General features: G+C 42.5%; 3 protein-coding genes and 1 long non-coding RNA gene across 10 annotated transcripts in view; 2 read left to right on the top strand and 2 right to left on the bottom strand.

Moving 5' to 3' along the window:
* The window catches only part of LOC127318360 (serine carboxypeptidase-like 18), a 3219-nt gene extending 1637 nt beyond the window's left edge, over positions 1-1582 (bottom strand). Inside the window, exons 1-7 of one of the 3 annotated variants that reach the window (XM_071828239.1) lie at positions 1337-1582; positions 1105-1244; positions 839-915; positions 507-732; positions 334-416; positions 141-242; positions 1-35 (exon numbers count right to left, since the gene is read on the bottom strand). The exon at positions 1-35 is cut by the window's left edge and continues 49 nt beyond it. In XM_071828239.1, the coding sequence (XP_071684340.1) occupies positions 1-35; positions 141-242; positions 334-416; positions 507-732; positions 839-915; positions 1105-1244; positions 1337-1473 (800 nt within the window). In that variant the 5' untranslated portion in view covers positions 1474-1582. The remainder of the gene's footprint in view (positions 36-140; positions 243-333; positions 417-506; positions 733-838; positions 916-1104; positions 1245-1336) is intronic. The other 2 variants (XM_071828240.1, XM_071828241.1) reach the window with 2 other exon arrangements.
* A 37451-nt stretch (positions 1583-39033) lies between these two features.
* Positions 39034-44308, top strand: LOC127318361 (uncharacterized). 5 transcript variants are annotated; one of them, XM_051348844.2, is made up of 15 exons: positions 39037-39932; positions 40388-40514; positions 40605-40806; positions 41341-41427; positions 41502-41561; positions 41684-41770; positions 42152-42223; positions 42366-42421; positions 42498-42583; positions 42999-43089; positions 43168-43325; positions 43408-43499; positions 43683-43763; positions 43839-43912; positions 44006-44305. In XM_051348844.2, exons 1-15 carry the CDS (start codon positions 39329-39331, stop codon positions 44079-44081), a joined length of 1953 nt encoding a protein of 650 aa, XP_051204804.1. In that variant the 5' UTR covers positions 39037-39328; the 3' UTR covers positions 44082-44305. The 5 variants fall into 5 exon arrangements, 3 of the variants coding, with proteins under 3 accessions (XP_051204802.1, XP_051204803.1, XP_051204804.1); XR_007861788.2 differs by lacking the exon at positions 44006-44305 and having other exon boundaries at positions 39035-39932; positions 43408-43494; positions 43839-43918; XM_051348842.2 differs by having other exon boundaries at positions 39035-39932; positions 43839-44307.
* Positions 44309-44807: 499 nt separating this feature from the next.
* On the bottom strand, positions 44808-48242 carry LOC127318362 (uncharacterized). Its single transcript, XM_051348845.2, has 11 exons — positions 48083-48242; positions 47886-47951; positions 47704-47771; positions 47473-47506; positions 47292-47361; positions 47085-47142; positions 45981-46109; positions 45778-45869; positions 45514-45598; positions 45271-45346; positions 44808-45191 (listed from the first exon to the last, which is right to left on the bottom strand). The coding sequence occupies exons 1-11, from the start codon at positions 48087-48089 to the stop codon at positions 45130-45132; spliced, it is 747 nt and encodes a 248-aa protein (XP_051204805.1). The 5' UTR covers positions 48090-48242; the 3' UTR covers positions 44808-45129.
* Positions 48243-49043: 801 nt separating this feature from the next.
* On the top strand, positions 49044-53170 carry LOC127318364 (uncharacterized). Its single transcript, XR_007861791.1, has 3 exons — positions 49044-49345; positions 50511-50568; positions 51995-53170. It is a non-coding gene; the product is annotated as an uncharacterized lncRNA (long non-coding RNA).
* Positions 53171-71810: the final 18640 nt, after the last annotated feature.

The raw sequence follows: 71810 nt of genomic DNA, 5'->3' as shown, positions 1-71810 counted from the left end.
ATGTAGTCCAGACCTTTGCAATGCTCCAATATAGTCTGCATATATATGATCAAGAAAGAGCAATATTACTTTGATTATGATAAAATGGATTATACACACGCATGCCAGGTGGATCAGAGTAGACGCTCGAGTGTAGTTACCTCATATAATTGATCTGATATTATACCAACTCCGTGAGCATATGGCACTCTAGAACTTGTATCAATGATCTCACCAGTTGATGGGTTACCAACTAGATAGCCCTGAAAATCAACAAACATGTGTAAATTCTAATGATTCATGATGCTTACCGTTATCGTTAATAAGTATTGGTAGTAAAGATCAATATTGTACCTTTAGATTAAGGGTGGGAGTGTTTCCTGCTTGAATACCTGAAGAGGAGCTATCTGACATGAATGTATAAAGTTCCAATAGAGCTTAGTGAAATGAAAATGATTAATCGCATCAGTTTGCACAGTGACAGGGTTGTCAAATATGGCAGGGGCATATATGTGTATGTTATGTACCTTGTGAAATGATGTGGGCGATAAATGGTATGAGTTTTCCGGCATAGGAGTCTCCCCCGATATAGAAAGAATTCTGGTGGTATTTGGGATGGTCGCTGAACCACTTGATAAGGAAGTCATGGATCTGCAGCGAGGAGGATACATCCCCAACCTGGTACCCTTCTGGTTTCGTTGAAAAGGAGAATCCAGCCCCAACCGGTGAATCAACAAACAGGATGTGTGCTACCTGCGACATTCCCTTGGTATTACTAGCAGCATGCATGTAAGAACGTATTACAGGTATTACAGTCAGCAGCCTGCTGCTGCGGATGAAACAAGATACGAATACCTACCTGCGTCCATGAGCTCGGATTGATTTGTAGGCGTGGCAAGCTGCCATTGTAGGGCTCCTCCACGAATCTGACGGGACCTGCATATCAGCATTTGATATGGATGTGAACATGATTTTCTAGGACTTCCTGATTCCGGCACTTGCTTAGTCAAGAAAGGAGTACAGTACTGCGAAGTTCAATGAACAGTGAATGTGATGATAGGGATCATGCTGCAGACGGAGATGATGCGGCTAGTAATAATTAATTAGTTAGTCGATTAGAGAGACCGATCTCATTGGCGAGGCCACTGAAGACGGAGCACCGGTCGCCGCCGGTGAGCCAGAGAAGGAAAGGGGCCTCCTCGGCGCGGGTATCCGACTCGACGAAGTAGTAGAAGAGCTCCGTGCCCTCGTTCACCTCCACGTACCTGGCAGTTCAATTGAATTTCATATGTTGCTTTCAAGAAGAGAGAATCCAACAGAACAAACTTAAATTGAGAAGGGAGATGGAAGTACCCACCCAGTGTGGAGGTTGAAGGGGAGGCGGCCGTGGAAGCCAGGGAGGCTGGTCACCAACTTGGAATCGGAGGTGCGCGGGGCCACGGCAAAGATCAACAGCAACAGGAAGCAGCGGCAGAGTTGCCTCGGCGAGATCATCTTCGTGCTCGTACTACCAGAAGCAGCATCAGCAGCAGACCTTAATTTGGGCCGGCTTGCCTCCGTCCGCTACTTTGTGGCCAGAACTGCATACAGGCGAAGCTTCCCTTTCAGTACTGCGAGGACTAGGCTACTTGTCGTTAGCTGCGTGTCCCAGTCAGATGCTTGCTCACACGTGTCCGGCAGCTTACCCACACGTGTAGACCTGTCCGACTCGCCCGGTAAACATAAGGATGACCATGGCTAGGATATAGGTAGGGTAGAACAATACAATATACCCATTCCTGTATAGTTAATAGGTATAAGTTTCTGCCATATCCATACTCGTGGGTATAAAAGTTTACTTATATCTGGCGGGTACCCGTATTCATTGGTTAAATTGTATAAAAATCGGTAATTTCAATTTATTGATAACAAATTTGATTAAAAAACAAATTATCTCAATTCAATAACAGGTAGTTGAGTACATAACAATTAACAAGATAATAATAATCATATTATTAGATTCTAACTCATAAGTCAACAAAAGTAACATGTCAAGAAAATTTACAATAAACGGACGGGGTATGGGTATACCCCGGCTACGATGTTATACCCGTGCCCTACCCACAATTTAGAGCTCCTTTGATTCATAGGAATATGAAGAGTGTAGGAATAGGAAAGGTGTAGGATTGGAATGGCATGACAAGTTGAATTCTATAGGAATATGATGTGTCTTTGATTATAGCAAAAGAATTTTTCCATGAGGTATGAGCTAATGTTTTTTTCCTATAGGATTTGCACTACAAGATTCCTATAGGAATAATTCCTATAGGATATGTTCCTATGAATCAAATGGCTTGTATAGTAAATTTTCCCATAGGATTCAAATCCTACATAATTCCTATGTCAATCCTATGAATCAAAGGAGCTCTTAACGGGTAGTATATGGATACTGCCCATTAGCATAAAAGTATGTGGGTACCCATGGGTACCCATACCCGTGGGTAAATTGCCATCCTTAACCACAACTAGATGAGGCCCAAGTGCATGCTACGGGAGACGCTCGATCAACCTTCATGAGGGATCGGCGTCCCAGGCTCTGGAGCAGCCACTCGGTTTTTACCGATCCATCGGCGTGGAACCAACAACAGTCATACATGGTTCCATGAAACCACCAAAGGAAACTGGTACCTCTAGCTTTGATCAAATTCATAGTTTTAAATACTGGCTATAGCTTTTTGGGAGACATGCCGCTAAGGCTATATTATTTATAAGCTAAATGAGAAAAAAAACACTAATAGTCGGCTATAGCCCTATTTAGCCACTAATCAGCCTCTAATTTAGCCGCTAAACCTTATGTATTTTGAATTTATCTTCTATTTTCTTTTTATTTCTTATTTTTTGAATTTGCATTCGATATGATTAGATAGACTTGTGAATTGAATAATTAAATACTTGTTTGTTTTGAATAGTTAATGAATTGTATCATGAATCATGTCTGAGTAGTTTTCCTTTGTTGGGTAAGATATGACTGAAATATTAAAAAAAAACGCTAAATGGAATAGCCCGCCCGCTATAGTCCAACTATAGCTTTTCATAGCCTCTAAAAATATCACGGCTAAATGGAATAGTCCGCTATTTTAAACTATATTCAAATTATTAGTCCGTTGCAGATTCATTCATGCTAAATATAGGTTTATGTGCATCATCTTCTTCAATTGTTTGTCATAACGCTCATATTGTTTGATAAGGGTTCTATGACATCCAATGTTTTTTTTCTTGAAAGACTATGCATAATTAAATAGCTATAGTCATCACCACACGCAAATCACTACATTCCATTCAGAAATACTCGTGTATAACTTGCTAACACAACATTCAACATCGAACACTTTGTACATGTTGTATTGTGATTAAATCGATGGTGTTCGAATCTGTATATATAGTTTGTATTAACTTAAAGACATACCAAAACCTCGAAAGCAAGGTTCTTTGAAATCAACATAAATCTCGATAAATATTCTTCCATAAATAAAAAGGTTTTTATTAGATAGTGCGGAAAACTTAATTAATCTATTATATATTAAAATTACATTAAAGGTTAGCCAGGGAAAATAAAAGTTAGAAAAAGTTACCACAAAAATCAGAACCATCTGACCGTCGATTTATTACCTCAGCAAGCCACAACGACTGAATTATGAAAACAGAAACTTAGAGTAAAGAAAAATTACCCACCAATGTTATCACTTAATTTTCCACGTACCTCTTCAATCTTATTGGACTAATCACCCGTCAAACCTAAAAAAAACAATGGTGCGCCAACCCCCAAAAAAAACCAATGGTGCGGTAAAATACAATATTTTTTGTTTTGAAACAAGGCAAAAGATTTGCCATTTTCATTAATTAAGGAGAAGTTAAAAGAGGTCTTACAAACTAAACACCGCTTGTCCAATGGCCAAGCACAAGAAACAAGCCCACTCTCGCGGCATCACATTACTCAAAGCCTTAGCCCAGCGAGGTTCCACATCGCCACCTCTTCTTTAATCTTGGTGAACACCATATTTTAGGTAGAAGCTTCATTGCGAAAGACGTAAGCGTTCCTTTCCTTCCAAATTTCCCATGAAATCAACATTGCAAGCGACACCATTGCCTTCTTTGATTGTCCATGCTTATGAACTCCATCAATCCACCACTCTTTGATGGAGCATATTGTGTGCCAAGTATTAGTGTCAACGTCATTTAACCCAAACCATGTTTTATTTTGGACCATATCCGGATGGTGAAACGAAATTTGAAGAGAAGGTGAGAGGCGGTTTCTTGCACTTGATTACATAGCTTGCACGACCCACAATTTGGCCATCCTCCTTTTTGAAGCCTATCCGCCGTCCACACTCTATTTTGGATCATCAGCCAAGCGAAGAACTTGCATTTCGGAGGTTCCTAAGGCTTCCAAACCACCGAGGAAAAAAGGAGAAGTTGGTTGGCCTAAGAATTGCATCTTGTAAGCCGTTTTGGAGGAGTATGACCCATCATTGGTGAGCTTCCAAGAGATAGAATCTGGTAAGTTCGGGTCCAAATGAGTCGCTTGTACCATCTCCCATCTGTTGGTAAGTTGCGCAATATGCTCCACGAATTGCATCTTGTAAAATACAATATTGATACGTCTCAGACGTATCTATAATTTTTGATGCTCCATGCTTATTTTACACCAATTCATATATGTTTTGCTCATATTTCGTTGCACTTTTATACATTTTTTGGCACTAACCTATTAACAAGATGCCACAGTGCCAGTTCCCTGTTTTCTGTTGTTTTTGTATTTCAGAAAAGTTGTACAGGAAATATTGTCAGAATTGGACAAAACAAAAGCCGAAGTCAATATTTTACCGTAACGAAGATAGAGTCCAAAGGGGAGTCGAAGGGGGGCAGCAGGGCGGCCACATCTGCCCTAGGCGTGGCCTAGCCCTGGCCCGCGCCTAGAGGTGGTGTGGGACACCATGGCCTCCACCGACATCGCCACTCCGCCTATTTATTTGCGATCTTGGGAAAACCCTGAATACCCGAGCCTCCATCCACGAAAAGTTCCGTCGCAGCCTCCATTGCAGAACCCATCTCGGGGGGTTCTGAAGCTCTTCCCGGCACCCTGCCGGAGGGGGAAATCATCACCGGAGGCATCTACATCGCCATGCCCACCTCCGAAGTGACGTGTGTGTAGTTCATCCCTGGACTATGGGTCCGTAGCAGTAGCTAGATGGTTGTCTTCTCCAGTTTGTGCTTCATGTTTAGATCTTGTGAGCTGCCCTACATGATCAAGATCATCTTTATGTAATTCTACATGTTGTGTTTGCTAGGATCCGATGAATATTGTATACTATGTTGAGATCGATTATATATTCATGTCATATGTTATTTGTGATCTTGCATGCTCTCCGTTGCTAGTAGGTACTCTGGCCAAGTAGATGCTTGTGACTCCAAGAGGAGGCATTTATGCTCGATAGTAGGTTCATGCCTCTAGTAATCTGGGAGAGTGACAGTAACTTCTAAGATTGTAGATGTGTTGTTGCTACTAGGGAGAAAATAAAAATGTTTTATCCAAGGATAATTATATTGTTTACTTTACACACATTGCTTAATGCGATAATCTGTTGCTTGCAACTTAATACTGAAAGGGCTTCAGACGATAACCGGAAGGTGGATTATTAGTCATAGACGCAGTTGGATTACGGTCTATGTATTATGTTGTAATGCTCAAACGAATCTCATAGTAATCATCTTGTCATGTATGGTTGATATGCTGTCAATCGCCCAGCTTGTAATTTGTTCACCCAACATGCTATTTATTTTTATCGAGAGACACCTCTAGTGAACTGTGGACTCCGGTCCTTTCCTTTACACTGATAAATTTAACCACTGCAATCCTGCTCTATTACTTACTGTAAAGCCCTGTTCTCTTTAATTACTGCAAACATCTTCTTCCACTTGATACATTTAATCATTTGCGTTCAGCAAAACCGGTGAGATTGACAACCTCACTGTAAGTTGGGGCAAAGTATTTTGGTTGTGTTGTGTGCAGGTTCCACGTTGTTGCCGACGCCGGTAATGCGTCCTGCCACTAGTCAGCTAGCAACACCTTCAGAAGTCACGCCTTTCTCCTACTGCTTGATTAAACCTTGGTTTCTTACTGAGGGAAAACTTGCTACTGTGCGCATCATACCTTCCTCTTGGGGTTCCCCAACAGTGTGAAGTCGGCGTTACGATAAGCACCATCAAATATCAAGGATGATCCTCTCCATCCTCATGCCACCGCCATGTTTTCTATGAGAGTTGGCATGTAGGTCCTTCTACATGAGCATGATCTTCTTCTCTCATGTATCATCAGGGGATTCTCACACTCATCGTCTGTGCATCGAACAGATCAGGTCAAGCGGCAGCCGGAGTTTTATACGATCTTGGCAACTGGCGGCCATCTCTTGCACAATAATGCAGCTTGGCCTCAAAGGACAGTACATGCAATCTGGTAATATAAGCCTGTGATTTCCCCATATCTAATGCTCACACTTAGCTTTGTGTTCGCGTCCTGATCTTGAACTTTGTTGTAGATATCAATGTTGGAGATATGCCCAAGAGGCAATAATAAAAGTGGTTATTATATATCTTTATGTTTATGATAAATGTTTATATACCATGCTATAATTGTATTAACCGAAACATTGATACATGTGTGATATGTAAACAACAAAGAGTCCCTAGTATGCCTCTTAACTAGCTTGTTGATTAATGGATGATTAGTTTCATAATCATGAACATTGGATGTTATTAATAACAAGGTTATATCATTATATGAATGATGTAATGGACACACCCAATTAAGCGTAGCATAAGATCACGTCATTAAGTTATTTGCTATAAGCTTTCGATACATAGTTACCTAGTCCTTATGACCATGAGATCATGTAAATCACTTATACCGGAAAGGTACTTTGATTACATCAAACGCCACTGCGTAAATGGGTGGTTATAAAGGTGGGATTAAGTATCCGGAAAGTATGAGTTCAGGCATATGGATCAACAGTGGGATTTGTCCATCCCGATGACGGATAGATATACTCTGGGCCCTCTCGGTGGAATGTCGTCTAATGTCTTGCAAGCATATGAATATGTTCATAAGAGACCACATACCACGGTACGAGTAAAGAGTACTTGTCATGAGACGAGGTTGAACAAGATATAGAGTGATACCGATGATCAAACCTCGGACAAGTAAAATATTGCATGACAAAGGGAATTGGTATCGTATGTGAATGGTTCATTCGATCACTAAAGTCATCGTTGAATATGTGGGAGCCATTATATGGATCTCCAGATCCCGCTATTGGTTATTGGTCGGAGAGAGTACTCAACCATGTCCACATAGTTCGCGAACCGTAGGGTGACACACTTAAGGTTTGATGTTGAAATGGTAGAACTTGAATATGGAATGGAGTTTGAAGTATTGTTCGAAGTCTCGGATGGGATCCCGGACATCACGAGGAGTTCCAGAATGGTCCGAAGAATAAGATTCATATATAGGAAGTCATTTTATAAGTTTGAAAATGATCCGGTGATTTTACGGAAGGTTCTAGAAGGTTCTAGAAAAGTCCGGAAGGAATCACTAAGGAAGGAGGAGTCCCGGAGGGACTCCACCTCCCCATGGCCGGCCACCCCTAGTGGGGGAGTCCAAGGTGGACTCCACCTAAGGGGGCCGGCCACCCCCCCACATGGAAGGGGGGAATCCCACCTCAAGTGGGAGTCCCACCTTGGGTTGGTTTCCCTACTACATGGAAGGTTCTTGTGTTGGGGTCTTATTCGAAGACTTGTAGTCCAACACTTGGGGATCCACCTATATAATGAGGGGCATAGGGGAGGGGGCCGGCCACCCCAAGACCACAAGGTGGCCGTACCCTATAGTGGCCGGCGCACCCCTCTCCCAAACCCTAGCCGCCCCCCTCTCATCCACCTCTCCCGCACGCTTAGCGAAGCTCCGCCGGAGTTCTCCATCGCCACCGCCACCACGCCGTCGTGCTGCCGGATTGAAGGAGGAGCTACTACTTCCGCTGCCTGCTGGAACGGGGAGAAGGACGTCGTCTTCATCAACACCGAACGTGTGACCGAGTACGGAGGTGCTGCCCGATCGTGGTACCGTGATCAAGATCTTCTACGCGCTTTTGCAAGCGGCAAGTGATCGTCTACCGCAGCAACAAGAGCCTCATCTTGTAGGCTTTGGAAATCTTCAAGGGTGAGTCTCGATCATCTCCTCGTTGCTCCCGTCTTCTAGATTGCATCTTGGCTTGGATTGCGTTCTCGCGGTAGGAAATTTTTTGTTTTCTATGCAACGTATCCCTACAGTGGTATCAGAGCCGTGTCTATGCATAGATGGTTGCACGAGTAGAACACAATGTTTTGTGGGTGTTGATGCTTTTGTTGTCTTTAGTTTGAGTACTTTGCATCTTTGTGGCATAGTGGGATGAAGCGGCTCGGACTAACTTTACATGACCGTGTTCATGAGACTTGTTCCTCGTTCGACATGAAACTTGTATTGCATAAGAGGCTTTGCGGGTGTCTGTCTCTCCTACTATAGTGAAGATTCAATTTACTCTTCTATTGACAACACTAGTATCACCGTTGTGGTTCATGTTCGTAGGTAGATTAGATCTCTCTCGAAAACCCTAAACCACGTAAAATATGCAAACCAAATTAGAGACGTCTAACTTGTTTTTGCAGGGTTTGGTGATGTGATATGGCCATAATGTGATGATGAATATGTATGAGATGATCATTATTGTATTGTGGCAACCGGCAGGAGCCTTATGGTTGTCTTTAAATTTCATGTTGAGTAGTATTTCAAAGTAGTTGTAATAGTTGCTACATGAGGTGAACAACCATGAAGACAGCGCCATGGACCTTGACGCTACGCCGACGATGATGGAGATCATGCCCGAAGATGATGGAGATCATGTCCGTGCTTTGGAGATGAAGATCAAAGGCGCAAAGACAAAAGGGCCATATCATATCACATATGAACTGCATGTGATGTTAATCCTTTTATGCATCTTATTTTGCTTAGATCGCGATGGTAGCATTATAAGATGATCCCTCACTAAAATATCAAGATAATAAAGTGTTCATCCTTAGTAGCACCGTTGCCAAGACTTGTCGTTTCGAAGCATCTCGTGATGATCGGGTGTGATAGAATCAACAAGTGCATACAACGGGTGCAAGCCAGTTTTGCACATGCGGATACTAAGGTGGCCTTGACGAGCCTAGCATGTACAGACATGGTCTCGGAACACGTGATACCGAAAGGTAGAGCATGAATCATATGATTGATATGATGAACACTTTGAATGTTCGCCATTGAAATTACACCTTGTCTCATGATGATCGGACTTAGGTGTGGTGGATTTGGTTCGTGTGATCACTAAGACAATGCGAGGGATATTGTTTTGAGTGGGAGTTCACCTAGATTTTTAATTATGTTGAATTAAAATTTGAACTCAATTTATCATAAACTTAGTCTAAACTATTGCAAATATATGTTGTAGAGATGGCGTCCCCAATCAATTTTAACCAGTTCCTAGAGAAAGAAAAGCTTAAGAGCAATGGTAGCAACTTCACCGACTGGTTCCGTCATGTGAGGATCTTCCTCTCTGGCGGAAATCTGCAATATGTGCTTGATGCACCGCTAGGTGACCCTCCTGCGGAAACTGAAACCGATGAAGTAAAGAATGTTTACGCGACTCGGAAAGCTCGGTACTCTCAAGTTCAGTGTGCCATCCTGTGCGATCCTGAAGCCGATCTTCAAAAACGTTTTGAGCACCACGATCCTCATGAGTTGGTCAATGAGCTGAAAGCTATATTTGAAACTCATGCGGCCGTGGAATGCTATGAAGCATCGAAACACTTCTTCAGCTGCATGATGGAAGAAGGCAGCTCCGTTAGTGAGCACATGCTCGCCATGACCGGGCATGCGAAGAAACTCAGTGACTTGAGAATAGTGATTCCTAACAGACTGGGGATTAATCGTGTCCTTCAATCACTGCCACCAAGTTACAAGAACTTTGTGATGAACTACAATATGCAGAACATGAACAAAGAGTTACCTGAACTCTTTGGCATGCTAAAAGCTGCTGAGATTGAGATCAAGAAAGAGCACCAAGTGTTGATGGTCAACAAGACCACCAGTTTCAAGAAACAGGGCAAGTCTAAGGGAAAATTCAAGAAGGGTGGCAAGAAAGCTGCCACGCCTCCTATGAAACCTAAGAACGGCCCTAAGCCTGATGCTGAGTGCTATTACTGCAAGGAGAAGGGACACTGGAAGCGTAATTGCTCCAAGTATCTGGCTGATCTGAAGAGCGGCCTTGTCAAGAAGAAGAAAGAAGGTATATCTGATATACATGTTATAGATGTTTATCTCACTGGTTCTCGTACTAGTACCTGGGTATTTGATACTGGTTCGGTTGCTCATATTTGTAACTCGAAACAGGAACTAAAGAATAAATGAATACTACTGAAAGATGAAGTGACGATGCGCGTTGGAAACGGATCCAAAGTCGATGTGATCGCTGTCGGCACACTTCCTCTACATCTACCTTCGGGATTAGTTTTAAGCATAAATAATTGTTATTTTGTACCCGCGTTGAGCATGAACATTATATCTAGATCTTGTTTAATGCAAGACGGTAATTCATTCAAGTCTGAGAATAATGGTTGTTCTATTTTATGAATAATATCTTTAATGGTCGAGCACCTGAAAAGAATGGCTTATTTCGGTTAGATCTCGATAGTAGTGATACGCATATACATAACATTGATGCTAAGCGAATTAAATTGAATGATAATTCTACTTATATGTGGCACTGTCGTCTTGGTCATATTGGAGTGAAACGCATGAAGAAACTCCATACCGATGGATTACTTGAATCACTTGACTTTGAGTCACTTGATAGATGTGAAGCATGTCTGATGGGAAAAATGACTAAGACTCCATTTTCTGGTATGATGGAGCGAGCTACTGACTTATTGGAAATCATACATACCGATGTGTGCGGACCAATGAGTGTAGCATCGCGCGGTGGTTATCGTTATGTTCTAACCTTCACAGATGATCTGAGTAGATATGGGTATATCTATTTCATGAAACATAAATCCGAAACTTTCGAGAAGTTTAAGGAATTCCAAAGTGAAGTAGAAAATCAACGTAACAAGAAGATTAAATTTCTACGATCTGATCGTGGAGGTGAATATCCGAGTTATGAGTTTGGCATGCATTTAAAGAAATGCGGAATACTTTCACAATTGACACCGCCGGGAACACCTCAACGAAACGGTGTGTCCGAACGTCGTAATCGAACTCTCTTAGATATGGTTCGTTCTATGATGTCTCTTACTGATTTGCCGTTATCATTTTGGAGTTATGCATTAGAGACAGCCGCATTCACTTTAAATAGAGCACCATCAAAACCCGTTGAAACGACACCGTATGAATTATGGTTTAATAAGAAACCTAAGCTGTCGTTCCTTAAAGTTTGGGGTTGCGAAGCCTATGTAAAGAAGTTACAATCGGACAAGCTGGAACCCAAAGCGGAGAAATGCGTCTTCATAGGATACCCTAAGGAAACTATAGGGTACTTTCTATCACAGACCCGAAGGCAAAATCTTTGTTGCTAAGAACGGAACCTTTCTTGAGAAAGAATTTCTCACTAAAGAAGTGACTGGAAGAAAAGTAGAACTCGATGAGATTGATGAATCTTTACCCGTTGATCAGAGTAGCGGAGTACCGGAAGTTGTTCCTGTACCGCCTACACCGGCAACAGAGGAAGCTAATGATAATGATCATGAAACTTCGAACGAGGAAACTACTAAACCTCGCAGATCGACAAAGGAACGTGCCACTCCTGATTGGTATAATCCTTGTCTAAATGTCATGATTGTGGACAACAATGATGAAGACCCTGCGACGTATGAAGAAGCGATGATGAGCCCAGATTCCAACAAATGGCAAGAAGCCATGAAATCCGAAATGGGATCCATGTATGATAACAAAGTGTGGACTTTGGTAGACTTACCTGATAGCCGCAAGGCTGTCGAGAATAAATGGATCTTCAAGAGAAAAACAGATGCTGATGGTAATATTACTGTCTATAAAGCTCGACTTGTCGCAAAGGGTTTCCGACAAATTCAAGGTGTTGACTACGATGAGACTTTCTCACCTGTAGCGAAGCTAAACTCTGTGAGGATTTTGTTAGCAATAGCTGCATTTTTGGATTATGAGATTTGGCAGATGGATGTCAAAACGGCGTTCCTTAATGGAGACATTGAGGAAGAGTTGTATATGGTACAACCCAAAGGTTTTGTCGATCCTAAAAATGCTGACAAAGTATGCAAACTTCAGCGTTCAATTTATGGACTGAAGCAAGCATCAAGAAGTTGGAACCGATGTTTCGATAAGGTGATCAAAGACTTTGGGTTTGTACAGTGTCATGGAGAGGCCTGTATTTACAAGAAAGTGAGTGGGAGCTCTGTAGCATTCCTGATATTATATGTAGATGACATATTATTGATTGGGAATGATATAGAACTATTATCAGTGCAAAAGGTTATTTGAATAATAGTTTTTCAATGAAAGACCTTGGTGAAGCATCGTATATATTAGGCATCAAGATTTATAGAGATAGATCAAGACGCCTAATAGGGCTATCACAGAGTACATACCTGGACAAGATTCTAAAGAAGTTTAGAATGGACGAAAATAAGAAAGGGTTCTTACCTATGTTACCAGGCAAGGTCTTGAGTAAGACTCAAGGACCGGCTACGGCAGAAGAAAGAGAAATGATGAATCAGATCCCCTATGCCTCGGCAGTAGGCTCTATCATGTATGCCATGCTATGTACTAGACCGGATATAGCACATGATGTTAGTTTGACTAGCAGATATCAAAGTGATCCAGGAATGGAACACTGGACAGCGGTCAAGAATATCCTGAAGTACTTGAAAAGAACTAAGGATATGTTTCTTTGTTATGGAGGTGACCAAGAGCTCGTTGTAAGTGGTTACACCGATGCAAGTTGGAACACTGATCCTGATGACTCTAAGTAACAGTCTGGGTACGTGTTTATATTGAATGGTGCTGCAGTAAGCTGGGCAAGCTCGAAGCAGTGCAAGGTGGCGAAGTCTTCAACAGAATCAGAGTACATAGCGGCTTCAGAGGCTTCATCACAAGCGGTATGGATGAAGAGGTTCATTGTAGAGCTCGGTGTGGTTCCTAGTGCATTGGACCCACTAGTCATCTACTGCGACAACATGGGTGTCATCGCCAATGCACAAGAACCAAGGTCACACAAGAGGCTGAAGCATATCAAGCTGTGTTATCACTCGATTCGCGAGTACATCGAAGATGGAGAAGTAAAGATTTGCAAAGTACACACTGATCTGAATGTAGCAGATCCGTTGACTAAAGCTCTCCCTAGGGCAAAGCATGACCAACACCAGAATGCCATGGGTGTTAGGTACCTTACAATGTAATCTAGATTATTGACTCTAGTGCAAGTGGGAGACTGTTGGAGATATGCCCAAGAGGCAATAATAAAAGTGGTTATTATATATCTTTATGTTTATGATAAATGTTTATATACCATGCTATAATTGTATTAACCGAAACATTGATACATGTGTGATATGTAAACAACAAAGAGTCCCTAGTATGCCTCTTAACTAGCTTGTTGATTAATGGATGATTAGTTTCATAATCATGAACATTGGATGTTATTAATAACAAGGTTATATCATTATATGAATGATGTAATGGACACACTCAATTAAGCGTAGCATAAGATCACGTCATTAAGTTATTTGCTATAAGCTTTCGATACATAGTTACCTAGTCCTTATGACCATGAGATCATGTAAATCACTTATACCGGAAAGGTACTTTGATTACATCAAACACCACTGCGTAAATGGGTGGTTATAAAGGTGGGATTAAGTATCCGGAAAGTATGAGTTGAGGCATATGGATCAACAGTGGGATTTGTCCATCCCGATGACGGATAGATATACTCTGGGCCCTCTCGGTGGAATGTCGTCTAATGTCTTGCAAGCATATGAATATGTTCATAAGAGACCACATACCACGGTACGAGTAAAGAATACTTGTCATGAGACGAGGTTGAACAAGGTATAGAGTGATACCGATGATCAAACCTCGGACAAGTAAAATATCGCGTGACAAAGGGAATTGGTATCGTATGTGAATGGTTCATTCGATCACTAAAGTCATCGTTGAATATGTGGGAGCCATTATGGATCTCCAGATCCCGCTATTGGTTATTGGTCGGAGAGAGTACTCAACCATGTCCACATAGTTCGCGAACCGTAGGGTGACACACTTAAGGTTTGATGTTGAAATGGTAGAACTTGAATATGGAATGGAGTTTGAAGTATTGTTCGAAGTCTCGGATGCGATCCCGGACATCACGAGGAGTTCCGGAATGGTCCGGAGAATAAGATTCATATATAGGAAGTCATTTTATAAGTTTGAAAATGATCCGGTGATTTTACGGAGGTTCTAGAAGGTTCTAGAAAAGTCCGGAAGGAATCACTAAGGTAGGAGGAGTCCCGGAGGGACTCCACCTCCCCATGGCCGGCCAACCCTAGTGGGGGAGTCCAAGGTGGACTCCACCTAAGGGGGCCGGCCACCCCCCCACATGGAAGGGGGGAATCCCACCTCAAGTGTGGGAGTCCCACCTTGGGTAGGTTTCCCTACTACATGGAAGGTTCTTGTGTTGGGGTCTTATTCGAAGACTTGTAGTCCAACACTTGGGGATCCACCTATATAATGAGGGGCATAGGGGAGGGGGCCGGCCACCCCAAGACCACAAGGTGGCCGCACCCTATAGTGGCCGGCGCACCCCTCTCCCAAACCCTAGCCGCCCCCCTCTCCTCCACCTCTCCCGCACGCTTAGCGAAGCTCCGCCGGAGTTCTCCATCGCCACCGCCACCACGCCGTCGTGCTGCCGGATTCAAGGAGGAGCTACTACTTCCGCTGCCCGCTGGAACGGGGAGAAGGACGTCGTCTTCATCAACACCGAACGTGTGACCGAGTACGGAGGTGCTGCCCGATCGTGGCACCGTGATCAAGATCTTCTACGCGCTTTTGCAAGCGGCAAGTGATCGTCTACCGCAGCAACAAGAGCCTCATCTTGTAGGCTTTGGAAATCTTCAAGGGTGAGTCTTGATCATCTCCTCGTTGCTCCCGTCTTCTAGATTGCATCTTGGCTTGGATTGCGTTCTCGCGGTAGGAATTTTTTGTTTTCTATGCAATGTATCCCTACAATCAATGGAATCACAGACATACACTATTAGAAAAATAGGAACGATTGCTTTGTTCAAGTATTCAATATGTTGCCACGCCGCCGAAGTTGAGAGTGACTGTGACACCGCCGCTGGGCCTTAAACCTTGCTGGATTGATCTACCAATGTTGATTACAAGAAGACAAGGGGAAGCGAGAGATGGGTGGCCTGGCTTAGTTAGTCCTAATGAAAGAGTTTCATGGGTCCATCTAGAATTAAACTGAAGCGACACGAGATAGTGTTCATCATCCCAACTCCTCTTTGTAACCAAGTGCACTAAAATCTCTCACCGGCGAGCAGTGCCATAGTAATCAGTCGTACGTGTGGTTCCTTGATTGATCTACTAAATTAAAATGCTTGATGATCATTCTTACAGTATACTAGGTTGGTATTTCCCATGACATTCTCTACGCTGATAACGTGTTTAAGCTACGATAGTATCATTCTATTACCACATACATCTTTGGGCGGGATCCCTTATCTACTGGACCTGCATGGGTCTTAGTTTGGAGGCAGGTTAATTGCCTTGGCGACCACTCTTTGTTCCTCGGACTCAATTACCCGATCATTGATAACCTGAAGAAACATGAATCCTAGGCACCTGATGGCATATTGGTACCATTCATAAGAAAAAATTGCGTGTACGCAGCATACTAGAAGTTCCGCGGTAATCAATACCCTAATATTTTGCACTGCACCTGCACCCAGATGAAGGTGAGATTGTGAGAGTCATCAGCCTTCCTAGAAATGGTTGGGGTAGTATCCGGCAAGCGGCTAGCTGATTTAAACCTTGTTGACACATTGTCCACTTGGTGTTACCTTTTAAAAAATACTTACGTGCTTTTGTATTATGCTTGAACTGTTGAATAGTAGTACATAGTTTTTAGTATCTAATAGTTTGGATCACTTTATTTGAGCACTAACCTGCTTTTGTATTTCGTATTGTCTTCAGATTATAAACCATGTATGGGTGGTCATTAATTGGATTCATTTCGATACTATAATTACAATGTATGTACATCCTTTACAATATAGACTCCTCCTATCAATTATCCTTTGAGAGGACCATTCTTATTATTTTTTCCTTGGCTAAAGGATAATTACATCCCCACGGTCAGTTTTTCTTGTTGAGGCCATGAAACATGCCTCAACCACCATGATTGATTGAGGTATGTACCCCCAAAGCCCCAAAGCAGGACGAGTCGGAGCAAGGAAGTACATGTGCGCCCTAGGTGATATCTAGTGTAGTGACTTTACATACCCCACATGTCGATCATACATAGTTATCAACAAAGAAAAACATGTCACTCATTTATTCCCAAAAAAGGCATACGTTTATACATCGGGCCGTTTGATGGGAAATCCCAGTATGTTGAAATATCAACACTTTTATTCTGGGCTAGCTAAAATCCTAGGTAGATGGTCCAACCAGCTAACACCTTTCACCGAAACTGATATCTAGGCCCTGTGGTTGTTTGGCGCGGGGTTATTTGTTTTGGCGCGAGGTTATATGTTTCTTGTATCCTCTCCCCATCCCCATCACCAAATCCACAACCCCTCCTATACAACCAGCCATCTCCCACCTGCATTCCCCGATCCTTAACTGTCGCCATCGTAGCCATGTCGTGCCCCACACGGACAGCTCGAAAGCACTCTGGCATGGCGTTCCCGAGCTCCATCCTGCTGTCGGGCACTGCGCCATGTTGTTGAACCCCAGCATGTCAGCACGGGACAACGAGCATCGCGGGAGAGCCCTCATGGAAACTATGGAAGATCTCCGGCCTCCGGTCTCGCTGGAGGACCTTGTTAAAGCTTTGGAAGCTCTATGCCATCCGGTGCCGTGACATTCTGGTTTTAGTCTACACACCTCCTATGGATTTATGGTTACATTTTGGAGCGCAAGTGAATGCACTGTTGTGTTCAAGGATTCCACCGTGCTCTGTCAGGGGGTGCCGGTTAGACTCGCACGGTGGCACCCAGGTTAGGGCGCCTTAGAGTCCTCTAAGTTACCCTGTTTGACAAAGTTGAGCTTTGATGCCTTGCTGCGATGGGCCTAGGACTTCGAGACAATGAATGAGCTGCTAAACTTTCTAGACGGTGAGCTCGTGAAGATCTTTCCCCAAAAGATAGCTGGTGTATGTTGGTGATTGCATGGTTGAAGAATCCTTCGCATGTGCCGAAGATCCTCTATGTTGAGTTGCCGGTTAAGGGATCCACAATGGACGATGGTGCTCTACACCCACCATCACAGAAGACACAACCTATGTCCAAATCCGTGCTTGTGCATGTTCCACATGTGCATGATCGCAAGAATTATGAAGGCGAAGAATATTTGGTTGACATCTTCCCTATGAGCCTCGGAAGGGTTGACGGCACTGTTCCTACTCCATTCCGTGATGGCGGCCACTTATTCTTTGGCTCAAGTGGACGGGCCGGAGGTTTTAATCTTCATAGTTTTAGGTAATGAATTTGGTACTAACTTTGATCTATTGTATGTGAAACAAAGAAGACATGCTTTTATGTGGTTATCCATCATGTGGTGATGTGCTAGTGTACAATTTGTTGTACATTGTCTGAATTGAATGTGGTAAGTCTATTAAATAGTTCATCTTAATTTGTATTTTGGCCGAGGACTACATACTCTGATCTAGTTGATTGAATTCAGGGCGTGATTCGGATAGATTCATTACATGTTGATTACACCAAGCCACCCATCTTGGCCCTAATTTTGAAATATTTGATTGTACTGAAGCCACTTAGAATACATGCCAAAAAAACATCCAGTGAGAATATAACTGCCATTGATCAATATAAGCCGGAAGTATAGGGCTTGCTTGAGCTCTTTGAACCTGGCAAATCAAGGCTACCATGTCTCTCTTATCTACAAATTAAACTACTTAATGGTTTCAAGTACATTAGAACAACACCGCCAAAAAATAAAGAAAGATTACATTAGAACAAATTGGGCAGAATCGAATCCACCCAAGATATCTACAAATGCTTCCTCTGTCAATGAATACAAGGCCACATCCTTTTCCGTGTCAAACTTTGACCAATGATTTAATCAACAAAATATATGTTATATAACATCCAGAAAAATATACCCATTGGAAAGTTCATTGAAATTGAAATCTGCATCCGATGATATAGTTTTAAATGAAATGTAACTAATATTTTATTGAACCAATTATTAGTCAAGTTTACGTTAAAAAATAAAGTGGGCTTGTATCCAAGGATAACCTTTGCAGAAAGATAATTGCACCCTCCCCCAATATAAGAGGAACATGCATCGTCCATCCCTACCCCATGAACCACCTCCTCATGATACGTCTCAAACGTATCTATAATTTCTTATGTTGCATGCTAGTTTTACGACAATACTCACATGTTTTATATACACTTTATATCATTTTTATGCATTTTCTGGAACTAACCTATTAACAAGATGCCGAAGTGCCAGTTCCTGTTTTTGGTTTCAGACATTCTACATAGGAAATATTCTCGGAATTGGACGAAACAAAAGGCCACGTTCCTATTTTTCCAGGGGTTTCACGGAGTCCGAAGGAGAGACGAAGGGGGGCCACGAGGAGCCCACACCCATAGGGGGGCGCGGGCCCCTCCGTGGCCGCACCACCTGGTGGGGACCCCACCTCGGGACTCCACCGACATCGCCCTTTCGCCTATATATGCTCCCAGATGTGGAAACCCTAAAACGATCGATGATATTCCACGAAGAGTTCCGTAGCCGCCGCCATCGTGAAGACAAGTATCGGGGGACAGAAGTCCCTGTTCCGGCACGCCGCCGGGATGGGGAATTGCCCCCGGAGTCATCTCCATCGACACCACAGCCATCTTCATCGTCGTTGCTGACTCCCATGATGAGGAGGGAGTAGTTCTCCCCCGAGGCTGAGGACTCTACCGGTAGCTATGTGGTTCATCTCTCTCTCCCATGGTGTGATCTTTATGTGATCATGAGCTTTGTATCACTATTAATCTATGTGCTATTCTAGTGATGTTATTAAAGTAGTCTATTCCTCCTCCATGATGTAAAGTTGACAGTGTGTGCATCATGTAGTACTTGTCGTAGGTTATGATTGTAATCTCTTGTAGATTATGAAGTTAACTATTACTATGATAGTATTGATGTGATCTATTCCCCCTTTCATAGCTATTGGTGACAGTGTGTATGCTATATTAGTACTCGGTCTAAATTGCAACGGTCTATTATGCACTCTAGAAGTTACTTTAATATGAACTCCGGATGTTGTGGAGCTTGTTTACTCCGGCTTGAGGTGTGCTTTTATAGCCCTACACAATGAATATTGTTTGTTATCCAACAAGAGAGTGTTTAAGAGTAGTTTTATTTAATTATGTGATCATTGTTGAGAGTGTCCACTAGTGAAAGTATGATCCCTAGGCCTTGTTTCCAAATATCGAATCACCGTTTATTTACTGTTCTACTGCATGTTTATTTTCTGCCATATTTATTTCAGATTGTTATTACCACTCATATTCATCCATATCACTTGCATTTTACTATCTCTTCGCCGAACTAGTGCACCTATACATCTGACAAGTGTATTAGGTGTGTTGGGGACACAAGAGACTTCTTGTATCTTAATTACAGGGTTGCTTGAGAGGGATATCTTTGACCTCTACCTCCCTGAGTTCGATAAACCTTGGGTGATCCACTTAAGGGAAACTTGTTGTTGTTCTACAAACCTCTGCTCTTGGAGGTCCAACACTGTCTACAGGAATAGAAGCGTGCGTAGACATCAAGCTATTTTCTGGCGCCGTTGCCGGGGAGGTAAGGTAAAAGGTATTCACATCCTCCGACTACTAAGCTATTTCCTAGCACTGTTGCCGGTGTGTGAGTGCTCGAAGTTATTTCCTTTAGATTCTGCAATTGTATCTTTTTATTTCTTGTTTTTATTTTTCACTAGTTAGGCATAATGGAAAACAACAAAAAAATAGAGATCTTTATGAAATTTATCTTGAGTTAGGACATGAGGTGTTTGAAGAGAAAATTTAAAAACCTATGGAACTTTATATGCATGCTAATGGCAATGTTACTAGTATGAATTCTTTGAACACCATTATTGCTAATGCTATGGAAAATTCTAAGCTTGGGGAAGCTGGTTTTGATGAGCATGATATTTTTAGTCCCCCAAGCATGGAGGAGTGATACGTCTCCAACGTATCTATAATTTCTGATGTTCCATGCTTGTTTTATGACAATACCTACATGTTTTGTTCACACTTTATGATGATTTTATGCGTTTTCCGGAACTAACCTATTGACGAGATGCTGAAGTGTCAGTTCCTGTTTTCTGCTGTTTTTGGTTTCAGAAATCCTAGTAAGGAAATATTCTCGGAATTGGACGAAATCAACGCCCAGAGTCTTAAAATTCCACGAAGCTTCCAGAACACCCGAGAGGAACCAGAGGGGGGCCGCAGGGCCACCAGACGCCAGGGTGGCGCAGCCCAAGGGGGGGGCGCCCCCCTATTGTGTCACCGCCTCGTCAGCCCTCCGACTCCGCCTCTTCGCCTATTTAAAGGTCCCTGACCTAAATCTTCGATACGAAAAAGCCACGGTACGAGAAACCTTCCAGAGCTGCCGCCATCGCGAAGCCAAGATCTGGGGGACATGAGTCTCTGTTCCGGCATGCCGCCGGGACGGGGAAGTGCCCCCGGAAGGCATCTCCATCGACACCACCGCCATCTTCATCACCGCTGCTGTCTCCCATGAGGAGGGAGTAGTTCTCCATCGAGGCTAAGGGCTGTACCGGTAGCTATGTGGTTAATCTCTCTCCTATGTACTTCAATACAATGATCTCATGAGCTGCTTTACATGATTGAGATCCATATGATAGCTTTGTAATCTAGATGTCATTATGCTATTCAAGTGAATTTTACTTATGTGATCTCTGGAGACTCCTTGTCCCACGTGTGTAAAGGTGACAGTGTGTGCACCGTGTGGGTCTCTTAGGCTATATTTCACAGAATACTTATTCACTGAGTTATGATTTGAGTTGGATGTTATCTTGCCAGAGAGTAATTCAGAATAGCATAGTGAAGTGCTTATTTATATTCCTTTATGATTGCAATGTGCTTTGTATCACTATTAATATATGTGCTACTCTAGTGATGTTATTAAAGTACTCTATTCCTCCTTCATGATGTAATGGTGACAGTGTGTGCATCATGTAGTACTTGGCGTAGTTTATGATTATGATCTCTTGTAGATTATGAAGTTAACTATTACTATGATAGTATTGATGTGATCTATTCCTCCTTTCATAGTATGAAGGTGACAGTGTGCATGCTATGTTAGTACTTGGTATAGTTGTGTTGATCTATCATGCACTCTAAGGTTATTTGAATATGAATATCGAATATTGTGGAGCTTGTTAACTCCGGCATTGAGGTGCTCTTGTAGCCCTACACAATTAGTGGTGTTCATCATCCAACAAGAGAGTGTAGAGTGGTTTTATTATGTGATCGATGTCAAGAGTGTCCACTAGTGAAAGTATAATCCCTAGGCCTTGTTCCCAAATACTGCAATCATCGCCTGTTTACTGTTTTACTGCATCTGTACTGCCTGCAATATTCCCACCATCAACCACACGCCAGTTGTAGCAGCAAGCTATTTTCTGGTGTCGTTACTACTGCTCATATTCATTCATACCACCTGTATTTCACTATCTCTTCGCCGAACTAGTGCACCTATACATCTGACAAGTGTATTAGGTGTGTTGGGGACACAAGAGACTTCTTGTATTGTGATCGCAGGGTTGCTTGAGAGGGATATCTTTGACCTCTTCCTCCCTGCGTTCGATAAACCTTGGGTGATCCACTTAAGGGAAAACTTGCTGCTGTTCTACAAACCTCTGCTCTTGGAGGCCCAACACTGTCTACAAGAAAAGGAGTGTGCGTAGACATCAAGCTATTTTCTGGCGCCATTGCTGGGGAGGAAAGGTAAAAGGCACTCACACTCCGGATCTCGGCTACTAAGCTATTTTCCGGCACCGTTGTAAGTACTCGAAGCTATTTCCTTTAGATCCTGCAATTGCATCTTTTTGTTTCTTGTTTTACACTAGTTTGGCATAATGGAAAGCAACAGTGAGCTTTTAAAATTATTTCCTGAGTTAAGACATGGATGGTTTGATGCGAAAATTAAAAAACCCATGGAACATATTAGTATGAACGCTTTGAACACCATTGTTGCTAATGATATGGAAAATTCTAAGCTTGGGGAAGCTGGTTTTGATGAGCATGATCTTTTTAGTCCCCCAAGCATTGAGGAGAAAATTTTCTTTGATGATACTTTGCCTCCTATTTATGATGATTATAATGATAGTAGTCTTTTGGTGCCGCATGTTATGGAGGATAAATTTGATTATGATTACAATATGCCTCCTATATTTGATGATGAGAATAATAATGATAGCTACTTTGTTGAATTCGCTCCCACTATTACTAATAAAATTGATTATGCTTATGTGGAGAGTAATTATTTTATGCATGAGACTCATGATAAGAATGCTTTATGTGATAGTTATATTGTTGAGTTTGCTCATGATGCTACTGAAAATCTTTATGAGAGAGGAAAATATGGTTGTGGAAATTTTTATCTTACTAAAACACCTCTCTATGTGCTTAAAATCTTGAAGCTGCACTTGTTTTATCTTTCTATGCTTGTTGCATTATGCCTACATGACTTGTTTATTTACAAGATTCCTATGCATAGGAAGCATGTTAAACTTAAATGTGTTTTGAATTTGCTTCTTGATGCTCTCTTTTGCTTCAACTCTCATCTTTATCAGTGCATCATTTAAATTGCTGAGCCCATCTTAATGGCTATAAAGAAAGCACTTCTTGGGGGATAACCCATGTGTTTATTTTACTACAGCACTTTTATTTTATATTTGTGTCTTGGAAGTTGTTACTACTGTAGCAAACTCTCCTTATCTTAGTTTTGTTGCATTGTTGTGCCAAGTAAAGTCTTTGATAGTAAGGTTCATACTAGATTTGGATTACTGCGCAGAAACAGATTTCTTGCTGTCATGAATTTGGGTTGAATTCTCTGTAGGTAACTCAGAAAATTCTGCCAATTTACGTGAGTGATCCTCAGATATGTACGCAACTTTCATTCAATTTGAGCAATTTCATTTGAGCAAGTCTGGTGCCTCTTAAAAATTCGTCTTTACGGACTGTTCTGTTTTGACAGATTCTGCCTTTTATTTCACATTGCCTCTTTTGCTATGTTGAATGGATTTCTTTGTTCCATTAACTTTCAGAAGCTTTGTGCAATGTCCAGAAGTGTTAAGAATGATTATGTCACCTCTGAACATGTGAATTTTGATTATGCACTAACCCTCTAATGAGTTGTTTTGAGTTTGGTGTGGAGGAAGTTTTCAAGGATCAAGGGAGGAGGATGATACAATATGATCAAGAAGAGTGAAAGCTCTAAGCTTGGGGATGCCCCGGTGGTTCATCCCTGCATATTTCAAGAAGACTCAAGCATCTAAGCTTGGGGATGCCCAAGGCATCCCCTTCTTCATCGACAAAATTATCAGGTTCCTCTAGTGAAACTACATTTTTATTCCATCACATCTTATGTGCTTTACTTGGAGCGTCTGTTTGTTTTTATTTTTGTTTTGTTTGAATAAGTTCATTCTTGTGTGGGAGAGAGACACGCTCCGCTGGTTCATATGAACACATGTGTTCTTAGCTTTTAATGTTCATGGCGAAGGTTGAAACTGCTTCGTTCATTGTTATATGGTTGGAAACGGGAAATGCTACATGTAGTAATTGGTATAATGTCTTGAACAATGTGATACTTGGCAATTGTTGTGCTCATGATTAAGCTCTTGCATCATATACTTTGCACCTATTAGTGAAGAAATACATAGAGCTTGCTAAAATTTGGTTTGCATGATTGGTCTCTCTAAGGTCTAGATATTTTCTAGTAAGGGTCGAACAACAAGGAAGACGGTGTAGAGTCTTATAATGCTTGCAATATGTCTTTTATGTGAGTTTTGCTGTACCGGTTCATACTTGTGTTTGTTTCAAACAGCCTTGCTAGCCTAAGCCTTGTATTGAGACGGAATACTTCTCGTGCATCCAAATCCTTGAGCCAAACACTATGCCATTTGTGTCCACCATACCTACCTACTACATGGTATTTCTCCGCCATTCCAAAGTAAATTTCTTGAGTGCTACCTTTAAATTTCTATCATTTATCTTTGCAATATATAGCTCAGGAGAAAGTATGTGGTGTTTATCTTTCAATCTTGTTGGGCAACTTTCACGAATGGACTAGTGGCTTCATCCGCTTATCCAATAATTTTGCAAAAAGAGCTGGCAATGGGGTTCCCAGCCCCAATTAATTAACTTTCATGATTTTACAAAAAAATAGACACTCCTCCATGGTATGTGATTGTTGGACGGCACCCGAGGATTCGGTTAGCCATGGCTTGAGAAAGCAAAGGTGGGGAGGAGTGTCATCTAAATAAAACTAAAATAAAAAGGCATGATTCAGTTGTTTAGTCATTATCTTTACCATTGCTTTGAATCACTTCATTCATCTCATATGCTTTACAATAGTATTGATCAAGATTATGATAGTAGCATGTCACTTCAGAAATTATCCTTGTTATCGTTTACCTACTCGAGGGCGAGTAGGAACTAAGCTTGGGGATGCTTGATACGTCTCAAACGTATCTATAATTTCTTATGTTCCATGCTAGTTTTACGACAATACTAACATGTTTTATATACACTTTATATCATTTTTATGCATTTTCTGGAACTAACCTATTAACAAGATGCCGAAGTGCCAGTTCCTGTTTTTGGTTTCAGAAATTCTACACAGGAAATATTCTCGGAATTGGACGAAACAAAAGGCCACGTTCCTATTTTTCCAGGGGCTTCACGGAGTCCGAAGGAGAGACGAAGGGGGGCCACGAGGAGCCCACACCATAGGGGGGCGCGGGCCCCTCCCTGGCCGCGCCACCTGGTGGGGACCCACCTCGGGACTCCACCGACATCGCCCTTTCGCCTATATATGCTCCCAGATGTGAAAACCCTAAAACGATCGACGATATTCCACGAAGAGTTCCGTAGCCGCCGCCATCGCAAAGACAAGTTTCGGGGGACAGAAGTCTCTGTTCCGGCACACCGCCGGGATGGGGAATTGCCCCCGGAGTCATCTCCATCGACACCACAGCCATCTTCATCGCCGTTGCTGACTCCCATGATGAGGAGGGAGTAACCTCCCCCGACGCTGAGGGATCTACCGGTAGCTATGTGGTTCATCTCTCTCTCCCATGGTGTGATCTTTATGTGATCATGAGCTTTGTATCACTATTAATCTATGTGCTACTCTAGTGATGTTATTAAAGTAGTTTATTCCTCCTCCATGATGTAAAGTTGACAGTGTGTGCATCATGTAGTACTTGGCGTAGGTTATGATTGTAATCTCTTGTAGATTATGAAGTTAACTATTACTATGATAGTATTGATGTGATCTATTCCCCCTTTCATAGCTATTGGTGACAGTGTGTATGTTATGTTAGTACTCGGTCTAAATTGCAACGGTCTATTATGCACTCTAGAGGTTAATTTAATATGAACTCTGGATGTTGTGGAGCTTGTTTACTCCGGCTTGAGGTGTGCTTTTATAGCCCTACACAATGAATGTTGTTTGTTATCCAACAAGAGAGTGTTTAAGAGTAGTTTTATTTAATTATGTGATCATTGTTGAGAGTGTCCACTAGTGAAAGTATGATCCCTAGGCCTTGTTTCCAAATATCGAATCATCGTTTATTTACTGTTCTACTGCATGTTTACTTGCTGCCATATTTATTTCAGATTGTTATTACCACTCATATTCATCCATATCACTTGCATTTTACTATCTCTTCACCGAACTAGTGCACCTATACATCTGACAAGTGTATTAGGTGTGTTGGGGACACAAGAGACTTCTTGTATCTTAATTGCAAGGTTGCTTGAGAGGGATATCTTTGACATCTACATCCCTGAGTTCGATAAACCTTGGGTGATCCACTTAAGGGAAACTTGCTGCTGTTCTACAAACTTCTGCTCTTGGAGGCCCAACACTGTCTACAGGAATAGAAGCATGCGTAGAAATCACCCCACCAGTCCTAAATATTTCACCTCCTCCTCAACTTTTAACATCATAAGAACTGTCAATGGGTCTTTTGATTTGTGCACTTTTGGACCCTTTCTAAATCAAACTGAGTGTTCCTATGATTCACCCAGAAAAACACGAAGATTCTACATATAAGTTGTTTTATTTATTTTGTATTCTCTTGTTGAAATTTTTGAAACTGTGCATACCAAATGTGAGAACCTTGTTCACTTCATATCTACATGGAGCACGGTATTTTGAAAAATCCATAAACTCGATATTAAATATTCAAAGCAAACTAAAAACCCATGATTTATTCCATCAACTTGCAAGATCCGAGAGCGAACGAGCTTGTATATAGTTTTTAATAAACCTGTCATAAACAAGTGCAACGTTTTGACCAAATATATACTTGAATAGGTAGTCCCCAGTCAAAAAAGATGTTTAGCAGAAAGTTACATCACGTATTTGTGGTCATAGTGGAATTCACCGAGTTCGTCAGATAGACCGAAATCTTATGTTCAGATCCTTTTTGAACATATATTTTGTAGTATTTTTCTCGTAGCTAAATTGTAGTAGGTATAGGCTTACATATTGTTAACAAGGTAAAATTAAATGTCGGTTTCGAAAAAAAGGAGTCAAGTAGCTAGAAATCACAGCTAAAAAATCAAAGATAGAATACATTTCTTATATAGGGAGGCTGAGATCAGGGGCTCTTCGGCGTCTTTAGCAAGCAGCGTCCCTCAACGTTAACAAGGTACTATTAAACGAAATGGTTGGAAACAAAAGGCAAGTAGCTCACAATATCCTGGGTAAAAAATAATCAAGATATCTCATGCTTCATGTATATGGAGGCTGACATCAGGGACCCATCACCTAGCAGCGCCAACGTCCCTCAAAGTTATAACAAGGTAAAACTGAATATATGAGATCAAAAAAGGAAAGTATTCCGCCATATCATGAGTAAAAAATAATCAAGAGATCTCAAGTTTCTTGTATAGAGAGGCTCACATCGGGGACCCATCAGCCAGCAACGTCCCCCAGCGGTAACATGGTAAATTTAACGGAAGAGAAAAAAAAAAGGAAATTATCCCGCAATATCACGAGTAAAATAATCAAGATATCACACGTTTCTTGTACAGAGAGACTAACAATGGGTATCCATCAGCAATGTGCCTCATAGTAACAACGTAAAATTAAATGGGAGGGATTCAAAAAAGGCAAGTATCCCGCAATATCACGGGTAAAAAATCAAGGTATCTCATGTTTCTTGTATAAAGAGGTTGACAACAGAGACCCATCATCCAACAACATCCCTCAACGTTTAAAAGATAAAATCAAAAGCAAGGGTTCGGAAAAAAGGCAAGTATGTAACAATATCATGGGTAAAGAATAATCAAAGAAAATAAACATCTATTGTTAAGAGCGACTTACACTAGAGACCCATCAGTCAGTAGCATCCCTCAATGTTTAAAAGGTAAAATAATCAAAGGAGTGATTGAAAGGACACATATATCGCCTGGAGGGGGGGTGAATAGGCGGTTTAAAACTTTTACGAGATGGACTTAACAAATGCGGAATAAAACTAGTGTTTACTTTGTCAAGCCCAAAACCTATATACTATGGTTCACCTATGTGCACCAATAACTTATGCTAAGCAATACAAGCAACTATGTGATAGCAAGATATATAACTTCAAGCACGATTGCTATCACAAAGTAAATTGCATAAGTAAAGATCTCGAGTATAGAGATAACTGAGGCGGGCGGGAGACGATGATTTATCCCGAAGTTCACACTCTTGCGAGTGCTAATCTCCGTTGGAGAGGTGCGGTGGCTTAGTGCTCCCGAATGCCACAAGAGGCCTCACCTTGAGATGTGGTTGCTCGATACACACCAACGCCATTAGGGATGCACCCCAAGATGCGGTAGTCACACCACACATCGAGCGCCACGAAGGTGCCTCACCTTATTCTCCGGTGACCCTCGCCACAAAGGCCTAGGTCACGGTTCCACTAAGGGATTTCCTTCGAGGCGGAAACCGGGCCTTACATAAAGGTTGGAGCACACATCCACAACTTAATTGGAGGCTCCCAACAAATCACCACAAAGGCCTCAAAACCGTGGAGAACTCAAGAGTAACAACTTTCTTGCTTTCACTTCCACGAATCACCGTGGAGAACTCAAACCGATGCACCAAATGCAATGGCAAGAACACCACAAAGATGCTCAAATCCTTCTCTCTCAAATTCCAATAAAGCTACAAAAGCTATTGGGAGAATAAGAGAGGAAGAATAAAGAGGAGAACACAAAGAATTCCAAGTTTCTCCAAGATCTAGATCTAGATGGTTCCTCTCACAAAGAGAGGAATTTGATTGGTGAATATGTAGATCTAAATCTCCTCTCTCTTTCCCTCAAGAATATGGAAGAATCATGAGAGGAATCAAGAACTAGGGCAAGCTTTCAAGATCAACAATAGAGGAGAGAGAGAGTGAGAGAACCAACCAGATTTTGGGGAAGAAGAAGGCTATTTATAGCTGATGTGGTCTAAGACCCCGTTTGTGGCCCGATCTTGCGGTTGACCCGAAATCCAAAGAGGGAAGAGAGGGAGAGCGCCAAGAACACGATGGACACGAGGAACTCACGCACGCACACCAACCCGATACAATCGATACTTACCCCCGTGGCTCGATGGACCACGCCAATAGAATCAACCCGAAAGAGACGCACGGTAGAATTCCGAGCGGAGAGATTGGTGAGGGAGATGAATCTAGGAGTGGGAGAGAGAGTGGGTAGCACTAGAATCTCACACACCAAATCCAATCATCCAACAAGGGTAGCCTTGATACAAAGGGGATGAAACCCTAGGGAGACAAAGCTCAAATCCATGTCTAAGCCTAAATCTTGTCTAAGGGGTAAAGGAGGGGTCCAGGCTACTTATATAGGCATACATGGCCAGCAAGGCGAAAAGGTACGCAAGTGGATAACTTAGGTAGTTTGGTGAGTCATTCTCGTCAAATCCGGTTTGGGGCCGGTCAGACCGGGCCTGTGATCGGGTGGTCCAGTCCTGGGTCCGGTCGACCGGGCGCCAACCGGAAACCTCGCAAGTTTCCGTCCGGTTGCCTTCCGGTACGATGCAGGGAAATCCGGTTGGGCGCCCGGTTGACCGGGCCTAGGACCGGACGGTCCGGTTGTGGGGCCGGTCCAACCGGGTCCTGGGCCGGCCAACCTTCTTCTCTTCTTTCCTTCTTCTTCTTCTTCTCTCTTCCTTGCACCATGGGAGTTCCTTCTCTCTTGGTCCTTGTCGATGTCGGCACCTATGGACACAATGATGATAGGCATGAGGTAGCATACCATTCAAGTTGGTGTTGAGGTCGACCATAGAGAGGAAAGGGTTCACCTTGAAATATATGGCGGGGGTTTGTGTTGTTGGTCCACTTGGGGGACTCCTTGGCCATGGTGTGAAATCGACGATAGGCGGGGCTGCACTTGACGGTCTTGAGGTGGAGGTGTCCGAAAGCCACCCCGCATCATCTCCCCCCCTTGGGGAAGAGTCGTCCTCGACTCTTGTTCCTCCTCACCGATGATGTAGGCCATGACGGTTCTCCCATGTAGTAATGGATGGGCAAAGTCGCGGTCGAAGAAGAACTTAGGGAAAAACAACTTGCGAATGGAAAGCTTGTGGATGCCAATTTGGTGATCGGTGAACAAGAGGCTCTCAATCAAATACGAAGTATCAAGTCGTTTCTCCGAGACGCATTTGGCAAAAATGGGAACCAAAAAAGTGTCGATGTATCCAAAATTTGGTAGGGAAAAAATTTGTGCATGTAAAAGTTTGGTTTGTAAAGTGTCAAAAATGTGATGTGTAGCATTGTCCCACACAAATGGAACAATCAAAAGGCAAGTATCGGTGGCAAAATTTTGGGCAAAATTGTTATGTGCAATGGCAAAGAGATGGAAACTTCTAGCTTGGGAAAGTATGGTTGGCGGGAGCCAAGTATGGGTATCCTCAAGTGTCAAAGAATCCATTTCAATTGCCAAAGATGAAATGAGAAATCCAAAGAAGAGCAACTTTATGAGTGACATGTGGCACAAGATGCATAAGGTGTCTCTCACATGTATGACATGGTCCTTGAGATTGTCGGAGTGTATGATGATCTCATCAAGACATACAACAATCATTGTGCCAACAAGATGTGTCAAGATATGTTGCATAAGAAGCAAAAGAGGTGACGAGGAATTGGACCAAACCGAAAGCTCGACAAGACAAGTCGGAAAGACACGAGGGCGAAGGCGTTGGGAACCATACCCTTTGGTGTGAATCCCACGGGTTTGGTGATGGAGTTCGTCCTTGGTGGGGTAGCTCTCTATTGCGCGTTTCGTGAGCTCATGCTCCATAGCGGTGGAAGTTGTCATTCGGGTACCTATACACACAAAAGAGAAAACAAAAAGCGTGTGTGCATGGTAAAGGAACACATCATCCATCATGATGTTCCATGTCTTGTGCACATCACCATTAGTGTCAATAAAGATAGTATGAAATGCATGACGATGGTGCATATGGCAACAAGGTGCATTCATAGCATGTGGTAACTCATGATCATCAAAAAGTGAGAAGGCTATGGGGGCCATCTCGTGGACAATGAAATAAGCATTCTTGCATACCAAGCATAAGAAACAGCAATTGTTCACAATCTTGGATGCAAGGATCATGGAATGGTGTAAACATTTGGGGCAAAGCATGCGGAAGCTAATGTCATGCTTATCATTATCATTGCAAGCAATACATGGGAAAGAGCAAGTGGTCGACATATTGCAAGCAATGGTAGAAAAATTGAAGCTCTCATAGCATGGCATGGTCATGGTATCACAAGCATTCACTTCCACATGATCAACAATGTTAACAAGCAAAGTATCGCATGGGAAAATGAAACTAGCATATGAAGTAGCAAATGGATCATCGAGATCATGCATGCACTCCAAAGGCATCATGTCCACTAGTGGGATCATGGCATCATCAACACCTATGTTGTTACCTTTGTAGGCCGATTCATTTGAGGTAGGTGTTGTGGAGGTAGGAGGATCCATGTGGTCGATATGTTCATCTTGAAGCAAGCATGGTGAGATATCATCATCTTCATGCACCATGTACATCGTCTCCATGAGCGGGAACTCGTCCTCCGTGGAACCTAGTGCAACATAAGAAGACACAAACGAGGGAGAGGTTAATTTGTTAGCAAATGCGATGTCCTCCATGGACCTATCATCTACCTCTCTCAACTCACTTAGTGTATCACTAATGTCCTCCAAATGGAAGCACTCAAACTCACATATGGGGTGGGAGTCACTCAACTCACTATCACTCTCACTCAAGTGGGCTAAGTGGCTCTCATGCTCACATGGGATTGGTACCAACTCATCAATGAAGCATGTAGGAGTAGGCTCGACTTTCTTATCTCCATGCGCCTCCTTGGTTGAAGGGAAATTCCCATGCTCAACCAACTCAACTCCATCGCCTCCCAAGTCGTCCTCCATCGGTGGCGCCGTAGTGTCGTGGAGAGCTAGGCTCGGATCCACATCATCCTTGGGTTCACCTTGGTGATCTTCATCTTGAAGTGTTGGCGTCAAAGGCTTCTTGGTGGCTTGGGCTTGTAGCTCGTCGAAGTAGAGCGTCTTGGCGCTTGGCTTTGTGCATTGCCATGCCTCGTGACCCTTGTCCTTGCACACCTCACGTAGGAGATTGGGACATTCCCGTGGAGGGTGGCCTTGTTGCTTGCACTTGTAGCATCGGAGTCCATAGGCATGTGACGAGGTAGGGGCCATTGTGGTGGTGGCACAAGAGGGAGAAGTCGCCTTATGAGGAAGGTCTTCTTGATGTGCCCTCTCCAACCTTGGAGTGGTAGACACCGAAAGATGGTGTTTGTCGTCTTCGTGTCGAGGCTCTCGTCGTCGTGCTTCATCACCATGTCTTGATGAGTGTCTTCAAAGATCCTTGGGGGATGTTGGTCGATGGCGATCATGAAGTGGCTTGTGGCGGCGAAGCTCATGTGGTGACATATGTCGATGTAGACCATGAGGTGGTAGTGGTCGACGACTATCATGAGATGGTGTGAGTCGATGACGGTCCTTGCCATGCCTAGATGATGGCTCATGCGACTTGGCATATTGCTTGGGGCGCCTTGTGGAGCTTGTAGAAGAGTGTCGATGACGATCATGTTGGGGACGCCCTTGAAGCTCCAGATGATGTCCTTGATGTCGATAATCTTGTGCATAAGCACTCTCATGGTGGCGCCTTGTGGAGCTCGGAGAAGTGTGTCGATGGCGATCATGTTGGGGACGCTCTTGATGCTTCATATGATGGTGCCATCTTGGAGGTCCTCTATCTTCATTTGTAGCTCCATTGGCGACGTAGGTGTACTTGGGAGCATCGTCTTTGCTCATCGTGGAGCGTAGGTGAGGCTCCGCCATGGTGTCGATGTCGTACTCGTGGTGTTGCTCCACCATGTCGTCGATGTCGTACTCGTGGCGTTGCTCCACCATGTCGTCCATGAGTGGTGAGCCATTGTCGATGTAGAGCTCGTCGATGTCGTCCTCAAGGTGGTGCTCCACCATGTCGTCCATGCTTGAGGAGCCATTGTCGATGTAGAGCTCCTCGATGTCGGTCATGTCGGTGATGCTCGTGGAGCCATAGTCGGTGTCGAGCTCCACATGTTCCTCCACATCCGCGGTGCTTGAAGAGGTATCCTCCTCGAAGTGCTCCGTGTACTCCTCCGTATCTTCTTCATCGCTATATATGTTAGCACGACAAGATCTATATGGTGTATGTTAGTGGAAGAACACTACCTCGCAACCTTACCGTGGTATGACAAGATTGGGGCGATCCAACAAACCGAGAGTTAGAACAATTGTATCGGGCACTCACACAAAGACACACGCAAAAGCTAGCAAATATGGTGTTAGGTGGGTATGGTGGAAATCCAAAAGACAAAATCCAAGATCAAGTATGTTGTTAAAAGTGGGTGAGGTCCAAAAATCCAAATGTCAATGTGAAGATCACTATAAACACGGAAAAGTTGTGGAACGCACACACGAGATAAGCGGGGTTAGTGCAACCAAAAGTGAGCGGAAAAGTGTATGTAAAGGTGCTCGGTGTCACACTAACACAAGGAGAGCCAAAGCTTTGGTTGCAAATGAAGAGACAACAAGATTCACACGCGGCCTCTCTTCTCTTCTCTCGTTTGCTTAAAAGCTTAGGACTCTTTTGTATACGGTGGCACTTGCACTCTTTTGTATCTATGGTGGCACTTTCACACTTTTGTATGTATGCATGTATGATGCTACTTGCACTCCTTTTGTGTTTTTGGGGCTTTTTGACGCACTATGTTAGCGTTAGCCTCGCTTTTGCTATCTTGCCACACGAGTGTTTGCTTGTATGCTTTACTCCACACGACACACACACCTCACAATCGGGGCCACGTGCAATGTCTCGCAACACTAAACAAGCAATGCTCAATGGGATAGATCGCAAAAGGAAGAGGATTACAAGGGAAAACTGCAAGTTATACCTGCGATGATGGTGGTGGTGGTGGTGGTGGTGGCCGAAATCGAGCTCGGAGGAGGGCGCGGAGCTGCGCCCGGTCTGGATCCGGTTGGACCGGGTTTTGGACCGGCTGATCCGGTTGGCGCCCGGTTGACCGGGTGCTGGGCCGGCTGGTCCGGTCTGGGGTCTGGTTGACCGGGTTTCTCAACCGGGTTTCACGATTTCTCTCTCCTGTTCTTCCCCAAACCAAAACCAAAAGAACAAATCGACGGGAAACGAAGGAATTGGAGGCTAAAAGTTGGGGAAATAGTAGATCAAGCACAACAACACCGAATCCACGGACCAAAACCACTCAAAACGCAACTAAATCACAGATCGGTCAAGAGGCACTTTGGGGCTATTTTTGGGGATTTTGTGGAAAATTTTCTAGAAACGAAATCGGGTGGGTGGAGGGTCAAAATCGCGGTAACCAAGAGCTGCTGATACCATATGATGTGGTCTAAGACCCCGTTTGTGACCCGATCTTGCGGTTGACCCGAAATCCAAAGAGGGAAGAGAGGGAGAGCGCCAAGAACACGATGAACACGAAGAACACGAGGAACTCACGCACGCACACCAACCCGATACAATCGATACTTACCCCCGTGGCTCGATGGACCACGCCAATAGAATCAACCCGGAAGAGACGCGCGGTAGAATTCCGAGCGGAGAGATTGGTGAGGGAGATGAATCTAGGAGTGGGAGAGAGAGTGGGTAGCACTAGAATCTCACACACCAAATCCAATCATCCAACAAGGGTAGCCTTGATACAAAGGGGATGAAACCCTAGGGAGACAAAGCTCAAATCCATGTCTAAGCCTAAATCTTGTCTAAGGGGTAAAGGAGGGGTCCAGGCTACTTATATAGGCATACATGGCTAGCAAGGCGAAAAGGTACGCAAGTGGATAACTTAGGCAGTTTGGTGAGTCATTCTCGTCAAATCCGGTTTGGGGCCGGTCGGACCGGGCCTGTGACCGGGTGGTCCGGTCCTGGGTCCGGTCGACCGGGCGCCAACCGGAAACCTCGCAAGTTTCCGTCCGGTTGCCTTCCGGTACGATGCAGGGAAATCCGGTTGGGCGCCCAGTTGACCGGGCCTGGGACCGGACGGTCCGGTTGTGGGGCCGGTCCAACCGGGTCCTGGGCCGGCCAGCCTTCTTCTCTTCTTTCCTTCTTCTTCTTCTTCTTCTCTCTTCCTTGCACCATGGGAGTTCCTTCTCTCTTGGTCCTTGTTGATGTCGGCACCTATAGACACAATGATGATAGGCATGAGGTAGCATACCATTCAAGTTGGTGTTGAGGTCGACCATAGAGAGGAAAGGGTTCACCTTGACATATATGGCGGGGGTTTGTGTTGTTGGTCCACTTGGGGGACTCCTTGGCCATGGTGTAGCGTCGACGATAGGCGGGGCTGCACTTGACGGTCTTGAGGTGGAGGTGTCCGAAAGCCACCCCGCATCAATAGCCCCCCATGATATATGGCTGTTGGGGGTTACCAGGCCGGATTATCCGCCCCCCAGCATGAAATATCCGGCTAAAAATACGGGGGCAGTATAGGGGTTCACGCCCAAAAGTTATTAGCAGCTTTTTGGGGGCCGGATTATCCGCCCACCACTTGGCCGGATAATCCGCTCCCCTGAAAACTGGCAGAGACAGCAAAACGAGAATGAGCATAACTTGAGCATCCGGACTCTTATGGACAACTCCTACAAATATAACTCAATGCAAACATTAGTGCATAGGGATTTTCATCAATTACCAAAACCACACATGGGGACTCCATGCACTTTCATTGATTGACAAAAAAGGCAAGTATCTTGCAAAATCACGGATAAAAAAATACAAGAGACCTCAAGTTCCTTGTACAGGGAGGGTGATATTCGAGACCCATCAGCCAATAGCGTCCCTCAAAGTTATAAAAAGATAAAATGAAATGGAAGGGGTCAAAAGGAAGGCAATTATCCCGCAATATCAAGGGTAAAAATGATAAACATATCATATGTTTATTGTTTAGTGAGGCGTACATTTGGGACTCATCAGCTAACGATGTCCCTCAACGTTTACAAGGTGGGACGGGAACGAAAGATTAAGTCAAGTAGCCTACAATCACGGGTAAAAAATAATTGAAGAAAAGAAACGTCTATTGTTTAGAGGGGCTGAAATTGGGGATCCATTTGCCAGCAGCTTCCTCAACATTAACAAGACGGCAGGGGGTCGAAGAAAAAATGAAGTAGACAGAAATCAGGGGTAAAAATAAATCTAAGAAAGGAAACGTTTATTGTGCAGAGAGGAAGACATCAGGGACCAAACAACCAGCAACATAAATGGATAAATCGGGGAATGTCAACCAGGTTGAAACAGAGGGCAACCAAAAAATAGGGCCAGAGCCGCTGCCATCTGGGCCCCACGGTCCGCCGGGGCGCCGATTTGCGTTGACTTGGCCGGCGATCATGCGCGAAGTTTTTGCCGAATCCGTGGCGCTAGATGACCTTAGAAATGATAAAAATAAAGTTTTAAGATCTACCATGAAAAGAGCAAAAATCATCGGGGATAGATCATCATCGACCACGATCGGAGCCCAACTTCATCGCCTATGGAAACTTTCTTTTGTAGTGTATTTTGTATACATTTGGTCAAAGTTTATAGAGTTTTACTTTGACTAGAACTGATATGAATCCTAATTTAGGAAATATGGAGTATTGACTACAATGACACGTTCCCACCGGTCGTGGTTGTCAAGCCCACAACAATTCATCTTTTCCTACTATCAATTGTCGTGTCTTCTTGTGGTCTATTTGTTAAGATGGTGTCAAAATGATTTTATTCATGGCATTCTTCAAGATCATGACGAAACCTTCGGGTTTTGAAGATTCCCTTCACCACGATCATGTCTTCGCGATTGGTAAAACTATCCATGGCCTCAAATATGCATTAGGGCTTTGTTTGCTTGCCTCAGTTCCAAATTGTTGGAATGGTTGTTGATAATGAGTTGGTATTTTTGTGTTTGTGTGTATTGATGACTTAATTATCATCAACTCGTCTAACTCGTCCATTGGTGATTTATTTGGTGTGCCTCAATTATGCTTTTTTGTTAAGGACCTCGGTCAAATCCATTTATTTCTTGGCATCGAGGTGACCTAGAGGCACGTGATGCCTCAACGCAAGTATATTAGGGATTTTCTTTAGGACACAAACATGCAATCTCTTAGACCAATGACTACATCGTTTTCCAGCTTCAAAAATTTATCCAAGAGTGTTGGAGTTCCCTTTTCCTCGACAGATGTCACCATGTATAGAAGCATAATTGGGGCCTTACAATATTAAATTATCATAAGTGTGCTAATATATGCAGGCTCCAATGGATGTGCATTGGGGGAGCAGTGAAGAGAATACTGCGATTTTAATGGATGGACTTCGTATACACAAGCACATATCAATGTTTCTTATAGCTTTGTATAGAGCAAATTGGTGTCATGGATTGCTCTTAAGAAGCTTAAGTACCGAATAAGAGTAAGATTCCGTTCGTTCTCCAAAATATGGGGGTTGTTCATTCCATAGCACCCTCGTTATGGTGTGATAATCTTGGAGCAACCTACCTTGATGCTAATCTGGTGTCTCACGCAAGACTAAGCACATAGAATTGATTTTCTTTTTGCGTGAGTAAGAGTTGCGTAGAAAGGCTTAGAGATTCGGCTCATAAAAAGTCATGCTCAACATAAATATATTTTCAATAAAGTTGATTTGTTCGGTAGGTTAGGGTGCTTCTCAACCTAGTTCATGTTAAGCATGAGATTGACTGGGGGAGGTTGAGAGTTACATATTCATCGTGTATAGTTTTTTATATGATCATGTATAACACTTATGCTCATAAATAAAAGGTGTTGTAGGATTTCAATTATTCTCCCAAAAAAAGTTATAATCAGGAACATGTGGAGTAAATTGTATGTCTGTGCAATTTCCCAAAACACTTTTCTCAAGACAAATTGATGGGTTGAAGAACAATCTCAGCCATTGACGACAAAACATACGGTTTTGCATCTAGGCCATGGACAGCTCGGCCCAAAATTTCCAAGCATGGGGTCTAAAAATGTTGGCCCGTTAGCCAGGTTGGGCCTAGGTAGTGCAAATAAATAATTGTGCGAGGAGGCTTGGTCTGGCTAAGATTTCGGGCTTTTTGGTCGGGCTAGGCCTAGGCTTGTTTCTTTTTTGCCTTGGATTTTCTTTGTCCGAGCCCAATGCCTAGGTATTTGCTGCACGGCTCACTCGACCATGGGACCTATACATCGACCAGGTCGGTGGCTACCGGTCACCGCACACCCCCTAGTCGGGTTTGGGCCTGGCCCATTTTTTCTGTTTCGCGTGTAGTAGTTCAGTTTTCCATTTTGGTTTCCTTTTTCTTTTCTTTTTTTGGTTCCTTTTTCTGTTTTTCTTTTTTGTTTTCGGTTTTGTTTATAGTTTTTCAGATTCAAAAACATTAATTTTTAAAAATTGTTCAAATTGAGAAAATATTTAAATTAAAAATGTTCAAATTCGAAAATCGTTCGACTTTGAGAACCGTTCAAATCTGAAGACCGTTCAAATTTGAAAAACCGTTCAAAAGTGAAAAATGTTAAAATTTAAAATATATTCATATTTAAAACATTTTAAAAAATAACAAAATTCAAATTTAAAAATGTTAAAATTTAAATATGTTCAAATTCGAAAAACGTTCGAAGTTTGAAAATTTTAAATTTCAGAAAAAACTAATATTTAAAATTCCAGATTTTAAAAAATCGGATCGAAAAAGAATCAGCTTTTAAAAAACGTAAAAAGAAAAATATAACAGAAAAAAGATAAAGAAAAATAGGAGGAACGTTGGGCCGGCCAACAACCCGTCTGGGGGGTGTGCGGCGCCTGGTCCGTGCCGGGTCGGCATACAGCACCCGCCTGGACCACGGCCTTGTTGTGACCGTTTGTTGCTGCCTTGTCGGAAAACGCGACCAAGCAGCGGCCAGTGCGGCAGTGTCTTCTCGCCCTCGCCCTCGGCGACCACCGTCTCTGCCGCTACCACAGAGCCTCCTACTCTTCTTTTCCGTGCGGAAGATCGGTGCATTTCTCGATCTCACCACCCGCCGGTCGCCGGCGCCGCCTCTGCGCCTCCCAATTTTCCCAAACCCTAGAGCCAAATCCCCCACACAGCCGGGTTTGCTGGTAGGCAGGAGAGGCGAATCGAGCCCCCCTGCCGCTGCCCGGCATGTCGCCACGCGCGTACGCATGAGCTCGTCCATGGACGAGATCAACCTGTTGGGGCAGGCGCAGCGGCAGCAGCAGCACCACATGTCCGTCCGCGGCATCGGCGAGGAGATCGACCTCGAGATCGACCAGTGCTGTGAGGATCCCTCTTTCTCCGACGCAGCGCTCGTGGCCGTCCCCTCCCCGCAAGACCCCGTCGTCCCCGCCGACGACCACAAGGGCTTCCTCATCCCGTGCTCGCAGTCGCAGCCTGCCGCGGTGGACGGCCAACCGCAGCCCACGCCGCCGCAAAGGGAGGAACACCAAGGCACACTCAGGCTGCTGCCGCATACCAAGAAGAAGAAGAAGGTGGTGAAGAAATGGCGGGAAGAGTGGGCGGACACCTACAAGTGGGCGTATGTGGCCGTGCACGACAACACCAGCAGAATCTTCTGCACTGTCTGCAAGGAGTTCGGCCGGAAACATCGCCGGAACCCCTATGGGAACGAGGGGAGCAGGAACATGCAGATGAGTGCCCTCGAAGAGCACAACAATAGCTTGCTGCATAAGGAGGCGCTCCGACTACAGTCTGCGTCCAAGGAGAAGGTGCAGAGTCCTGAGATAGAGAGGCCGGTCTATGTCAAAGGTTGGTCATCATGTCTGAGCTCCTGCGATTAAGCTATGGGTTTGCTTGTTGGGTGTTTGTAGGAATTAGGAGTGTGTACTGGTTTATTAATTAGGTATTCAGGCAAGTCTCTTCACTTCCTGTGTAAATAGTTTAAATTGACTTGTGGGAAATACATAACTTGATTTTTTTAGTATGTCATAATGTTCTTACTTTTGAAATTCGTTGCTTTGATGATCCCATGCCACCAGTACGCAGTGGGAACTTGGAAGTGCTTCTGTCTTCAGTAGTATAAGAAAATGAACATAGTCTAAGCAAATGATAGGATGAAGGGCCATCAAACAGTTTGTAACTATAAATGCTTAAATGTCAGAACCTTTTCAATGCGCTCCATCTTCTATCAAATTGGAACAAATTAATAATATACCTATTTTAAATTTCAAGGTTTTATCTGAATTGTGCATCTCCCATTTCAGCTTTGTCAAAAACAGCAGCTTCAATACTTGAGTCTGTCTCAAACAAGGATCCTCATGAAGCTGAATTTATACAGTCTATCCAGGAGGTGGTTCATTCTATCGAACCAGTTTTGGTGAAGAACTCCCAGTAACTCTCTCTTTCTCTCCTCCTCCCCTTCTTGAGGGACAGTATGCCTAAGCCTCAATTGTAACATGATTCCTGATGGTCTTTTTTCAGATATGTTCAGATATTGGAGCGTTTATTAGAACCTGAGAGATGTTTTGTGTTTAGAGTGCCATGGATTGATGACAGAGGCGAATCACATGTCAATCGAGGTTTTCGTGTGCAGTTCAGTCAGGCTTTAGGTCCATGCAGAGGTGGTCTTCGCTTCCATCCTTCCATGAACTTAAGTGTGGCAAAGTTTCTAGCTTTTGAGCAGGTATTAGCGTACTTGTCCTGAATGCATTTTGCATGTAAATGAACTTGCTGCTAAAATATGAATTTCATTCTTGTACCATCTGTGATCATAATACACTAAATAACCAAACTTGTTTTCCGTTTGATTAATAGCTGTAATGCATAGAGTTACTTCTCAAGTAATGGAATACACATGAACTTGAGCTTCTACGAATACTGTTATGTTGTTTTCCCTTATTCCATACAGGCTTCTAAAGCTAATGGTATGATTAGAGCAGTCTTATTTTCTGTGCAAAATGAGGGTATTTGTGTGGATGTGCATGGGTGGGATGCTTTTTTGCACTCAGTTGGTATACATGTCTATTAGTGTGCCAATGGAGCCAAGTTTTATAAAAAAAATGTTTGCAGTGCTATTTTATGATTTTATCATGTCTGAATTCATTGGATTGTGGTAGTGAAGAGTGACCACTTAACCAAGAGGTTGTTCTCAATGGATGTCAAAATTAAAGCCTATTAGAGACTCACTATAGCATTTGAGTTATTTGTCTTTATGCAGACTTTGAAAAATGCCCTGTCACTATATAAACTTGGAGGTGCTGCTGGAGGGAGTGATTTTGATCCAAAGGGTAAAAGTGAAAGTGAGGTACTTGTGTTGTATTTTATTTCCTTCATGCAATAGTATTTTGCTTCACGTAATAAGAATTTGGTCAATGCCAGGTAATGCGTTTTTGTCAAAGTTTTATGGATGAGCTGTACAGATATTTGGGCCCTGATCAGGTACTTTACAATCAGAGATTATGTCTTTTCTGTATAGACTGAGTTTTTTGTTTTGTAATGAATTAAATGGTGGTCAAAACTATAATTTAAACCAGGAATTTATGCTTCAGTTTCTGTCTTAGGATCTCCCTGCTGAAGATGTTGGTGTTGGTCCTAGGGAAATGGGCTACCTATTTGGACAGTACAGACGCCTTTCTGGCCATTTTCAGGTACACCACACATGTTACCCAAAATAATGCTTGTGATCCTCTTTAGGAGTCCTTTACTTCGAGTACTCTGGCTATTATTGCTATTAGACTAAGAAGTAAAGACTTGCCTTCTCTGTTTAGAATATTCGAACATTATGTTAAAATTCGTTCAGTTTTGTTTTAGCAAGAATCTGTTTCATGTGCACCTCTAGTTGTATTACAGAATAGTGTTCCTTGATATTTAATTAAAACTTTGTACGCCTGTTCTGATGCTGAACTTGTCACTTGGTTCCACTATTTCGTTTTGTTTACTATTGTTCTTGTTTCTACTTTTACATGTTAGGTTCATGAATCTTTGCAGCTTTCTTGTAAATTTAAGTATTCACTCCTGTCCTTATGCAGGGAAATTTTACAGGCCCTAAAATCTTCTGGTCTGGTTCTAGTTTCCGTACGGAAGCTACTGGATATGGGCTGGTAAAGTGGTATCTTAACTTCTCTTTCGAGAAGCAATTAGTCTAAATCTTTTCATGTGGCAGTTCTTTCACAAAGTAATACTTTTGCCGCATGTGTTGGTCATTTTTTCCTGTTGAAAAAAGTGTTGCAAAATTGTATGTAGGTATTTTGTGCACGTGTTGTACTTGCTGATATGAACAAGGAGCTCAAAGGATTAAGGTTTTTGACAGATATACATATTTGGTTTTGTGTTGTATTTTATCCATTCATCGGCATCATAATATGCATGGTGCAGATGTGCGATAAGTGGCTCTGGAAAGATAGCAATGCATGTCTTGGAAAAGCTTTTGTCGTGTGAAGCTATCCCTGTTACAGTCTCAGGTATACAAATTTAGCTTGGATTATTTGGAAAATAAAAACAATGTGATGGGGTACAACTATTGGCATGGGCAAAATCAATAGTCTTCTATTATGAAACAAGCCGATCGCGGCATGCGGAGGCACATAGAATCTCGTGAATTGAATACTGCTACTCATACAAATTTAGACTAGTTGATATCTGATTTCGAAGGTCCTTATGATTGTATACTTATAATGGGGCTCATAGTTGTACACTCTTCCCGAAAATGCTTTCGCCCCGCTTTATATAGAAAGCAACCACATCCATACAAGGTTCAAGTGCAAAATAAGAGAAAGAGAGTGCACTCTTTTCTCCATCAAAATCTTTTGTGGTACTTGTACAGTAGCTATATCAATTCTAACCAGTGAAACCTGATGGACACCTCCAATGTTGCAGATTCAAAAGGCTATCTATTAGATGGAGACGGGTTTGATTATGTGAAATATTCACTTATAAGGAACATTAAGGCTCAGCAAAAGAGCCTCAAGTGGGTACTTGCCTTTCCCTTATTTTTAGTTTGTAATTATTGAGCTTTTGAGATACCATTTTCCATTTAACCGTACAGGGAGTATTTGAAAACATTTCCACGTGCCAAGTACATCGATGATGCAAAACCATGGGGTGAGCAGTGTGATGTTGCATTCCCTTGTGCATCACAAAATGAGATTGACCAAGGGGAGGCTCTTGCAATAGTCACCTCTGGTTGCCGTGTTCTTATAGAATGTATGCACTCTTGAACTGTGCCCTCTTGGTTCCCGTCTAATTATATAACTCCTACTGATATTATTATTCGTGCCAACTGCAGGTTCAAATATGCCATGCACTGCTCAAGCAGTTGATATACTAAGAAAGGCAAAAGTTCATGTCGCTCCAGCAAAGGCAACTGCTGCTGGTGGGGTAATTCACCGTCTGAATTCTTTCCATTTTCCGAAACCAAATAATTCAACTTCCAAGTATGGTTGCTGTACTTTCTAACTGGGAAGCTAACCTAGACTTCACACAAACAACTTTAATGAAAATCACATAAAAGATGAGACCACTTTAATGTTGTTATTTTTGTTTCTCTTGAATAACAAACAGGTAGCAGTCGGAGAACTCGAACTTAATTCTGAGTTCAGTTTGATGCAGTGGTCGGTGGAAGATTTTGAGAACAAAATACAGGTATGATCTGCTCCTGCCCGTTGGGTCATACAATGTTACTACAGACCTGCTTAGCTTCTTTTTTGTTTTAAACAGGACGCAGTAAAGCAAACATATGACAGATCAATGAAAGCTGCTCAAGATTATGGCATCATGAAAGAGAACCCAGAGTTAGTTTCCTTGTGCATTTATGTGGATATCTTCTTCCAATGCTTCCACTTGGCTTCACTCCCAGAATCTGATCTATCTCTTGCTGTCTGCAGGTCATTAGTGCATGGTGCAAATATATCTGCATTCCTCAACATTGCACAAGCCATGACTGATCAAGGATGTGTCTAGCTAAGCGTTTGGTTCTGTCAAGAAATAGAATTACACGTTGATAGGGTTTTGCTTGAAACTGGTTGTTGCAGTCATCTATCATGAGGATTCTTAGCCTCACAAATCGATATATCTTTGGGCCTTATAGGAAAGAAGATCTGTTCTAGATATAGAAGGGCCTTCCTTCTGGACATGCTGTTTCTGCTCCCGGGAGCACATGCACCTGGTTTTTATAATTAAATTTCAACATATTATATAATGTCAAAAAAATCCGATAAAAAATGTTACGGATACATCTTGATGTTCTATGTGTTTGCAAAGTCGTTTCACGAAAAATCGATACTTTTTGTGTCATGTGTAAAAAAGTTAAAATTTGGTGCTAAATATAAGCTCTTCACAAGACGTTTTCCTTGTCATTTTTACACAGGACACCAAACCTACCGGTTTCGCGCGAAACTTGGCATACACATATGGATTGTTGACATATACGCGTGAAATTTGTGTTTGTATTTTTTGTGATATTTTAAAATGTTTTTCTCTGTAGCAGGAGCATATGCACCTAAGATCAAAATTGCATTTCCGCTTCTGTTGTAGATCACCAATGTATTGATTCATTATTGCCCATCAGTATAAATTGAAGGGAACAGAAACGATTATTTTATGCTTAGGAGTTGCTCTTATTCTGAAAGGACTGAAAATAATGTATAAGCTTTTTGCAAAAGCTGTAAAATTCACATCAAGGAGCTATTTATCTGAAGCAGGGATCTAGAATTTTGGTTAAAGCGTCAGGCAGACTTGTTTACAGAATAGGATCCTTACATAAGCGATATAACCCTGAACAACACTGATAAATTACATGCCGAAGTACATTATGCAGATGCTTTTTGATAATCCACACCTCAACAAAGATCAGTGCGAGAGCCCATTGCTGCCTTCCGTAGCCTCTTCACGGTATTTTTTCCAGCCAATTGATGTGAAAACAAAATCACGGGCAGCATATATATAACCACTTTGGGCTTTCCCTACAAATAGATTTTCAGAAACATGCCCCGTCTTATGATCTTGAAGCCTAAGCTGATGACTTCCCTGTCTGTTCTGCTAAGAAATGCTCAAGCATGTCCTCCTCGTCATCTGTACCAACATTAGGATGCCGGCTTTGTAAGGTGAATCTCAATATCCGAAGTCCACAAAGAAGTGCTAGGAAGCTTACCTTCAAAATCTTCATCAAATTCGATGTCCTCCTCCTCTTCTTCATCGTCTTCTTCAGCAAGAGTACTTGCTCCTTTCTGAAAAGACAATTCATGTAACGTGAATTCAATGGAAAAAATATACGAAAAACATCTGATGAATTTAAAAAATTGGGTAACAGTACATAGGGATATCACTAAGTATGTTGCCACTAAGGCTAAATGTAACACAGGCAATGGCACACGTCTTATGTAGGATAAAGTACCACTATATGCCTTCCACTTTCAAAATACTGTCTCCCAGTGAGTCTCTTTTCCTTTGGGGCTGTAAGAGCTGAATCTGGCATAAGCCTGCAAAAATAATGAAATTCAAAAGACTATCTGTAACCACATGTCGAAACAATCAACATCTAAATTTAGGAAACATATGCTCTCGAAGGGAAACAAATCATGCTAAGAAGATCCCATTATCCATGAGATCATTGAGAGCAAGGTAATTATAAAAATAGAATAAAAACTTGAATGCTTACTTAGCACGCTGTAGTGCTAATTCAGCTTCAAAACGTTCTCTCCAGGCCATAAAGCTCTCCACAGTAACAGCTTCACCATGGGGTACAATGACCTAACAAGCAGCAAATGTTTCAACCATAAAGTATATGCATCAAAATTATATTAGCTAAAGGGGAACATAACAGCAAATTTCAATAGTTCATGATACAGTAATACAACAAACCTCCTCTGCTGGTTCTTCATTTTCTTCAGATTCCCCATCTCCAGCATTTTGACCATATTTCTCAGTTAACCATTCTTTAGCAGAGTCGAGAAGAGTATAAACCATAGCCATGCCAAGATTCTCAGTTGCCTAAAAGATTGGAAGCTTGAACAGAACATGAGATGACATAGCAGGTAACTGATGATATGCCACACAACCTATAATGCACTCCTAAGATCTGGTGATATTTGAGCACAGTATGTTCAAAAACTGTAATTTCGTGCGGTCCCAATCAAAACTCGAGCTAGTACTGACATATGAGCCAAAATGAGCTTTTAACAATTCCTATAGTACATCTGAGTCAACGTATAGGTTGCTTTAGATATTGAAATGGTGAATAAATTGACACTTTGGACATGAGTTCTAATGAAAATATGTTGCTTCAAACAAAACTAAGTACGCATTAAGAAAGTATATTTCATCATAGATCTAGTAATAACAATGTAGTATTGTTGTAGATGTGTGTATTTTCCTTGCGACTCCCGAGAAGTAAGCCTGGCTCACTTAGTTGGGGCCTTGGGGGAGTGGATGTACAACCCCACCACCTTGACGCGGTTATCCGTTCTGGTTTATACTGCAAGGGTCTCCCTTATAACTTTCCTTCAAAAAAAAAAACTAGCTCTATTAGGTGAGCGCTTTCTTTGTAGTTTGGGGTCTCTATGAGTTTTGTGTGGTATTGCTGGTTGGGGTCGTTGTGAGCCTCCAAAGTGCATTGTGGGTGTTGTCTATGTGGTTAGTTATCCAGCCGTTCACTTTTTCAGTGCAAGTTAGCCAACATCACTGGCTATGTTGTTGGGAGTAGTCCGCAAAAGAGGTTCACCATTTTTTTCCATAAAAACTTGGCTATTCAATTATTCTTTTGCTCTTTGTAACTGACTGATTGAGCTCCTGCTAGTTTTTCGACAAAAAAAATACACTAGTTTTCCAGCCAAATATAATGATATGATATCAGTCCATTCTTATTTGGTTCATTTAAATTATTTAAGTTCAAAGACAGCTAGCTTCATTTTACCGCACTATCAAACGAGACAAGAAAACTGGAGCCAAAACGAAGTACCTACGTACCTCTTGTTCAAGCTTTTCTTTCAAGGATGTAAGGTCTTCTGGTTTAATACCCCTTACACTGCATGATTTTGGTTATAATTCAACAGTAAGTTTTAGAAACACAATAAGCGTACATGTTGCACCAAAAGCAAGAGTATCCATAGACATACACACACACACAATTCCTTGCTTAAAGCCATGTTGGACTATCAAGTTAAATAACTCAACCTTTTGACATTCACAAGTGGAGGCTCGTCCGGGTACTTCTCAGTGTGTGCAAATATCAGAGCCATTTGAACTGCGAACCGGGGCCAGGTTACATGAAATCTGATATGAACCCAGCATTCTGGGATGTATGCAAGCTCGTTTGTGTTTCTATAAAGAATACAATTCTATAAAAGTCGTTTACCTGGCACACGAGCGGCCTCGTCAAAATCATCATCCTGGTCAATATAAAGGCAGGAATAAATCACAGGTTTCATCAAAGGAAATTGCAAAGGCATTCATAAATATGACTAGCATATAGAAATTGTAAGAAGCTCAAAATGTGTGACGCTCAGCGTTGTCACCCAGGCCAGATTCAATAAAGTGCGTTAAATATGTACACCACGGATTGATTCATCTGCAAGACAGGAAATACCTGAGGGGATAGCAGGATCTCGAAGCAGCGGGCCGTGGTGTCGATCCCGCTCTCGCTGGGGTCGATCTCTGCCAAAAAAAAAAATCCCGTAAGCAACAGTGGCTAAATCAGCGAGGAAGAGCAAGGCCGAGCTAGACAGAAGCAAAGGAGCGAGGAATTCGGAAAGGAAAGAAGAGAATAACCCTTGATGTCGTCCATGAGGATGGACTGCAGGGCCTCCAGCTCCATCTCCTGCTCCTGCTCGTAGTCTGAGATGCCATCCACGGATGCAGCATCATATGCGGCAATTACACACAAAATTGCAGTGAGTACCACCATAGAAGGGAAAGTGTATAGAGGAGTCGACGCGAGGAAGAGGCGGGGCTTGGGTTCATCGTACCTGCCATGACCGGCGAATTCTCTGTTCCTTCTTACTCCGCTACTATTCTCCGGGAGGATCCAGTTATCCTACCGGAGAGACTTCGGAGGCGGCGGTGGAGAGGCTGTCGCCGGAAGGGGTGTGGGATGGGAGAGCGAGACGGGCTTGGCAGGGCTAGGAAGGCTCGCTCCGCTCTGGATGGGCTGGATAACGCAATGGGCATGAGCCCATGAGATGAAGAGGCTCAGATCCACATGAGAAAAGTTCTTTCAATATCTTGATGAGAAAATAGGGACTTTTTGGTAGCGGCATCCACAAACCAGACTCGGTGAAGAAAAAATTAGGCTGATTGGATTCTGGCTGTTTCTTGTTAGATATATACTAGTACAAATACCTGTGCGTTGCACCGGGTATAAGTAAGAAATAATTTCTTAATTAAAAAACGACATCATAATACGAATTTTGCTCCAAAATTGATTGACCCGTGTAGAATAATTTTATTTTTCTAGCATATGAACTTGGAGTTGACACAACATCAAATATGTCTCAAAGGCTAACCATAATGTGTAAGTTAATCTAAGTTATGCCAAATCCATAGCAAATTCCTCAGGAATCAATGAATTCGTTTGTCATAGGCAAACTCGCCGTGAGGAGCTTGAGCAAAGCGGCGAGCAGACGTCCCCTAGCGCTTGCGCGCGAGGATGAAACACCAGAGGGCTTCTCCCCTTGCGCCCCATCGCGTGTTGGAGGGCGTCGCCATGCCGCGGATTACTCATGTGATGGAAAATTAACACTTTTCCTAATTTTCAGCTAGCTGAAATCTCAATTCGTCTCAGGTCAGCTCGCTGGCCGTTCATTCGGAACGTTAGCGCGAATCTTGGCACTAGCACCGCTCGCTCGTGGCTCTGGTCGCCTTATGTTTTCGGTCCAGGCTTTATACCGGTTTTTCTGCTCGATCTGGTTTTTTTGTCCATACCCTACTTTCCCCTTCCCATTCATTTCTCTTTTATCTCTGGCAGAGGAGAGAGCTTTTCTCCTACGGTGGTTGGTGATCTCCCCCGGCCAGGACATGGGTACCCCAGCGGGCGGCTGTGAGATCGGTAAAGGCCACCGGAGCGAGGAACCGGGAGGAGCCCGCTTGATCTCGTCCCCGTGTTTCGTCGCTGTAAGTGAGAAGTATGGGTTTGTGTAGATGCCGGGGAGCTGGGTTCCTCCATGCCGGAGCTTCCAGCGAGCGGCCACCATTTCGAGGATGCAGTAGGAGGCTGCGGCGCCGGCGTTTGGGTATCTATTCCTCGTTGTTCTCCTTTTCTGTCTGTCTTGTAGCCTGCTCTATGTGCGCCTTCGCAACGTAGTCTTCTAAATTAGCACTCTGATTTGGTTAGTTCTGGGTATTTTGTGTTGTTCTCACGTGGTTAGGTGGTGCAGGGGAACGCGAATACATTGATTTGCTAGGCTATTCTGGATCGCGTGCACCCGTGCTATTCCCCCCCCCCCAGATTTTCCTAATGTTTTTGGGCCGCCCTTGATTCAAAATGTATACTGGTAGGAGAATTTGTTAATTGTGAACTTAGAGAGTGGCAGCCACGAGAGTTTAGCTGGGGCAATATCGAATTCGAAGATGCTGATAATTTGCCGATGGACATTTGCTCAGCAAAATTGATTCCCCAACTGCAAGTAGTGTATGTTTTGCACACATGCCGGTTTTCAAATATTAATTAGCTAGAAAGAAGGCTAGGAAAATAAAGATCAAATAAGTGAAACTAACCCTTTGTATTTTGCAATACTGGTAGCCATTTTTAACTTTCATTTTCCTGATGACTCTTGTGACTTATAATCAGTAGAACACACGGTGTAACATGGCTCTTGCTTGGTAATGGTTCTGTTTTTTTCCATATGCTTTTGTTTGCCCTGTTTTTACATGTTTTTTTACGAATGGTAGTATGATCCTTTTTTACATTGTTGTTCGATTGGTAGTCAGAGGAGCGTTGTTCATTTTGGTTAGGATTTCTTTAGTGCATATGCATTTCGAGGCTCAAAGCAGGTGTTGCCGTCAAGGGGGTGTCAAAGATGTTTGTTGGCTTCCTTTAATTTGTATTGAAGTTTTAAGTGGTCAGTGGACATTTATGCATGCACATTCTACATGTGTGGTGTTTTAACATATGATACCTGAACAGTATGTGTGGTGTTTTGCACATTCCGTATTAGTGGACGCGGGGTTTAATTTGCTCTGCTATGTGTAGTAGCATGCACCCTGTGAACTGCAAATCAATACCGAATTTGCATGCAATTTTGATGTTCATTGTACTACTGTGTACTCTTCATTTTCTTCCGCAATACAGTAAAGGAACTTTCATTTTCTTCTCACTTTTTGTCATTTTATCATTTAGTTCATAGACTTGTTATCTTCAGATTTTTTATTTGAATACAACATCATGTGACTTTGCAGCAAACCTGCAGCAACAAGTTTGGTCTAGGACGAGAATTGCTGAAGCTCGGGAACCCGGGTAAGTGTCTCTTGGTTCAGGAATTATGAGTTTACTTTTCCTGAAATAATTTTTTTCTCAATCATCAGCAACTATATGTTCAGTTTCTCCTTGAATCTGTCCTTTCTATGTTTGTGGCTCATCTTGGAACTTCCAGTAGGTGCGTGAACAGTTTTGATGTAGTTTATCTCCTATTTTCAGTTTTCTCTCCTCAGTTTGTCCTCATTTTTAAGAGGTAAAACAAGGTTGATGTATAACCCGAAGCTTAATTTGTACATGACAGTGGGCATATACTCATGCAGAAGATTCGTGAACCGGCCAGTTTTGCTTAGTTTTGCATTATTTTATTCCATTTTATTAGCTCATTTTTTTAATTTTGTTTTTATCTTTGCATCTTCAGTTTCCCGTTGATAAAATCAGATATTGATTTGATGCTTGATGCAAATTTACAGTCTTCCTAATTCAGAAAATAGGTTCTCTCATATTCCAGTTGTTTCTATATTCATTTAACTAAGTTTACAATTTCACTTTACATATGTTTAACTTAGCCTATGTAAGTAGAATATTTCACATATGTTACTATTTTAGGAAGCTGAAAATAGGGTCACAGGGATACCTCTGCAACAGCAGTTTTGTTTCTTCAGTTTTTCATCATTTTCTATTCATTATTTCAGACTTCATTATATTTCTTTCTTTTTCTTCAGTTTTTATCTCTTTGTATCTTTTTTCATCTTCTTTCTTCCTTTCTGTTTATTTCCTCATTAATCTCGGTCCTCTAATTTATTTCTTCTCAGTCCTCTTCATAATTCTGAGTGTTTTATTTCCTTATTTCTCAGTTCTCAGTTTCTCATATTATCTCTTAATTGATTCTATGTCTATTTCTTCATTTATCTCATTCTTCTCATTTACAATTTCCGAGTCTCATTTTTTTCTCATATTTGTTTTCTATTTTCTTAGTTATATTTGCTTAGTATCTTGTCTTCTCGGGTTTCCAATTACTTCTTCTCTTCTTTTTCTCAGTCCTCAGTTTCTCATATTTCTTGTCACTCTTTTTCTGTATCTCTTTCCTCAGGTTTTCAGTTACTTCTTCTCTTTTTTGTTCTCAGTCCTCAGTTTCTCCTATTTCTTTGTCACTCTTTTTTTCCGTATCTCTTTGTTCATTTATTTATTTATTCACCTCTCTGTTTCTCTTTCATTTTCTCGGCTCTTCTTCATTCTCATTATTCTCGGTCATCTTTTTGTTTATTTTCTTAGTCTTTATTTTCTCATATTTCTGTGTCCTTCTTTCTTCGGTATCTCTTAACTTTACCATTTGGTTTGCTGGAGATTGATGATGTGATGTGAACTTCATGTGATGTGCTTAGTTTATAAGTTGCTATGAAAAATTAAGTTGTGAAAATCTTGTTTAATCAGGAGTTTCTTCTTTTTGTTTGCTTCATTTATTCAGTGCAGCCGGAGAACTCCCAGATTATGTGGTTAATGTGGTCGATTCTTTCGTCAGAACATATATAATCTCAATGGAGGGCCAGGGCCATGGGAAGCCTGCCTAAGTAGGGCACAAGAAAGTTGTGCGTTCTTTTTCAGTCTCATAGGTTTTTTGCTTTAATTTTGCTCTCAATCGATCTCTAGCTCATTTATTCTTCAATTTTTCTTAAATTTGCAAAGTGAAAATATCCAAAGTATATAGCTAGATGATGGTTAATCCGAAGTAACCAAAAATTAATTTCCACAACTATGTAAAACTACATAAAGTAGTACTACCATAAATTGTGTCTATTCACCATTGTTCTGAGCGAAGATGTTGTAGTAGCTAGGTTTAGAACTGCAGAAACGTCATTCTGTTACGATACTAGTTGCTAGGATTAGAACTGCTGGCATTGTTCACAACAAATAGGCTTCCACTACTTTGCATTTGTCGTTGTTGCGCATGACGATGCGGATGAGCAATGTTGCCGCTGCCCCCTTTCTTCACGTATCTTCCAGGATGAATCCACAATCAATATTTTCTTCAGTTTTGCAAGTCCCTGTAGTCTATATTTAAACTTGCATTTGCTGGTTACTGAACTTTTCTTTTCACTCATTTTTATCGTTCTTTTCAGCCTGTCATGTCATTTCTGTAGTTAGTATTTTCTCAATTTCCTCTGTTTTGCATATTCTCAATTACTAACACTTGACCATTTTTGGTGCAGTCAAAATAGGCATACGAGGGGGAGAGCTAGATATTTCTACTACGTTGATCAAGAGAGAGAGAGAGTGAGAGAGATGCTCTCTCTCTCTGATCCTACATTTTATCTCGTTTTTCTTGTGCACCCCCTGCCGGTGTGCCGGTGTTGGTGTTTGTGCATAAAGAGGAAGAAGAGAGAATGCTGAGATGGGGGCAGTTGGTAGAATGGGCTGGCAACTGCAATGCCTAGGATGTTCTCTTTTTGTAAGGCCAAGAAGTACGTAGTTGCAACAATAGTGTGTAAATTATCCCATGTTTTGACTTTTATTTAGGTAGCATAGAAGGCTTTAGTTTTCGGGAGCTGGCCAGGCGTGATTCGAGAAAACCGAGAAAAACCAGACTGAAGTAATGAACAGTTTTTTTTGGTTTTGCTGTTCAGAATGAAGTAATGAATGGGGACCGTGGAATGAGGAAATTTGGACGAATAGAAGGGAAATCTGACTTGAGACGAATTGCAATTTCAGCTAGATGACAATTAGATAGTCCCAAAATTAATACTAAGTTACCAATATTTATTATAGATCGGAGGAGTATTCAAAATAATTTAAATATGTTTTTCTTTCATGTACTAATTGTTTCACGTGTATGGCAAGCCTTGAGGCATAAACGTGGATCGCCATCCGGCCTACAAATTTGACTTAAAATTGGACAGTTCCAGGATAAGCACCTTTTCCTTTTTCCTCACCAAGTCCTTATGCTAATCGTGCAAACTTTCTTTTAATCAACACATTTTGACAGCAATGGTAGCCATTTTGCGATTGAGAAGAGAAGAGCTCAAGCTCCGCACTGGCCCTTTTTTCTCCGAGCAGGTCTTGTCCCCCGGCCGCCGAGAGCTCCCTCTTCCTCCGCCCTCTCTAAATCTCGGTCGTCCTCGGATGCTCCTTCCTCCGTTCAGATCCCGTCACCGGCCGTTCCTCCGCCCCCTTTAATCTCGGTCGTTCTCAGCTGCTCGTTCCTCCGTTCAGATCCCGTCCACGGCCAGCGAGCGTATAAATCTCCGGCCGTCCTCCCGTGCTGAGCTCTGGTCTCCGTTTCGGGCCGGGCCAAGTTAATTCTTTCCTCATGATTACACATCTTAGACCAAACGTGAATGATGCTGCGGATTGTTGTTCTTGAGGAGGCTTGCTGATTAAATAAAACGCCCGTATATAAACCAGCTGGTCTCGATTTAACTTAGCGAGGTGGTATTATTTTGGATACAAAATATTTTTTCGCTTGTATATTCGTGGCTGTGAATTGGGCCGTCGTCTGGCCAACACCAAGCAAAGCCAGCAACCATCCAGCTCATGCGAGGGTTAGGGGAGAAACGAACGAAATGTTTTTACTTTAGAGTGCAATGTTTTATTTGAGGCCCATGACGGTACATACCAAACTTGGCCCAGATCGGATCAGCGGCAAAGGAAGGACGACGAACGGAAACACAGCGATAGACGAAACGTTATTCACTTAGGGGTGACATAGGTGGGTAATTTTCTTCAATTTTAGTGGTAGTTTGAAGTTGGACGAAAATTTTGGGGAGAAACCTTCCTTCCTTTATTAGTAGGTAAAGGTAAAGATTTTAGAATAGGAAAAAATGTCCTACGTCTAAACCTAGCCAAAGACCTGGCTGAACTCTCATCCGCCCCGTCTCCTCCCACGATACAACATGGATGCACCGAGCACCCACTTGTCGGGATCGCTTTCCTCACCTAGTCTCCTTTCGTAACGAATCCCTTATCTTTCAGCCGTGTTTCCTACTAGTCTCGCTCCGTAGCAATTTGGTCTTGCACAACCTATCCAGCTCGCCCTCTCCTCGTCTCTTCAGTACTCGGTTCACCACCGGATCCACTTCAACACTAGCAGTACGAATAGTCCTCTCAAACAAGTAGTCTATTTGTTTGTGAGAAATACTCCGCGAAGCATTGTTCAATGTTGAACTACTAGTGTGAACATTTTGGTGATCTTTGGAAACTGAAATTATCACTCTATGTTGCCTATTAGGTGATACTATTTTTCGATCATTGCTCTTGTAATCTTGTTGGAATCCACCTAAAATGATGCGAATCTGAAATTGATGCTAAAATGTTGTCAAAGTGTTTTTGGTGGTATGTTCATGTGTTCTAAAAAGGATGCAGACGGGATGCGTCCATGTCAGACGCGAGCGGGAGGCGTGGCACGCGTTTCCGCCAAGCTTTCCTGCTAGAGCCGCCTACATAAAATGCACCGCGCGCGGCCTCCTCCGGCACAGCCACAAACCCCTCTTCCCCTCTTCCTTCCCTGACACTCTATCCTCTGCGCCATGCCTCGCAAGCTCCATACGACGTGGGAGAAGCTCACCCTGGCCGCCCATGAGCGGTACCAGCTCACCACCGAGCAGAGTGCAGCGAAGGAGCGCGAGGTGGAAGCGCGTGTGGCGGCAGAGGGGGCGGCGGCGGAGGCAGATGACGCAGAGCAGGCGGAGCTGGACCATGCTATCGACGAGGAGGACGACAACGGTTGGTAGGACGCGCCGTCGGGCCTGCAAGACGTGCCGGTTTCCTAATTCGAGACCGCGCATCACGAGCGCAAACTCGTGGAGGTGAACGCCGGCATCGAAGCACGTGTGGCCGAGCTCCCTCGCGCCACCACCAAGCACGAGACCACGGGTGGGGCCGGCCACCAGGTCATAGGCGACCTGATCGTGTGGAGGGCTGAGTTGGTCACCATAGCGGATGCACGCTACCTTCTCCAACTCTCCTCGCCTGAGCGGCGGGAGGAGTACCCGCTGGAGGAGGAGCGCGGCCGAGAGTGGCGCGTGAATCGCTAGCGGGGGAACATGCAGTCTGTCGCTGATGGGCTAGCCTGGATCCGTGAATTCCATGAAGTTGACTTCACCCCATGCGCCGCCGTGCACGCGAGGAAGAACACGAAGCTAATGCGCGAGGCGCCATGATGACCCACAAGTATAGGGGATCGCAACAGTCTTCGAGGGAAGTAAAACCCAATTTATTGATTCGACACAAGGGGAGCCAAAGAATATTTGTAAGCCTTAACAGCGGAGTTGTCAATTCAGCTGCACCTGGAAACAGACTTGCTCGCAAGAGTTTATTAGTAGCAACAGTTTTATAGCAGTAGCAGTAGTGAAGTATCAGCAGCAGTGTAACAAAGACAATAGTAGTGATTATAGTAAACAACAGGATTAAAATACTGTAGGCACAGGGATGGATGAACGAGCGCTACATGGATGAGAGAAATCATGTAACAATCAAGGTAGGGCATTTGCAGATAGTAATAAAACAGTATCCAAGTACTAAACAACCATAGGCATGTGTCCCAAATATAGTCGTACGTGCTCGCAAAGAGAAATTTGCACAACATCTTTTGTCCTACCAGCCGGTGGCAGCCGGGCCTCTAGGGAATCTACTTGGTAATTAAGGTACTCCTTTTAATAGAGCACCGGAGCAAAGCATTAACACTCCGTGAAGACATGTGATCCTCACATCACCGCCTTCCCCTCCGGTTGTCCCAATTTCTGTCACTTTGGGGCCTCGGGTTCCGAACAGCAATATGTGTATACAACTTGCAGGTAAGATCATAAAGCAATGAATATCATCATGAATTGATAACATGTTCATATCTGAGATCATGGCACTCGGGCCCTAGTGACAAGCATTAAGCATAACAAGTTGCAACAATATCATAAAAGTACCAATTACGGATACTAGGCACTATGCCCTAACAATCTTATGCTATTACATGACCAATCTCATCCAATCCCTACCACCCCCTTCAGCCTACAGCGGGGAAATTACTCACACATGGATGGGGGAAACATGGTTGGTCGATGGAGAGGCGTCGGTGGTGATGATGGCGATGATCTCCTCCAATTCCCCGTCCCGGCGGAGTGCCAGAACAGAGTTTCTGGTCCCGAGACGGAGTTTCGCGATGGCGGCGGTGTTCTGGATGTCTTCTGGCGATTTCGTCTAACCCCCGTGCGTTTTTAGGTCAGAACCCTTAAGTAGTCGAAAGAGGGGCGTCAGAGGCTGGCCGAGGCACCGCCACCATAGGCCGGCGCGGCCCAGGGGCCTGCCGCGCCGCCTGGTGGGGTGGGCGCCTCGTGGCCCCCCTCCTTCTGGTCTTCTGGCTCCGTCAATATTATGTGAAAATAGGCCCATTGGAATTAATCCCGGGGATTTTCCTGAAAGTCGAGTTTCTGCACAAAAACGAGACACCAGGGCAATTCTACTGAAAACAGCGTTAGTCCGTGTTAGTTGTATCCAAAATACACAAATTAGAGGCAAAACAATAGCAAAAGTGTTCGGGAAAGTAGATACGTTTTGGACGTATCAACTCCCCCCAAGCTTAGCTTATTGCTTGTCCTCAACCAATTCAGTTAACAACTGAGTGCGATAAAAGAACTTTCACGAACACATTTGTTCATATGATGTAAATATTCTCATGATATGGATAAGTACTTAGGCAATTCATAAGATACATGCAAATAAAGTCATCTAATAGCTATGTCAATCATGGAAAAGGTACCAACAAATTAATAATAAGCATCATGAATCATGTTTATCAGCAAGATTGCAATGTTTATAAAAGGGTATGATAAAGTGGTATCTCGCTTGCCCGTATTTGTATAGCAAAACATAAATGCCCGGGCACCTTTGAAGTTCATGGAAAGACTGGAAGTAGAGATTATCAAAGATAAAAGCATCAAAGTTATACCACAGTTAATCGCATTTTGGGACAAGCATATTATACTAAGAATGACAGTTGTGCTCTCAAGAAGGTGCTCAAAGAAAGGATGGTGACTCAATGTAAAAGTAAAAGATTGACCCTTCGCAGAGGGAAGCAGGGATTAACATGCGCTAGAGCTTTTCATTTTTTTAAACAGGAGTAAAATTATTTTGAGAGGTGTTTGTTGTTGTCAACGAATGGTAGTGGGCACTCCAACTACCTCGTCAACCAGACTTTCAAGAGCGGCTCCCATGAAGGACGTCATCTTTACCAGCAAGGTAAATCATCCCTCTTCTCTTTGGTTTACACACGTATTTTAGTTTCATTATGGATGACACTCCCCCCCAACCTTTGCTTACACAAGCCATGGTTAACCGAATCCTCGGGTGCCTTCCAACATTCACATACCATGGAGGAGTGTCTATTTGAAAATTAAGTTGCTTACTGACAAATCAGGGCAAAACATGTGAAGAGAATTATTGATGAAAGTTAATTAATTGGGGCTGAGAACCCCGTTGCCAGCTCTTTTGCAAAATTATTGGACAAGCGGATGTGTCACTAGTCCATTGATGAAAGTCTGTCAGAAGTAAATGACAAGGTTGAAAGATAAACACCACATACTTCCTCATGAGCTATAAAACATCGACACAAATTGAGAAGTATTTTGAAGGTTTAAAGGTAGCACATGAGAATTTACTTGGAATGGTTTGAAATGCCATGCATAGGTATTTATGGTGGACACTTTGGAATAACTTGGTTTTCAGGGGTTTGGAAGCACGAGCAGCGTTCCCGCTCAGTACAAGTGAAGACTAGCAATAGACTGGGAAGCGACAATCAAGAGAGCAATAACTGTCATAATCATGCTTGCGGCAAAATAAATTAACGGAGGCATAAAAGTGATACAAGAACTGTGAGGCAAAGTAAATCATCGAGGCTTAATTGACTTTTGTTCGGTCATATGCATGCGTGAGCATGTGCCAAGTCGATTCAAGTGAATTATTCAGAGGAGGATACCACAATGTCATACCTATTTATGAATAAAACAATGCAAGCAAATATCTATGACATGCTACTCATATTAATAAACTGGAGCTAAACATGAGAGATCATGAACTACTAGACTTTCTTAAATGACATATACCTCACATGAACCAACTAAGCATGCTCACATGGATGAGTATATGTACAAAAATGAAAACAAATAGAGCTCATACCAGCCTCTCACCACAGTCGAATTGTCGTAGATCATCATTATTGCCTTTCACTTGTGTAGCTTGAATAATATGGAATGAAAACCAAGCTCCAGCCACCGGAGACCGCTGAACTCCATAATTGACTTTACAAAACCAAAGAAGAACAACAAATATTTTTGGTGTTTTCGAATTGGAAACAAGAACAAAAGGAAACAAGCAAACAAAGCAAAATCTTTTTGGATTTTCTTATAGCAAACCAACGATAGCAAATAAAGCAAAATAGGAGCTGATGTCTACGCCCCCTCCTTTTCCTGTAGACAGTGTTGGGCCTCCAAGAGCAGAGGTTTGTAGAACAGCAGCAAGTTTCCCTTAAGTGGATCACCCAAGGTTTATCGAACTCAGGGAGGAAGAGGTCAAAGATATCCCTCTCATGCAACCCTGCAACCACAAAGCAAGAAGTCTCTTGTGTCCCCAACACACCTAATAGGTGCACTAGTTCGGCGAAGAGATAGTGAAATACAGGTGGTATGAATAAGTATGAGCAGTAGCAACGGCACCAGAAAAGTGCTTTGCCCAAGACAGTAAACAAGCGGTAATGCTTAGCAGTAGTAACGCAGTAAAACAGTAAATAAGCAGCGATAGCAGTATTTAGGAACAAGGCCTAGGGATCATACTTTCACTAGTGGACACTCTCAACATTGATCACATAACAGAATAGATAAATGCATACTCTACACTCTTTTGTTGGATGATGAACACCATTGCGTAGGATTACACGAACCCTCAATGCCGGAGTTAACAAGCTCCACAATTTAATTTTCATATTTAAATAACCTTAGAGTGCATGAAAGATCAATACGACTAAACCAAGTACTAACATAGCATGCACACTGTCACCTTCACACTATGTAGGAGGAATAGATCACATCAATACCATCATAGCAAAAGTTAACTTCATAATCTACAAGAGATCATAATCATAGCCTACGCCAAGTACTAACACGGATGCACACACTGTCACCATTACACCGTGCAGGAGGAATAAAACTACTTTAATAACATCACTAGAGTAGCACATAGATAAATTGTGATACAAAACACATTGCAATCATAAAGAGATATAAATAAGCACTTCACTATGCCATTCATAACAGTGAATAAGTATTCTGTGAAATATAGCCTAAGAGACCCACACGGTGCACACACTGTCACCTTTACACACGTGGGACAAGGAGTCTCCGGAGATCACATAAGTAAAATTCACTTGACTAGCATAACGACATCTAGATTACAAGCATCATCATATGAATCTCAATCATGTAAGGCAGCTCATGAGATTATTGTATTGAAGTACATAGGAGAGAGATGAACCACATAGCTACCGGTACAGCCCCGAGCCTCGATGGAGAACTACTCCCTCCTCATGGGAGACAGCAGCGTTGATGGAGATGGCGGTGGTGTCGATGGAGGAGCCTTCCGGGGGCACTTCCCCGTCCCGGCGGCGTGCGGGTCAGAGACTCCTGTCCCCCAGATCTTGGCTTCGCGATGGCGGCGGCTCTGGATGGTTTCTCGTACCGTGGCTTTTCCGTATCGAGGTTTTAGGTCCAGGGGCTTTATATAGGCGAAGAGGCGGCGTCAGGAGGTCGAAGGGGCGACCACACTATAGGGGGGCGCGGCCCCCCCTTGGCCGCGCCGGCCTAGGGTTTGGTGGGCCTGTGCCCCCTCTCTGGCGGCTCTCGTGTGTTCTGGATGCTTCCGGGCAAAATAGGAACCTGGGCGTTGATTTCGTCCGATTCCGAGAATATTTCGTTACTAGGATTTCTGAAACCAAAAACAGCAGAAAACAGGAACTGGCACTTCGGCATCTTGTTAATAGGTTAGTTCCAGAAAACGCATAAATATGACATAAAATGTGCATATAACATGTAGATATCATCAATAATGTGGCATGGAACATAAGAAATTATCGATACGTCGGAGACGTATCAGGAGCAAGAAACCAAAATAAACAAATTGTAAAGAGAAACAACAGAAATATTTTTGGTCTTTTTGTGTTTTAGGAAAGAAACAAAGCAAAAACAAGAAAAAGAGTCACATAAACGCAAAGCAGTAGAAATTCGCCAAACTTGGCAGGAGTACAGTAATCGCTTTTTAAGAAAATCTTCCGCTGCTCAGCTCGAAAAGTGATCGACTAATGAAAGTTAGATAATAACCTGGGGAACATGCACAAAAATTGGCTTCGCAAAATAACGTTCTGGCTGTTTTGGGGAATTTTTTTGGTATCAGTCCAGAATCTGTTTTCAAACAGCACTTCCCCAAATATCATCTCCCTCTTATTAGAAACCACCTTAAGAAGCTAAACAAGTATGTACAAGTATCCAGCAATTATAATATGCAATGAATGAGTGATGCCGGTATACCTCCCCCCAAGCTTAGGCTTTTGGCCTAAGTGGAGATCAATCACATGGTGCCCATGAAGTGGCACCTCCGTAGTATGACGGAGAAGGATCCTGTTCTGGGTATGTGCTGGAAGACGCACCAGGATACGTGACGGTGTACCCGTAGGAGGGCTCGGCGTCCTCGGAGTCATGCTGCTGGTGGAAACCATGTATCCTCAGCTGCTCATCCACCTCCTCCTTAGAGCGCGACCACGGTCTCCTGTGAATACTGAACAAATCTGTCTGCGGCAAAGGGATTTCCCTCTCATCCCCGTCAATAAACAACATTTTATAGACAATATTTTCTAAACTAGAGTCGGTTGTGACAAATTGGTGACTCTTCATAGCAGCAATATCAAGCCTTATAGGAGTTAATTTCTCATCACTGGGATCAAGAGGAAGATCTAGATATGTAATAATACGTAAGGCAACAATTCCTCCAAAAATGGGTCCTTTATTAGCTAAGCGACGAGCAATGAGAGCACCAAGATGATAAGGTGTACTTCGAGTAAGTGCAGCAACTAGAAAAGCAAGATGATAACTAGAAATGTTGCTAGTGTTCTCCCTACCAAGAATGCTAGTAGCAAGATAGTAAGCGAAATATCTAATGGCAGGGAATTGAATGTTTCTTATCTTGCCGCGCTGAATGGTGCGGCTATCATCATTGGTAACTTCTCGATAGAGCTCCGTCAAAGCTTTGGGACTTTTCTCAATCTTCTTCGTTGTACCTACATGAGTAATACCCAATGCAGCACAAAAATCCTTCAACTTCATAGTAATAGGCCTATCATAAATCCTAAATGTAATTGATGGTGAGAAGTGTGCGTTGTTGAACTGAAAGCTTTCAACAAAGATTTTAGTTAGCATGTAGTATTGACTCCTCTCATCTTCTATATAGGTAGATAAGCCCGCATTATTGATGAGGGACAAGAAGTCATCAAGCAGCCCTGCATTACGCAAAAAGTCATAGCATGGAAAGGATGAAGCATTAGGGAGTCCATTATCCTCTTCAACTTCGAACCTCGGTGCGATGACATCCTCATTATAGGATCATCTAATTCGAGTGGCTGCCCTTGAGGGCCTCCCCGTGCTTGTCGTCTCTCTTTCGAACACCTCTCCAAAGGTATGGTTATGCATCTTCCTTTTCTGAAATTTTTCAACAAACATTATAAAACTTGGTAGAGTACTAAACATGCATCAAAACTAATTTTTACAACTTAGAACAAGCATGCAAGCTCACTTAACATGTTACCTACAGCAGCAAAATATTCAAGATATACTCAACCAAACAAAATTATATTTGGATAATCGGAGGAGTCACATACCGGAGAGAAAATGTGCCAAATTTCAGACAGAAATCTGGGCTGAGCAAAGAGATCGAGAAATCCTGAGCTCTTGAGCAAAAACGCGAGTGAGAGAAAGTTGGTACGAGTTTTTTTGGGAGAGAGAGTAGAATGGGAGGAAGAGATGACTTAGTGGGGAAAGGAGGGGCCCACACCACAGGGTGGCGCCCCCCCCCCTCCTTGGCCGCGCCGGCTCATGGGGGCAGCCCTGGGGTGCCCCACTGGTCAGCCCCAGGTGCTCCCAGGTAACTCTTCGAAAAATAAGACCAACGGTGTAATTTTTGTAAATGTTTGAAAACTTTGAAAAAAGCACATTCCTGGGTGTTAAAATTATTATTACTGGGCAGAAAAATATTTTCAAACCTCTAAACAACTAAAGAATCTTGCAAAACAATTAGTGCTACAGCAAGTAGAACAAGTGGAGGAAGAAAGAAATGTTGTTTAGCTCCTCTATGCATATAAAATGTACTTGTTAACAAGGTTGATCAAGTCTTGCCACCAAATAAATTTTACATGACAAGAAGAAATAAACCTCAAATCAATCATGTTACCTTGTATTGAATTGATATGTATCCAATCATAATATTTTGATATCCTTGTTTAGGCTCATATATAGGACAATCAATAACTCCCACTTTGATAGTTCTCACATTAGAAATTGTATTAACTCCACATACTTTATCAATCCTCTTGGGAAAATAAACAGTATGCTCCTTGTCATCAACATTGAAAGTAACTTTTCCTTTATTGCAATCAATAACAGCCCCTGCGGTGTTAAGAAAAGGTCTTCCAAGAATAATAGACATATTATCATCTTCAGGCATTTCCAACACAACAAAATTAGTTAATATTAAGCAATTATTAGTAACTTGAACAGGAACATCCTCACATATACCAACAGGAATAGCAGTAGATTTATCAGCCATTTGCAAAGATATATCAGTTGGTATCAACTTATCTAAATAAAGTCTCTTGTAAAGAGAAAAAGGCATAACACTTACTCCTACTCCCAAATCACATAGAGCAGTTCTAACATAATTATTCTTGATGGAACAAGGGATAGTCGGTATACCTGGGTCGCCCAGCTTCTTTGGAACCTTTGTATTGAAAGAGTAATTAGCAAGCATAGTGGAAATCTCCTCATTAGGAATTTTCCTTTTGTTAGAGACAATATCTTTCATATACTTTGAATAAGGAGGCAATTTAATAGCATCAGTCAAAGGGATTTGCAAGAACAAAGGTTTCATCCAATCACAAAATTTATTATAGTGTTCTTCTTCCTTTGATTTTAGTTTCTTAGCAGGAAAAGGCATTTGCTTTTGTACCCAAGGTTCTCTTTCATTACCATGTTTCTTAGCAATAAATCTTCTTTAGTATACTTTTTATTTTTAGCATGCTTTTCAGGTTCATCTTCAACCTCTTCTTTATTAGAAGCATCATTCTTATCATTATCTTTATCATGTTCATTACCACTTTCAGTTCCAGCATCAGAAATAGAAATACTATTAGGATCATTAATAGGCTCAGAGGATTGTACAACAGTTTTATGTTTCTTCTTCTTTTTCTTAGAAGGAGCACTATTTTCAGTTCGTTGAGAATCTTGTTCAACTCTTTTGGGATGCCCCTCAGGATATAGAGGATCCTGAGTAGAAACACCACCTCTAGTTGTTACTTCATAAGCATGTTTTTCTTTAGAACTATTTTTTAACAAGTCATTTTGCACTTTAGTGAGTTGATCAATTTGAGTTTGAACCATATGAAAATGTTTAACAAGCATCTTAACATCATTGGAGGTTCTCTCCATAATATCATGCAATTTACTAATAGCTTGAGAATTTTCCATTAAATGATTCTCTACTCTCATATTAAAATTATCTTGCTCAACAATATAATTATCAAACTCATCTAAGCATTGAGAAGGAGGTTTTGAATACGTAATATCTTCCCTACTAAAGCGTTGAAGAGAATGTACCTCAATCATGGATGAAGGGGGAGTTATCTTGCATAAATCTTCTATGGGAGGTAAATTCTTCACATCTTCAGATTTAATACCTTTCTCCTTAAGAGATTTCTTGGCTTCCCTCATATCTTCATCATTTAATTTAATCATACCCCTCTTCTTCAATATTGGCATCGGGGTTGGTTCAGGTGTTGTCCAATCATCATGATTCCGGCCTATTTTAGCCAATAATTCTTCAGCTTCGTCTGGAGTTCTTTTCCTGAAAACACAACCAGCACAACTATCCAAATATTGTAGGGATTCGTTGCATAGAAAACAAAAAATTTCCTACCGTGGGAACGCAATCCAAGCCAAGATGCAATCTAGAAGATGGGAGCAACGAGGGGATGAACGAGACTCACCCTTGAAGATTTCCAAAGCCTACAAGATGAGGCTCTTGTTGCTGCGGTAGACGATCACTTGCCGCTTTCAAAAGCGCGTAGAAGATCTTGACGGTGCCACAATCGGGTAGCACCTCCGTACTCGGTCACACGTTCGATGTTGATGAAGACGACGTCCTTCTCCCCGTTCCGGCAGGCAGCGGAAGTACTAGGTCCTCCTTGAATCCGACAGCACGACGGCGTGGTGGCGGTGGTCCGGCGGAGCTTCGCTAAGCGTTGCGGGAGAGGTGGAGGAGTGGGGCGGCTAGGGTTTGGGGAGAGGGGGTGGCCGGCCTCCAAGGGGTGCGGCCAAGGTGGTGGTCTTGTGGTGGCCGGCCCCCTCCCCTTTGCCCCTCATTATATAGGTGGAACCCCCAAGTGTTGGACTACAAGTCTTCGAATAAGACCCCAACCCAAAACCTTCCATGTGTAGGGTAACCTACCCAAGGTGGGATTCCCACCTCAAGTGGGACTCCCACCCTTCCATGAGGGGGGGTGGCCGGCCCCCTTGGTGGAGTCCACTTGGGACTCCACCCCTCTAGGGTTGGTCGGCCATGGGTGGTGGAGTCCCTCTGGGACTCCGCCTTCCAAAGTGATTTCTTCCGAACTTTTCTAGAACCTTCTAGAACCTTCCATAAATTCACCGGATCATTTTCCAACTTATAAAATGACTTCGTATATATGAATCTTATTCTCCGGACCATTCCGGAACTCCTCGTGATGTCCGGGATCCCATCCGAGACTCCGAACAAAACTTCGAACTCCATTCCATATTCAAGTTCTACTATTACGACATCAAACCTTAAGTGTGTCACCCTACTGTTCGCGAACTATGTAGACATGGTTGAGAACTCTCTCCGACCAATAACCAATAGCGGGATCTGGAGATCCATAATGGCTCCCACATATTCAACGATGACTTAGTGATCGAATGAACCATTCACATACGATACCGATTCCCTTTGTCACGCGATATTTTACTTGTCCGAGGTTTGATCATCGGTATCTCTCTATACCTTGTTCAACCTCGTCTCCTGACAAGTACTCTTTACTCGTAGCATGGTATGTGGTCTCTTCTGAACCATTCATATGCTTGCAAGCTATTTAGACGACATTCCACCGAGAGGGCCCAGAGTATATATATCCGTCATCGGGATGGACAAATCCCACTGTTGATCCATATGCCTCAACTCATACTTTCCGGATACTTAATCCCACCTTTATAACCACCCATTTACGCAGTGGCGTTTGATGTAATCAAAGTACCTTTCCGGTATAAGTGATTTACATGATCTCATGGTCAAAAGGACTAGGTAACTATGTATAGAAAGCTGATAGCAAATAACTTAATGACGTGATCTTATGCTACGCTTAATTGGGTGTGTCCATTACATCATTCATATAATGAAATAACCTTGTTATTAATAACATCCAATGTTCATGATTATGAAACTATAATCATCTATTAATCAACAAGCTAGTTAAGAGGCTTACTAGGGACTCATTGTTGTTTACATAACACACATGTATCAATGTTTCGGTTAATACAATTATAGCATGGTATATAAACATTTATCATAAACACAAAGATATATAATAACCACTTTTATTATTGCCTCTTGGGCATATCTCCAATAGTCTCCCACTTGCACTAGAGTCAATAATCTAGATTACATTGTAAGGTACCTAACACCCATGGCATTTTGGTGTTGGTCATGCTTTGCCCTAGGGAGAGCTTTAGTCAACGGATCTGCTACATTCAGATTAGTGTGTACTTTGCAAATCTTTACTTCTCCATCTTCGATGTACTCGCGAATCGAATGATAATGCAGCTTGATATGCTTCAGCCTCTTGTGTGACCTTGGTTCTTCTGCATTGGCGATGGCACCCATGCTGTCACAGTAGATGACTAGTGGGTCCAATGCACTAGGAACCACACCGAGCTCTACAATGAAGCTCTTCATCCATACCGCTTCTGATGAAGCCTCTGAAGCCGCTATGTACTCCGGTTCTGTTGAAGACTTCGCCACCGTGCACTGCTTCGAGCTTGCCCAGCTTACTGCAGCACCATTCAATATAAACAAGTACCCAGACTGAGACTTAGAGTCATCAGGATCAGTGTTCCAACTTGCATCGGTGTAACTGGTTACAACGAGCTCTTGGTCACCTCCATAATAAAGAAACATATCCTTAGTTCTTTTCAAGTACTTCAGGATATTCTTGACCGCTGTCCAGTGTTCCATTCCTGGATCACTTTGATATCTGCTAGTCAAACTAACAGCATGTGCTATATCCGGTCTTGTACATAGCATGGCATACATGATAGAGCCTACTGCCGAGGCATAGGGGATCTGACTCATCCTTTCTCTTTCTTCTGCCGTAGCCGGACCTTGAGTCTTACTCAAGACCTTGCCTGGTAACATAGGTAAGAATCCTTTCTTACTTTCGTCCATTCTAAACTTCTTTAGAATCTTGTCCAGGTATGTACTCTGTGATAGCCCTATTGGACGTCTTGATCTATCTCTATAAATCTTGATGCCTAATATGTACAATGCTTCACCAAGGTCTTTCATTGAAAAACTGTTATTCAAATAACCTTTTACACTGCTTAATAGTTCTATATCATTCCCAATCAATAATATGTCATCTACATATAATATCAGGAACGCTACAGAGCTCCCACTCACTTTCTTGTAAATACAGGCCTCTCCATGACACTGTATAAACCCGAAGTCTTTGATCACCTTATCAAAGCGTCGGTTCCAACTTCCCGATGCTTGCTTCAGTCCATAAATTGAACGCTGAAGTTTGCATACTTTGTCAGCATTTTTAGGATCGACAAAACCTTTGGGTTGTACCATATACAACTCTTCCTCAATGTCTCCATTAAGGAACACCGTTTTGACATCCATCTGCCAAATCTCATAATCGAAAAATGCAGCTATTGCTAACAAAATCCTTACAGATTTTAGCTTCTCTATAGGTGAGAAAGTCTCATCGTAGTCAACACCTTGAATTTGTCGGAAACCCTTTGCGACAAGTCGAGCTTTATAGACAGTAATATTACCATCAGCATCTGTTTTTCTTTTGAAGATCCATTTATTCTCGACAGCCTTGCGGCTATCAAGTAAGTCTACCAAAGTCCACACTTTGTTATCATACATGGATCCCATTTTGGATTTCATGGCTTCTTGCCATTTGTTGGAATCTGGGCTCATCATCGCTTCTTCATACGTCGCAGGGTCTTCATCATTGTTGTCCACAATCATGACATTTAGACAAGGATCATACCAATCCGGAGTGGGACATTCCCTTGTCGATCTGCGAGGTTCAGTAGCTATCTCGTTCGAAGTTTCATGATCATTATCATTAACTTCCTCTGTTGCCGGTGCAGGCGGCACAGGAACAACTTCCGGTACTGCGCTACTTTGATCAATGAGTGAAGATTCAGTAATCTCGTAGAGTTCTACTTTTCTTCCAGTCACTTCTTTAGTGAGAAATTCTTTCTCAAGAAAGGTTCCGTTCTTAGCAACAAAAATCTTGCCTTCGGATCTGTGATAGAAAGTGTACCCTATAGTTTCCTTAGGGTATCCTATGAAGACGCATTTCTCCGCGTTGGGTTCTAGCTTGTCCGGTTGTAACTTTTTTACATAGGCTTCGCAACCCCAAACTTTAAGGAACGACAGCTTAGGTTTCTTATTAAACCATAATTCATACGGTGTCGTTTCAACAGATTTAGATGGTGCTCTATTTAAAGTGAATGCGGCTGTCTCTAATGCATAACTCCAAAATGATAATGGCAAATCATTAAGAGACATCATAGAACGAACCATATCTAAGAGAGTTCGATTACGATGTTCGGACACACCGTTTTGTTGTGGTGTTCCCGGCGGTGTCAATTGTGAAAGTATTCCGCATTTCTTTAAATGCATGCCAAACTCATAACTCAGATATTCACCTCTGCGATCAGATCGTAGAAATTTAATCTTCTTGTTATGTTGATTTTCTACTTCACTTTGGAATTCTTTAAACTTCTCGAAAGTTTCGGATTTATGTTTCATGAAATAGATATACCCATATCTACTCAGATCATCTGTGAAGGTTAGAACATAACGATAACCACCGCGCGATGCTACACTCACTGGTCTGCACACATCTGTATGTATGATTTCCAATAAGTCAGTAGCTCGCTCCATAATACCAGAGAATGGAGTCTTAGTCATTTTTCCCATTAGACATGCTTCGCATTTATCAAGTGACTCAAAGTCAAGTGATTCAAGTAATCCATCGGTATGGAGTTTCTTCATGCGTTTCACTCCAATATGACCAAGGCAGCGATTGCCACATATAAGTAGAATTATCATTCAATTTAATTCGCTTAGCATCAATGTTATGAATATGTGTATCACTACTATCGAGATCTAACAGAAACAAACCATTCTTTTCAGGTGCTCGACCATAAAAGATATTATTCATAAAAATAGAACAACCATTATTCTCAGACTTGAATGAATAACCGTCTTGCATTAAACAAGATCCAGATATAATGTTCATGCTCAACGCGGGTACAAAATAACAATTATTGAGGTTTAAAACTAATCCCGAAGGTAGATGTAGAGGGAGTGTGCCGACAGCGATCACATCGACCTTGGATCCATTTCCAACGCGCATCGTCACTTCATCCTTCAATAGTCTTCGTTTATTCTTTAGTTCCTGTTTCGAGTTACAATTATGAGCAACCGAACCAGTATCAAATACCCAGGTACTAGTACGAGAACCAGTAAGATAAACATCTATAACATGTATATCAGATATACCTTCTTTCTTCTTCTTGACAAGGCCGCTCTTCAGATCAGCCAAATACTTGGAGCAATTATGCTTCCAGTGTCCCTTCTCCTTGCAGTAATAGCACTCAGCATCAGGCTTAGGGCCATTCTTAGGTTTCACAGGAGGCGTAGAAGCTTTCTTGCCACCCTTCTTGAATTTACGTTTAGACTTGCCCTGTTTCTTGAAACTGGTGGTCTTGTTGACCATCAACACTTGGTGCTCTTTCTTGATCTCATCTCAGCAGATTTTAGCATGGCGAAGAGTTCAGGTAACTCTTTGTTCATGTTCTGCATATTGTAGTTCATCACAAAGTTCTTGTAACTAGGTGGCAGTGATTGAAGGACACGATTAATCCCCAGTCTGTTAGGAATCACTATTCCCAAGTCACTGAGTTTCTTCGCATGCCCGGTCATGGAGAGCATGTGCTCACTAACGGAGCTGCCATCTTCCATCATGCAGCTAAAGAAGTGTTTCGATGCTTCATAGCATTCCACGGCCGCATGAGTTTCAAAGATAGCTTTCAGCTCATTGACCAACTCATGAGGATCATGGTGCTCAAAACGTTTTTGAAGATCGGCTTCCAGACTGCATAATATGGCACACTGAACTTGAGGGTACCGAGTTTTCCGAGTCGCGTAAACATTCTTTACTTCATCGGTTTCAGTTTCTGCAGGAGGGTCACCTAGCGGTGCATCAAGCACATATTGCAGGTTTCCACCAGTGAGGAAAATCCTCACATGACGGAACCAATCGGTGAAGTTGCTACCGTTGCTCTTAAGCTTTTCTTTCTCTAGGAACTGGTTAAAATTGATTGGGGACGCCATATCTATAACATATATTTGCAATAGTTTAGACTAATTTTATGACAAATTGAGTTCAAATTTTAATTCAACAAAATTAAAAAACTAGGTGAACTCCCACTCAAAACAATATCCCTCGAATTGTCTTAGTGATCACATGAACCAAATCCACCACACCAAGTCCGATCATCATGAGACAAGATGTAACTTCAATGGCGAACACTCAAAGTGTTCATCATATCAATCATATGATTCATGCTCTACCTTTCGGTATCACGTTTTCCGAGACCATGTCTGTACATGGTAGGCTCGTCAAGGCAACCTTAGTATCCGCATGTGCAAAACTGGCTTGCACCCGTTGTATGCACTTGTTGATTCTATCACACCCGATCATCACGAGATGCTTCGAAATGACAAGTCTTGGCAACGGTGCTACTAAGGATGAACACTTTATTATCTTGATATTTTAGTGAGAGGGATCATCTTATAATGCTACCGTCACGATCTAAGCAAAATAAGATGCATAAAAAGATTAACATCACATGCAGTTCATATGTGATATGATATGGCCCTTTTGTCTTTGCGCCTTTGATCTTCATCTCCAAAGCACGGACATGATCTCCATCATCAACGGGCATGATCTCCATCATCGTCGGCGTAGCGTCAAGGTCAATGGCGCCGTCTTCATGATTGTTCTCCCATGTAGCAACTATTACAACTACTTTGAAATACTACTCAACATGAAATTTAAAGACAACCATAAGGCTCCTGCCGGTTGCCACAATACAATAATGATCATCTCATACATATTCATCATCACATTATGGCCATATCACATCACCAAACCCTGCAAAAACAAGTTAGAAGTCTCTAATTTGGTTTGCATATTTTACGTGGTTTAGGGTTTTCGAGTGAGATCTAATCTACCTACGAACATGAACCACAACGGTGATACTAGTGTTGTCAATAGAAGAGTAAATTGAATCTTCACTATAGTAGGAGAGACAGACACTCGCAAAGCCACTTATGCAATACAAGTTGCATGTCGAGCGTGGAGCAAATCTCATGAACGCGGTCATGTAAAGTTAGCCCGAGCCGCTTCATCCCACTATGCCACAAAGATGCAAAGTACTCAAACTAAAGACAACATAAGCATCGACGCCCGCAAAACCATTGTGTTCTACTCATGCAACCATCTATGCATAGACACGGCTCTGATACCACTGTAGGGATTCGTTGCATAGAAAACAAAAAATTTCCTACCGCGAGAACGCAATCCAAGCCAAGATGCAATCTAGAAGATGGGAGCAACGAGGGTATGGGCGAGACTCACCCTTGAAGATTTCCAGAGCCTACAA

The sequence above is a fragment of the Lolium perenne genome, chromosome 3 (genome assembly GCF_019359855.2).
Source record: "Lolium perenne isolate Kyuss_39 chromosome 3, Kyuss_2.0, whole genome shotgun sequence".
NCBI lineage: Eukaryota > Viridiplantae > Streptophyta > Magnoliopsida > Poales > Poaceae > Lolium > Lolium perenne.
This window is presented reverse-complemented; position numbering and strand designations above follow the sequence as displayed.

What these genes read in the sequence shown, in the direction of transcription:
- LOC127318361 (XM_051348842.2), top strand. Translation starts at nt 39,329, where the DNA reads ATGAGCTCGTCCATGGACGAGATCAACCTGTTGGGGCAGGCGCAGCGG. An exon ending in GTTTTGGTGAAGAACTCCCA is followed by an intron (nt 40,515 to 40,604) that starts GTAACTCTCTCT and finishes GTCTTTTTTCAG; the next exon opens with ATATGTTCAGATATTGGAGC. An exon ending in GCTCAGCAAAAGAGCCTCAA is followed by an intron (nt 43,090 to 43,167) that starts GTGGGTACTTGC and finishes TTAACCGTACAG; the next exon opens with GGAGTATTTGAAAACATTTC.
- LOC127318362 (XM_051348845.2), bottom strand. An exon ending in AAGAAAAGCTTGAACAAGAG is followed by an intron (nt 46,110 to 47,084) that starts GTACGTAGGTAC and finishes CCAATCTTTTAG; the next exon opens with GCAACTGAGAATCTTGGCAT. An exon ending in TTAGCACTACAGCGTGCTAA is followed by an intron (nt 45,599 to 45,777) that starts GTAAGCATTCAA and finishes TTATTTTTGCAG; the next exon opens with GCTTATGCCAGATTCAGCTC.